The 72089-nt window shown below is 34.3% G+C and overlaps 1 protein-coding gene across 1 annotated transcript; it reads right to left on the minus strand.

Annotated features, from left to right (window-relative positions):
- Positions 1 to 41530: 41530 nt before the first annotated feature.
- Positions 41531 to 44342, minus strand: LOC134256828 (uncharacterized protein K02A2.6-like). Its single transcript, XM_062739495.1, has 2 exons — positions 42929 to 44342; positions 41531 to 42846 (listed from the first exon to the last, which is right to left on the minus strand). The coding sequence occupies exons 1-2, from the start codon at positions 44340 to 44342 to the stop codon at positions 41531 to 41533; spliced, it is 2730 nt and encodes a 909-aa protein (XP_062595479.1).
- Positions 44343 to 72089: the final 27747 nt, after the last annotated feature.

The raw sequence follows: 72089 nt of genomic DNA on the forward strand, positions 1-72089 counted from the left end.
AATCCAACTCGGGTGAAAAGAACACAAAAAAATTCACATTCAGTATACATTAATATATATTAGATTATCCCATATTTCCCACTTTTGTTGATGTCCCTGGCATTATTTTGGAAAGTAAGCTTTTCATGGAATATAACACCAAGGTATTTGTAATCCGACCTGTATTGTAGATCCTCGTTTACGGAAATGCATTACTGCTGACTTTTCATATTTATATGCAAGTAACTAGATAAGTCAAATATATAAACCTCCGATTTTATGCAATATCAAATATATATATTAGTTTGGCTTTATGTTTTGTAGTTGGAGGAAGATGATCAGAAGCATACATTATAAATTACATACCTCTGGGATGTTTTGTAGTATTACATTTCAATTAAAAATTAAGCCTTATATTTTCAAAAAGAGCAACCATTAACATGTTATAATTAATAACAATTGGTACAGTGTTCTCTTAAACGACCCTTATACTAATATCTATATATTTTATACACTTTTCAACCCTTCTCAACTCTGTGAAAGTCTACGTACAGGTGCGCGAGAAACTGGCTTGATTTTGAATTGTCTGAGAGATTAAAGAAATTCTAGCACAAACGAGTTTTTTGCTTGTAGAAGGGTTTGGAGGCGTATGAAATATACATATTTATAAAAAACGCGTCTAGAATCAGTATAATTATGCATGGACATGTTGGTGATTTACAAATTTTGGAAAGTTGAGAAATTCTCCCCAACAGTGCGAAAAATACTTTTATTACACGTTTTTTTGCATTACTGGGTCTGTAGCGTTATGTCAAATCTTAAGATATTAAACCATAACGCTACAGTTCTGCGGCTACATACATGTTTTTAATCTTCATAGCTGAATGGTTCTTGTGTGAGATATGTCGTCCAAGATATCTGTTGAATTTTGGGGAGTGATTTACCGTAATTGAAAGTTCAATGATAAAATGGAATAAATGTATTACAAATAAGAAATTATCACCAACGGCTTAAATAACAAAAGATTCCCTTTTCACATGTGTTATCTTCGTAAATACCGGCACATATATCGATATACACTATACTATAATTAGTACCTGAATTAAATCGAATTTCTTCTTACGTCTGTCTTTATTCCTAATGGAAAGGTGAAAAATAACGAAAATATGAACATTTTATCATCACTCTTTTACTTTTTCATCGACGTAAAAAAATTAATTAGAGGACAAAATACATAATTACAAAATTAACACATATATAGTCATTATTAAGGATCATTGTGACAGCAGTGAGGAACTTTTATATTGAAAATACATGATTTAGTCTATCTTCCATGATTTTGCGCCGCGCTTACTTCATAATTACATGTTTCATAATTATGTGTTCTTCTTTTTTTTTTCTTTCTCTCCCTTTTCATATTCTGATTATGTACTTCATATATTCTTGAACCTCTGACCTGCATTGATGTAAATATATAGTTTTTCATTATCCTCATCATGTACCATGTATTTGAAATGATTTTGAGTGAATATAAATGAACTTGAACGAGTATGATAATTACTTATTAGTACATAGTCTTTACCAAAGTCAGTAGATAGGGGAAATATGAGCCTGGGGAGTAGCGCCGAGTGGGCTAGCTGGGATTACTAAAGAAGTACTTATAGTGTATATACACTGTTACGCACGCCTGAACTTCAACGAGAACCCTAAACATGGTAAATATCAACAGGGCTAAACAGTGTATATACACTGTTACGCACGTCTGAACTTCAACGATAGTCCTAAACATGGAAAACAGCAACAGGGTTATGTCAGTCAACGTAACGTAAGGGGAGGGTGTAAAGAGAGAGATTCAATGCTATATTTGAGTAATAATTAAAAAATCTTTTCCCAAATTATTTTCGTCCTTTCAGAATTATACCATGTTTCTTCAACATTTATAAAAAGGTTATAGACTTGACATAATTACGGTACTAGGATTGCAGAATGGTTTCTTGTCCAACCAATTATGAAATAATTAATTTACTCCTAACAGAGACATAAAAGAAATATTTTATGAAATTTAAAACTGTTACAATTATTCCAAAGGTGTAATAATGTCAAAAGAAATCATATCCAAGAGAATTTTTTTCATTCAAAATTGATAATCGAGTGAAATTGTTATAATATTCAGTTACCTGCGCACTTATAATCGGCGATAAATTTCACTAATTTGGACTATCTCAGTATAATGTGAATATAGTTGACAGAACATGATGAGCAAAGAAAAGACAGGTTTTAGATTGCTAACGGATCGAAAGAGGTAAAGGCTAAAATATGTCACGAGAAAGCAAAGAGTACAATAGTGGAAAAAAGCTGTATAATTCATGTAATTTGTCATCGAAGGCACGATTTTTCTCGTGGTAAGCTGTTTTGAATCGCGAAAAAGAGATACTGCGAGTCCTAGTCCTGTAGCTTTCGCTGAATATTCAGCGAAAGCCACGGGACTGGACGAGGGATGAGAAAGAAGTGAACAGACCCCCCCATCCTGATAACTATATGCATGTGAACGATGAACGATGGACATCAATCATCTTAAGGACATACACAACGTACCTTACCTACTGATAATTTTCCAAGATATTCTAAATTGAAACTTATAATATAATTACATGTTTTTAGACAAAAAATCAGCACGTGTTACCAGGGGTTTCGAAAAGATATCGAATTTTGAAATTTTTTTCATTATTCAAATAAAAATGTATAAAAATTATAAAACATGAATTCCAGATTTTTTTTCATCGAATTTTTTTTAGAAGAGGTGTACAAATCCATATATAGACTTTAAAGATATTGCACACAGGTCCTTCATTTAGTGGAACTCTTCAACTCCAGGGAAGAATCCAAAAAAGTTCAAACTACGTTGCATATGACCTTAAACGCGCATTGACATATTTTCTCAAAACATATTAATTAAAGATCTTATTTTATCTAAAAAAGTTGTTGAAATTCAAATTTCTGGACAGGTTTTTAAACCTTTTTTTAATGAGAGTTATCAAAAGGTGGAACAAAATTAATATCTAATCAAAGGCAGGAAAAATTAACAGTCTGTTTTGTACAGATCTTTTTTCTTAAGAAGAGAAAATTAATACAGCATGTCGGCGAATTAAAATAAAATATTGAACAACATATGTTTGTAGTAGTTTTGACAAACTTCACATCTTTATAAATTACAATGATAAGACCGCGGAACATTAACTGGCAAAATTGGAAATATACAGCTTACGTCATTTCTATCTGTTACAATCAAAACATTCAGTGATAGACAGCGTAATGGGCGGGTTTATACTATTCGACGCCGACGTTTGGAAAACATCGGATTGAAATTGCAGATCGAAATTCATTTTCAATCCACCTCAGCTACACTACAATTCGACGCAGACGTGTGGAAATCATCGGATTGAAATAGCAGATCCAAATTCATTTTCAATCCACCTCAGCTAGCTAGAAGGCACATTACTGATTGACCCAAAAGACAGTATAATTTCAATTTTGGTACAGTTTGATTTTTTTGTCCAGTGTTTAAAAAAAATATTAAGGGACAAATATTTCATTTCTGTGTGGTAAATATATGTTTGTGTTGGGGGGGGGGGGGGGGGCTTAACAATTTCAAATAAAGTTGTCCATCATTTTTCAGTGAGAATAAGTATAAAACTCATGCACTCTTATAATCCTAGAAATAAAATCTGTTGTCATGTTACATGTAAGTCATGACCTGACTCGACAATTTTTACCCCCCCCCCTCCCATCTAGAATCAAATATCTCCTGAAAAATAATCTTTGTCTTCTATGATCTTTCGCGTCCCCAGAATTATAAGCTAAAACTCGTATTAATGTGAACTTCAAACAATATGTATTCAGGAGCTGAAACTAGTTGATTTTTGAATCATATATTCTCTCTTAGCTTTGAAAACAGATCAAATGGATTGAAAATGAATTTCGATCTGCAATTTCAATCCAATGTTTTCCACACGTCCGCGTCGAATTGAAGCGTAGCTGAGGTGCATTGAAAATGAATTTCGATCTGCAATTTCAATCCGATGTTTTCCAAACGTCTGCGTCGAATTGTACCCGCCCATTACGCTGTCTATCACTGAATGTTTTGATTGTAACAGATAGAAATGACGTAAACTGTATATTTCCAATTTTGCCAGTTAATGTTCCGCAGTCTTATCAACAGAAACTTCATGACACAATTCATTCTTTTTATAGATTGCCTTAGCATAGGGTAACTTCATAAACGGTTGTTCTTGAGGAAAACAAAATCGTGTGAAATACCGATATTTACGGAAATAATTTAATTTTTAACAGGATAATTTTTATTTCAAATCAGTGATGAAAATTGAAATCTTATAAGTTCTAAATAGTGTTTCTTTCACTGAACTTCTTAAAATAAATGTAGGAAATTTAATAGATATGATCTCTTGTGTAACTTATGAATTATTATACAATAATTTTTAATGATTGAATAAAAAAAACTACACAAATTAAATCATCATCTTGCGGAGACTGTGTGTGTACATGCACGACAACAGCCCTTTGTTCCCTTTAGGTAGAAAACCCTCTCAAATCACATAGAATATACAAAAAATACACAGTGACAGGTGTCTTCCTGACACGTGTCTCCCCCTGATATGACACGTGAGGACAGGTGCCCGTAGTTACACAGACCGTAACAACGTTTTCAAAAGACTTTGTGGGTTTTTTTGCCGGGGGTGGGAGAGATTCCCAAGAAAAATAGACAAACAAAACAAATAAAAAATAAATAAATAAAGGAAAACCTAACAAACAACAATTTTCTTAATATTTTAAACAATATGTATTATAGCAAAATACTAGTAATTTAATACTCAGACCCCACCCTATTCGATGAATGAGTTTTATCAGATCAGTTTACATTGATTTCTATGTAAATATACTTACTCTTCTTTTTTTTTTGTTTTTTATTCAATTGTCGCAACTTATTTCTTTATGGCTGATTTCTATGTAACTACACGTATTCTTCTCTATTTCAATTCACGCATTCGATATATGAGTTTACCAACATTAATGTAATAAATAAAATTCAAATTAACTTGCGTTCACGGTCAATACATTTTATCACACAAAAATATACATTTAGGTATTTTAGGCATTTTTGAAGGGTTAATTTATTATTTTGATTCAGGACATGTATGTGTACACGTTTGAATAATAATATAATGTATATCCAATAATGTAATCGTACTTTACATATAATAAAATTTTAATGTATAATATTTTATTATGTAAAGTACGATTACATTATTGGATATACATTATATCATTATTTAAACGTGTACACGTACATGTCCTGAATCAAAATGATTAATTAAATGTACGAAGGAACTTCAAGGATATGGAAATAACAATCAGAATAATCATCTAATTTTTCTGTAATAATACTATGTTTTGGAAGCTCCTTCCACACATTTTGTTTCCGGAAAATACGCAAATTCAAGCATTATATGTAAATTAATATACCGAACAGAAAACTTAAGTTTCAGGAATCTCTCTATCCCCCCCCCTCAATTTAGAACGTCGTGAATACATTAGGTGTTGTTTTTTAAAAGCAATATGAGCTGTATGTGCTATTGTGATTAATTTGTATGTAATTTAAACCCTTTTGACCAATTAGCCCAAAATAAAGTTTCAGAAGAAATTGATATTTATTTACAACCGAATATACAGTTTTATATAAGAAATCATTATTGTACAGGACGACAATAATTCAATTTTGCTTCTTTTAACATGTTTAAAGCTAATAAAATTTCCATCGCAAGTATAAACAGCAGAAGTTTATAAATGATTTATTTTTCTGTTAATAAATTAGTTAATTACAAATTTGCAGCTCATATTGCTTTAATTCATTTTGGGGGGGGGGGGGGGGTATATGGTGGATCCGCCCCTGTATATACTAGTATATAGGTCCCTTCATCATGGTAAAATGACTACGATCAGTTCCTTCAAATTGTTTATTTGATTTACAGGTTTTGAGAAATGCATATGAGCTTTCATTTTGCGTTAGATGCATAACTGTAGCTCCCCGAAAAAATAAGTTGAAAGACCGGAGAGCTGCAGTCAGATCCCCCCTTTCCATCTGTATTCTACAGGAACCTTTCTCTTCGTCGCTGAATTTCATATGAAATATTGAAATATTTTATACAAATGACTTCAAAAGGTTAATTACTTCTGAAGATGGTCCGAAAATGGTTTAGTAAAACTTCGCCGGAATCTTCCTTGCATGTCGCTTAATTGTGGGTGGTCGGAACCCGTAGCCAGGGTTGTTAAGGTACAGATACACAAAGGAAAGCAAATATACGCAAAAATCTTCAGATCTAACGAACAGAAAGGACAGAATTTTTTCTTCAAATTATTAGACGTATAAATATATCTTTATTACAGAAAAATCTTTCTCTTTCCTTCTCTCTCTGCTCTGTGTACAAAAATAAAGGGGGTGGGTGGGGCTCCAACCACCGACCCCCTCTGGATCCGCCCGGTAATGATATGGTCCCTTTTTTAAGAAACTTTGCTCTGCTAAAAGTTTTTTTTAATTTTCACGCAAAACACGGAAACACTTTTTTTTTTAAATCGGAGTGTGTAGTTTGTTTCCTTGAAAATGTGATTTACATCTTACGTATAGTAGTTGACTGTTCGCTATAACACCTCCTCCCATGAAAGTATTTGTTTTTGCTATTCAAAATAAAACAAGAAACACAGAAATAATTCTCTTTTGTCGCATATTCAACTTTCTGAGCATTTGTAAATATTGTAAGACTTGTTCATTTTTTAAAAGTAAAAACTAAAATCTATATTTTCAACTTCGGTAGGTCTTTTTTATGTAACAATATAAAACACAAATTTAAACAGTTTATGTGTTTGTATCCCCCCCCCTTTGAGTTCGATTACAGGGGTACACCCAATCGCAACTTCTCGGGCCTTTCCGAATAGCGGAAAAACGAGCTTGCTTTTCCGACCTCTGACGGAAAGACCCGAGATGATGCGATTGAGTGTACGCCCTGATATGATCCAAGTCAGTAAAACGCTTTATTAAAAAGAGTATGAAATCGAAAGTAAGAACAAGAATTGAAGAAGATTGAAGGGATAATTCATGCAAGTGTAAATCATTCTTCAAATAAGATTTGTTCAGATAATGGCATATATTTAAAGGGGAGTTAATAAAGAAATATGTATATTTGTAGCCATCTTTCAAAAATCTTCCCAAGAACCATTCATTGGCCCATAAAAGTTTAAACTTATGTGAAACATTTATTACATAGTGTAGATTCAAGTTTGTTCATATCATGACTCCGGGGATTAGGGTGGACCACAATAGGAGATCAAAATTGTACATAGGAATACCCTGTATTTTTTTTAAAAATCATTTTATCAAGAACAACAATTTCTTTTCTTTGTACGGTGGCATATCTCTTCTCTCGTCCGGCCGGGTCTCGTCTCTAATTTGGCTTCAATATCTTGTCCGGACTCATCTTGAAATCGGTTTCTCCTTGGTTCTTCCTTGTTTTGTCCGAGCTCATCTTGAAATCGGTTTCTCCTCGGTTCTTCCTTGTCTATACAAGATCTGGTTTTTCCATTTTTCTTTTAAAGTAGTACTATGGGAATCACCCAAGGAGAACTGGATTTTCTAATTATTCCTTGTTCAATCATTCGTTTGACAACTTTTTGTTCCTCTTATGCAAAGGCCAAAGGCACTCTTCTTGAAGGCTGTCTAATAGGCTTGGCACTCTCCGTATCAATTTCATGATGAACAAGAGTGGTGACTCCTAAGTCAGTGTCGTTTTTTTTTAAAAATAGACTGATAATTAGAAAGTAAATTTGCAATTCCTTTGCATTCTCCAAGAGTTTTGTCTTGAATTGCTCTGTTATATAATTATGAAAGATGACTAGGAACAATTGACTCCGAGGAGTTGTCTCTCTTGTCAGAAGGATATGGAGATAACGAACAGTATTCAATATCAAAGTCCATTGAACAATATCCAAATAAGAGCAGAGCAAACACGGACCTCCGAAACATAAGAGGTGGGATCAGGTGCCATGGAGGAGTGAGCATCCCCTGCCGACCGGTCACACCCGCCGTGTGCTCGTTGTCATGATCAGGAAATAACGGAAAAAATCCGTCGTCAATTCAGTGTATAAATAATGGACTAACAATTGGTATGAAAAATCATTGTAGTTTCCTAACTTGTTCTCTATTTGAGTGATCCTTGCCTTCTGACGACAAGACCTCTGTTATTTTTAAGGGATGGACAAGTTCTGCTTTTCCTAAGACTTCATCCTGTTTGTATCTTGGCTTCTGTATCGAAGGGATTTAAAATTCTAATTTTTTCAGAGACTGTTTTCTCCATGTCCGTCAAACAAGAGGCCATCAAAAGTGGAAACCGGTTATTGAAATCATTTGTAGGTTCAATAACAAAGATATTACTCAACAAATCTGTCAATTAAAATAGCTATCAGCTTCTCACAGTTGGCTGGAATTACATAATCATCTGCTGCTATAACCCTCCTGGATCTGTCGAGTGTTTGTCTAAATTCAATTTCTTTTCCTCTAAAATTGATAATATTTTCATGCAAGTTAATATTTACTGGTCCATTTTCTGGTTTTAACAGTATGTCTAATCTCAAAAGTGCTAGGTCTTCTATTTCTGCCACAATTATCTCCTCCTGGAAGGTCTGATGATCAAGTTCAATTTTAAAACTGGCCTTTCCAAACTCTTTCAGTGGTTCTTAACTTACACTTGTTAACAATGTAGATTTTTTTAACTATGGTCTCTGGTCTTGGGGAATTCTGCCAAAGGTGTTTTTTGATATAATTGATCTTGTCGCACCAGTATCTGTAATCCATATCAAATGTACTCCTTGTACAGATCCGTTTTTATATACTCCTGGACAGCTGTTGATTTGTCTCAAAACAATAGTTAAACGGTCAGATTCAATATTCGTGTATGGAAAGCATAGATCTGCACACTAACTGCTTGTACATATTACACAAATTGACAATGTTCACTTATCTAGGAAACACTGATGCCGAAAATACAGATACAGGGTCAGAATCAGAGGGTGGTGATCTGCATCTTGCGTGTTGATTTCTGGTAGCGAGTCCAAAGAGACAGAAGATATTTCCGGGAACAGAACTGCAAGCGAGGAAACTTTTTAAAAATGTTTTAATAAATCTTTTTTTTATATTGATATAGCACTTCCACATGTACATGTATGGTTATTTCATCATCATATTGTATACAATTACATCAGATCTACACACAATGTATAATTTTACATATAAAATGTGAGAGACCAAAAAAAGGAGGGGGGTCAGCAAGAAAAACAATTCTTCTATTACAGATAAAAATACAAAAAATATATAAAATCACTCAAACAAGAGGCCCAAGGGCCTTGAATCGCTCTTCTGATAAATTGTACAATCTAATACTCAGTACTTCTATTTGAAGCCTCTAACGAAAAGTATCGTAAGACCCAACTTGCATCAACTGACAAAGTTTGATGATTCTTAGCCAATTAGGACTGAAATTATTTTTAAAAAGCTATACAAAAAAACATAAGTAGGTCACATTGACCTACTTCAAGATTGAAGTTTTCTGAGGACACAAGATGCATTAATAGACTAAGATCCTAAGCCAATAAGTCTTTGATATATTTAAAAGAAGACCTGGATCTAACAATCACCCTACCATAGAGCAACGACAGCGGCACCACCAGATCCTCAGAAGGAGTTGCACAAATTAAAGCCATTTTAGAGCAGAGATTGGTCCTGGCCAAAACAAGACAAAAGGCCCAAGGGCCTTGAATCGCTCATCTGATAAATTATACAATCTATCCTAAGACCCAAGATGCATCAACTGACAAAGTTTGATGATTCTTAGCCAGTTAGGGCTGAAGATATAAAATACTTTAAGTAGGTCATGGTGACCTACTTTTAGATTGAAATTTTCTGAGAACACATGATGCATTAATTGACAAAGATTGATGATTCTAAGCCAATAAGTACTAGGGATATTTAAAAGTGGGTCACACTGACCTACTTATTGGTCAACATTCTCCGAAAACCCACGGTCCATAAACTGACAAAGTTTGACAATTCTAAACCAATAAGTACCCTAAAATACTTAAATATAGCCATAAATGTCACAAGTAGGTCACTGTGACCAATATTTTGATCATCATTCTCCAAGAACCCAAGATGCATTGAATAACCAAGTTTGATGATTTTAAACCAATAAGCACCTGAAGTACCTAAATATAGCTGTAAAATGACAAAAGTAGGTCACTGTGATCTACTTTTTGGTCGACATTCTCCGAAAACCCAAGATGCATCTACTGACAAAGTTTGATGATTCTAAGCCAATCAGTACCCGAAATATTCAAAAGTGGGTCACCGTGACTTACTTTTTGGTCAACATGCTCCGAAAATCTAAGATGCATCAAAGGATAAAATTTGATGATTCTAAACCAAATAGTACCTGAGATACATAAAACTAGCCATAAAATGTCAAAAATAGGTCACTGTGACCTAATTTTTGATCGACATGCTCCGAAAACTCAAGATGCATCGAATGACAATGTTTTCCTTTCCCTGCTTACTCTTCGTTTACTTAGCACACAACTTTCCATAGGTTTCCTTTAAGCACACCACAAGCTAGGTCTAAAAGGTGGCTTTCCTTCCTCCGGAGGACTTCATATTATATAGTTCCAGTCGTAGAAAATATATTTTTGGTCACTCAAATTCTCACTCTGTTTCCCGTAGAAGTTATTCTCTAAAGGTGTCAGATGTTTGAATTTGGGTCCTCTTATAAAGTGTGTCGTCCAACAAATATGTAACTTTTTTCCTCCATTTATTTCGTCCTCATCAGCGATGTCCATTTTGTGTCCAAACTAAAATTGTAAAATTTTCCTTTTATCATACACGTAATTGATGTAACTTTTCTTTAAATGAAGGATTAAAAAAAGGATTGCTATTTTCTGTTAAAAATGATTAAAAACCAGCATATGCTGAAGAAAACATAAGGGGGAAAATCAAAATTTTACTTAAAATTGTATTATAGATTAACAAAACAGCTCAATTATCACTAGAAAATGACACTCTGAAATGGGCAAGTCTTGGATTCCAGGTATTTATGAAAGTGCGCTGCCAGTTCCAGAAAAGGAAAAAACAAAGACTGCAGAAAAAAACTGAAAAGGGTAACAAAAACTCCCATAGCTGAATTTTAGAAGGAAGAACTTGTGTCCCCAACATATGTTTGTTTTCAATATATGTTAAAAATTAAAATGTTTTAATTTGTCAGATACATGTATACTCTATACCCTCTTACGAATATGGCCAGGTCAGAAAGTGTTTTTTTCTGTCAACCTTCCCTCTTCCGTTCATCGTAGTTTGCAAACTGTTAAGCTTAAAAACAATTCAACCCAATTTTAAATTTTAATCAAATTTCAGACACTGATGCATGTTGATGTGAGCTATTCATTGGAATTTTTTCACTTAATTTATTTCCAGTCGTCATTTAAATTCCATTTTGGCATTTAAACCACCCCCCCCCCCTCCCCTGTGACCAATATTCGTCGTCATCAACGCCGGTACATGTATACTATTAAAATATATATTTTACCGTCTCCCCCGTTTTGGGAATGGGTAATGATAGAAAGATGCCCCCCCCCCCTTTTACCCTCATTTGAAATGGAAATCATGAAGAAAAGTGGGAAATCTTGAACGAATTAGAGATAAGGGGAAAAAAGGGGTCACTATGCTTTCTGTCTGTTTCTCGTCTGGCGCGCCTTAGATGTTGCCGCTGCCCCCCTCCCCCCATTTGTCAAAGAAAAGGGTCACCCGAGTACTTTATACAAAGATGGTGATCCGTATGTGGTGGATGGTGTCCGCGCTGCTCTCTGGGGGTGTTGACTCTTTATACCCCAGAGTGCACACCGTTCACAGTGTGCTGTGAAGAAAGGGAGTAACCATTTGTCCAATGTTCGGGAGCATGTGAGTGTATTGATTTTACGTTGGGTGGAGGACAGACTGTCCTCCATGCCCAATTTGAAATAGGGACTAGGGAGGTGTTGATTGATTCTCGGTACACCCACGGCAAGGTAAAAGAACTCTCTCGTTCATAATATTTTTGTAGTGGATATTTCTGGATAACTTGATCAAGAGATTGATAGTAGTAAGATCTCTTTCTCTTGTTTATAATAAATATTTTATTTTTTTGGATATTTCTGGACAACTGAATCAATATCTTTCTTTTTTTCTTTCTTTCTTGGGTGTGTGTGGGGGAGAGGGTCTATCGTAAATATTTAAGAAATAATTTTCTCTCTCCTTTTAGAAGCACCCAGCCAGCCTCAAGTCACTACAGGTGGTAAGTTATTATGATTATTTTTTTATTATTAAATACATTATTGTACTTTAACACACCATATTTGTGTAACATATAAAATTATTTTTATTTCTTTTAACCAGAAGACTCCAGGACAACTCGTGTGGTCTTGACCTCCCATAGGATGGCTTCGATCACCTGTGGTAGGTATTTTTTTCTTTTCTTTATAAATTTTTGAAAAATAGAATTTCCATCAAAGCCAAGAACCAGAGCACTGAAGTCGAAGCAACAGAAACCAGTAGTAAGCAGAGTTTTAACACCTAGGCAAGAAAAAGACCAGATTTTATGGTAGCCGTGTTTAATAATAATTAAGTATTGCTCTCTTACTCTATTTACAAGCCTTTGGTATAAATACACAGAGAAAGCCTTTCATAGAATTAGCATAACTGTTAAGAATATAAATAGTAGATGGGGCGAATCTTATTATATTAATAAAGTATGTTGTAGATCACCATATATACCAATACTGTTCCATTCCCGTGTTCTGACTTGCTGTAACAATTCCATGGTAATGGCATAGGCCATGCATGTGTTATCGTGGTTGCGAATTCTAAGGACTAAGACCTTTTTCTTCTCGCAAAACAGTTAGGATCTGTAAGGCTGGTATATACCTACACATAAAAATTAAAGCATTTTATTAAAAAAAAATACGAAGACACCGCAGCCAACCCCCTCCTCCCCCCATTATTTTAATATTGAAGTCTTATACGGTATGGAAGAATCTAATTAGAATGGGTGAAAAAGGGTAAATGGGACATTCTTTCTTTCCTTTCGCTCTCTGTGTTGACTTAAACCCCCCCTCCACCTAGTTTCCCACATTCTTCCAAGTTCTGGCGGCGACGATGCGATAAATAAGTGTGCTTATGTGTCTTGTTTCTTCATTTATGTAAATTGCTTGTTCTTTCCTTGCTAGAGGGCGACCGTTTGTTGTGATTGCAAGATGCGAAGGGAAATGCTTATGTATTTATTTTGCAAGAGATATGGTAATGGCCAAGGACACATTGCACATTGAATTCGGAGTTGGGACGTACAAGATAGTGTATGCCAGTTCAAAACTGCGTATTGTGGACAACGGGGATGTCCACCCTCAGTCTTTCCTTCTCTCGTTTCTAGATTATTTCTAGATTATATTTTTCTTTGCTTCTAGTTATGCAAGATGTACACTTTTCAATTTAAAATTTTTTTTTCTTCCTTTAGTTCCTAATTCAATTACTTCTACTGATTCCGTGGCTTCTCTCACTACGAATTCACCGCAATCATCATCTTCTACTGAATGTATTCCTGATTTTCTATCTTCTCCGGATTCCAGGAAATCGCTTACTTTTATTTATTACCTAACAACATATACAAAACAGCATTTTTAGATTTTATTTTATTCCTATTATTTATTGTATGATACCCCCCCCCCATTTTTCAACTATTTTCATTCGTATCTATTTTTAGCTCTTCTGGTCAGAGACCAGAAGAGCTTATGCGACAGTAATGCGTCCGGCGTCCGTCCGTCTGTCTGTCTGTCTATAAACAATTTTTCAAAACGTTACTCCTCCTACAATTTTAGTCTGATTTCAATATTACTTGGCACACAAGTAGACTACACTAAGATACATAGAATAATGCATCGGTTTTTTAGGTCACCTGAGTCACTCAGGTGACCTATTGCTATCTGTTTTTGTCCGTCGTACGTCGTTCGTCGTCAATCGGTCGTAAACTTTTGAAACATTTTTAGCTTCTTCTCTGCAACCACTGAACCAATTTCAACCAAATTTGGCACAAAGCACCTATGGGTGAAGGGGAACAAAAATTGTGAATTTCATGATCCCTGCCTCCCTGGGGCCTGGGGGGTGGGGCCAAACCCACTAAAATTAATGCAATCTTCAAAAATCTTCTTCTTTACTCCTGGACATCAAGCAGTCAAACTTTTTGCATGATTGTAATCAGCATTGAGTCCTTTACCAAAATTGTGAAATTCATGGCCCTGGGGTCAGGGGTTCTTGTACTAGGGCGGGGCTAAATAAGTAGGTAGTGAAAATGCATTATTTCTTTAAAAATCCTCTTCTCTGCTCCTGGTTATTAAATAAACTAACTAAGTACATAGTTATGAGGAGCAAGAGTGCCTCTACCAAAATTGTGAATTTTAGAACGAGTTAACGATTGTGAGAAAAAAGCCAGTTAATTAAATCGTACCATGAAAATTCATTCAAGATAAGAAGTATATATAAGAAACATATATTGACAAATATGTGGAGCTCCTTGCATTCTTTTAGAAGAAGAAAACTAAACTTCCTCAAGATTGGCCACTACATTTCTTCTCTTTCAGTTTCTTTGAGTTGTAGCGGGAAAATTCCTGGCACATTGTGCAACGTGTATTATCCTCATTTGCTACCCAGCAGGCAAAACTAGTTGGATTGACGTTGCATGGACGTTAGATAGAATGTTCTATCGTTAAAATGATATTGTCCTACGGACCCGGTTTAACGATAGAATTCGTTCCGTGTATTCGTAATGTAGCAGAAAGAAACACGGGCGATATTGCATTTACAAGGAACAATCTAGAGAGTTCCGAATGTAAACATTTGAATGGAGAGAAAAACGTTGAGAAAATTAATTGGATTTACGTATTTATATGGATTATTTTTTGGGATAAAAGGCATAAGCAATCTCAAGAAGGTTTGTTTTGATTATTTTGGTAGTTATTCCCAGTGCAAATCATGTTATATTCTTCAAAATCGTTTCGGAGCGGATCCGCTCCGATTTGCTACGTTGCAAGTATATGGGACGTATTCTAACTGTGGTGAGGGCCTGTACCGAGACACAGTTAGATTATTCTAACTACATGGACGTCAGTTTCTGACGTTGAATTTACGTTGGATTTTAGTTGTAAATGAATGTTTTTAGACGTTTTTTTCTGACCTTTATACGTCAAATTTCACCGTCACATATACGTCTTATTTTCGACGTCTTACCGTCGTCAAATTGTTAACATAGAATGAAATCAGTGTAAATGCATAAACAACAAGGAAATTACTGATTCGTTTTCTTTATTTCACCCCATTTAAAAAAAATCCAATCCCTTTTTGGAGGGCTTGAATATTCAAATTAAATAAAGATTCGTTTTTTTAATTCAGTTCATTCCTGTGCGTCTTTCCTTCTGCCACTCCCTCCTCTCCTGTCCGGGGCATACTTTAGGCAACGGGCCACTGCCCGGTGGCCTCTCGCTCAGTAGAAGTAAACTGTTGCTCCGCACTTGCTGCAACAACCAAAAAAAAAAGTTAATTTTTATGCTCAAACTCCATTTAACTTGTCATAACTTGAAGAATTAAATAATTAGCATACCAATCACTGCCTTGAACACGGATGTAGTTCCAAAGGCCACTTTCCCCCTGTTGCCTTTATCGTTGATGAGGGAGATCACATCATTTGTCATAATCCTGTAAAAATGTAAATTTGAAGTTATTAGGTCACTATTTGATTTTTGGCTTGTTCTTTTGAGGTTATGGTGGACATCATTGCATTGGGGGCACTAGTCTGTTTTTAGCTTTACTAGTCAAAGACCAGAAGAGCTTATGCGATAGTAATGCGTCCGGCGTCCGTCCGTCTGTCTGTTAACATTTTTTTCAAAATGCTACTTCTACAATTTTAGTCTGATTTCAATATAACTTGGCACACAAGTAGACTACACTAAGATACATAGAATAGGGCATCGGTTTTTGATTTCGATGAACAGTGTTGCCATGGTAACTAAAAATAGAATTTTCTGTGAAATTCCTTTAAAATGCTACTTCTTCTACAGTTTTGGTTTGATTTCAAAATAAGTTGGCACACAAGTAGACTACACAAAGATACATAAAATAGTGCAATGGTTTTTTGATAAGTACAAAACAGTAGAACTACAGTCTCGACAGAGACTTCTGGTGGTTTGGTTACGTGTGAGATCAACGGGGATCCATAAGTAATACTACCGCCTTGCAGTATTGCATACGTAGTTAATTTTCTCTGTCTACTACAAACATGCAAGTGGTCATCATATTGCTGACCACTCACCTGCGTGTAGGACAGGTCTCGAGAATTTTTTGGTCTAAGCCCTCTTTAAGTCTTCATCACTGCTCACTATTGATGCTATTTTTGGGTCTCTGGGAGCTGGAGGAATTGGTGGACTTTGCTTTTCTTTTCCTCTGACCAGTTTGATTTTTTTATGTTGATGCTCTCATTCTTCTTAATTTCTGAAATAAAAAATATATATGTATAAATTTAGGTCTCCTTTGACAATGTATTAAAATACTTTTGCTTTCCCGGATCTCAACTGAGTGAACCGAACCATTTTCATTAAAAACTAACAGGTCAAGTTAGGGGTAACAAAATTATTAGTTAAGGTTGCTTTATCATTTCAGTTCAGGGTATTGTTATTTTCAGTTGTATATATCATCATACTACAGTCTACGACAGGACATCAACATTTATCTATCTTTTACATGTCTCTTGTTTTGAATTTCAGTTTTGTTCCTCCTCTGCCTCTTTTTGGGATGTGAATTGTAAAGTATCGTTAATTCCGGCCCACTTTAACTTCTCGAATTGTTGACGGTAGATCTGTTAGACGAGAGATTTTTTTTATATTTACAATGGTGATGCGCCCTTCTGGTTGCACTGTGCGTAAGTTTAAACCCCGAAAGACTGACCAAAGAGAGAGAATTTGCTGACAGAAAATTGTTTTAGACAAAAATACAAGTGGGTATGACCAACCGAGAAAAAAATGATGGCTGCAGATGTGTACCTTGTTTATGAATATGTTTTATAAAAGGATGATAAAGAATTTTGGTGAGTTGTGATTGTTCTAAACGCTCTTTTCTGTGGTACATCAGAGTGAGTTCACTTCAAATGAAGAACTGGGGGTTTATTTGGGATTTTCCTATTAATTTGCCATATATTTGCTTATAGTTTTTTCGACCAATATAATAGTTTTTTCGACCAATATAGTTTTTTCGACCAATCAAATTGCGCGTTTTAAAACACGTGTCGTTATGAGTGTGTATACAAATCTGGCAGGTTTGCTACTGTGGAGGAACTTCATCAGTTATTGCTAGGAAAAGATTCCATAAATACAAGGCGTAAAGCTGCATCAGCTGTAAAACTATTCAGATTGTATCAGAGCTAAAAGGGAAAAGTGAGGCATTTGAAGAATGAGATTTATCGTCGTTGAATTCAGTCCTGTCAAAACTTTATCCAGAAGCTTGACAAGAAAATGGTGCAAAGTATAAAAAGAGGAGTTTGATAGCTATACGTCTCGGTCTAAACAAATTTCTTCAGACAACTTCTGTTGGTGTATACATTAATGTGAATGGACAAGAATGTAAAGAATCAAAGATGCCGTGTGTAAAGATCTCAAACGTGAAGACCGAGGAACAATGAAAATATATTTATTGGTAAATTTTCAGTTGCACTGTACATGTACTTATTTAAATACACGTATGTAAAATATATCGAAACCAGAAGTCTCTGATGAGACTGTAGCTGTACATGTACTGGTGTGTATGTATAACAAAGGAAAAGGAGCAGTTGATACATAGGAGAATTTCCTTTAGTGCAGCTATTTCTGATCTATTAAAGTCAGTCATGAAGAATTTGGGATGCTAGTTGGCATCCCACTGCTTCAGATACTGCAGTCCTTTTTTGATGTCTTTACCCTCTAAAATGTAAGACAAACACAAAAGCTTGTTCTTCCTTTAAAGGCTTTATAAAGCCAACAGCTTTTACAGTTTCTCTTAAAAAATGAATCTTATAAAAATCCATAAACACGTGTTGAAATCAAAATAAAAGTAGAGAATATAAAGTTTATCAATTATATGTTTCAAATAATGCATTTTTTAACTAACAGCTAACATGTAATTAAATATAAATTTTCAAAACAAAACGCGACATTCATATATAATGACGCATATTTGGAATATAATCTAACTGGTTATCTTTCTTACCAGGCGGAATGTTTCCATTTCCTTTTTACCGCTGCGTATGAGTAAAAAGCGAAATTTGCTTGCAAAGCGTCCTATAAGATAGAGGTTAGTGCGAGCTTGATTACGTGACCTTTAAATATAGAATGAAGCGGACCGAGATTTTTAAAAATGTGTGAGAGCATTCTGATAGAGTGTTGATTTGTCTACAAATGCAGAACCTTTAAGGTCACCTGAGTATCACGTAACAACTTTCCAGCAATTGTATTTGGTTCGTGTTTTAATCCAAAAGCCATGAAATTCACAAATTTTGAAAGAGAGGAACCATTGCTTATCAAAGGGCAGATTTCAAAGCATTAATTTATTTTTAGTCAAAGTACCCCCCTGGTACCCCTGACCCAGCAGCCCTGAAATTATCTATTTTGAAAGAGGCCTCTTTCTTCATTATAAGGCCAGCATTTTTTTATGTTTAGGTTTAGTTATGAACATGAGAATAAAAAAAGTCCCGAAAGAGAAGGAAATAATTTTTTTTTTGATAAATCAATAATTTACATTTGTACATTCTTTTTTATGCTATCCTAATAGGCTCCTTACCACTGGACACATAATGCTTACAAATAGGAAAATAGAACATTTAATTGCTTATTTCACCATCTGCCAGTTTGGGCCAGTTATATAAATTTTGTATTGATCAAAATATACTGGACAAAATAAGTTAAGGATCATGAATTATAAATTATTTAATTTACAACAAATTACAATATTTTAAATAATAACTATATAATATCAATCTTTAACAACTAAACAAACAATTTTTATCGTGTTTATCAAAAATCAATGATGCGTTAACGTACATTGGGATAATTTGTCACACAACCCCCAAAACAGAATGAAAAACAGCCTTGGTAAAGGATGGTAAATTCAGATGTAACCGTTTGCGCAGTTTTTTGATTTGTTCAATATACTGTATGGCCACCCCGTGCTTGAATAACGGCACGACAACGCCTCTGCATACTGCGGATAAGTCTCCGGAAGAAGATTTGCGGCAATCTAGCCCATTCCTCAACGAGTGCTGCAGAAAGCTCCTCACGGTTCCTAGGGAGTACTGGGCGCGCTGAAATGGCTTGCTGTAGCTTGTCCCAAGCATGTTCTATGGGATTCAAATCAGGTGAAAGACTGGGCCAGTCCATTCGCTCAATGGTTTCATTTTCCAGGTAGTCTGTTACGACGCGAGCCCGGTGAGGTCTTGCATTGTCGTCCATTAAAATAAAGTCATCACCGATAGCACCTGCATACAACCTGACAATAGGGTGCAGTATCTCATCTCGATATCTCATCCCTGTAAGATTTCCTGCGATAACGTGGAGCTCAGTTTTTCCGGTTATACTGATGCCACCCCAAACCATCACTGAACCACCCCCGAAACGATCATGCTCAGCAACACAGCAATCTGCATAACGTTCACCAGTCGTACGCCAAACTCGTCTACGACCGTCATGAAAGTCTACACAAAAGCGCGACTCGTCTGTAAAAAGAACAGGGGTCCAGTGACGCAGTTGCCAATTGACATGGTTTCTTGCCCATTGGAGTCTGGCTGTTCTGTGTCTTGGGGTCAGTTTAGGCCGGACTGCTGGTCGGAATGCTCGAATATTAGCCGCATGGAGTCTGTTTCGAACTGTCTGTGGTGTTACTCGCACTCTTGTTGCTGTTTGAAAGTCTGTATTTAGCCTAACAGCACTCTGGAACCTCTGCCGTTTTGCCATATTGACCAAATAACGGTCCTGACGAGCCGTGGTTGACCTCGGACGACCAGAACGTGGTCTCTCAGCAACGGTACCAGTATGTTGGAATCGATTCCATAATCGTGAAATGACACTTTGGGACACATTAAAGTGTGCAGCAACAGTTCTTTGAGTACTGCCAGATTGAAGCATACCTACAGCTTGGGCTGCCTCAAAGCCAGTTAAGTGACGTCTCATGGCTTGAAATGTCACGGGGTCATCAAAAATTAGCCACAACTTAAAACACGTATTCAAATTAACAATTTCTTTAACTTTGTTTATACCCTGAATCACTTTGTTTTTCACTATGTGTCGGCAATCCGTAAAGCATGAATTGGGCATGAATTGCACGACCCTACAGGTAACATTTTCGTATCGATAACTTGTTAAAGAAAGTACGGTTGAACTATAACGTAAAAAATATATTATAATTGTTTTGGGAAAACATTTCAAAACCATGATCCTTAACTTATTTTGTCCAGTATATATTTTTTAAAAAATCAATTCTTTTAAAGTCTTTCAGTATATCTTCATTTTTTTAATATGTGTTAGATGAATGTGTAGACATTGTTCTGAAATTTACTTGATGCCTAAAATTATAATTCCTACCATAAAACAAAATTAGACAGGGAGTATTGGGGAGTAGGGTCAACATTTTTTCAATTAAGTGGAAAATAATTTTTCTGGCTGATACAAATGATACTACATGCCTGTATATATCTGTATATTCTTGCCTTTTAATAGTTGATTTTTTTTTATTTCTTCAGGTTATTGTTTACAGGTCCAGCACAATACCCCAATAAAGGAAACGAAAGATCTTAATTTTAAGGTTCTTTTTAATCTATTCTACGTTGAGAAGGTGAAGAAACCTATTCACTGTCATCGTGACAGAGGAGGACAGCAAGAACAGGTATTTGATTGTTCCCTTCTCTCTTAGCATCTGCAACAATGAAAAGATATTTATTGGTAAATTTTAAGTTCAAGTTGCAATGTACTTGTATTTATTTTAATGCAGTATGTGACATGTATTGAAAAAAAAATAGTCGAATGAAATACATTAATTTGTAAATTTTAATGAATGTTTCAATCTACCTCCTTTATGACTTCCAAAGAATGTTCTGCTGATTTTTTTTTTCAACTGCTTCATCACTATGCATTATATAATATCATTTTTTTAATGGAATGAATTTAAATATTTTTATATCACAATCAAATAAGAATAAATAAACCAAAATGAATTTGTCCATTGTCTATCATTATCGTCATCTTTGTAAACATTTTACATGATCATCTTATTGGGCAGTGTCAAAGTTTGTTCAATTAGGATAGTGTTAAGTTTGTTCAATTCAGGTAGTGTAAAGTTTGTTTAAATCATATCTTATATCATAATGAATATAGGGTGATGCTACATTGCGTGATATAATTTTAAATAGGATTCTGGAATACTTTATATTCCATACAGGGCTATTTTTGCCCTGTCTAATTTTTTCACCTTTAAAGGGCGAAAACAACTATGCCCTAGATGTTTGAAGTAGCCCTGACCCAATTTATTAAAGAGATTTTCTTTGAATTTGCTCTGTTGTAATTCCACCCTATTATGGAAATATAACACAGAAGCAACTTTTTCCATGCATATTGTATCTGTAGAGAATCCTTTGAACAAGAAGGACCACGCTTATTTAGAAAGCACTGTATAATGTCTTTTATCTAAAGGTTGACTATTTTAGCTTCATTTAGTAGATGAAAATGTAAATGCACTGTTATACAAGAAATATTTAATAATTATTACTGTTCAGATGTATATTTGTAAAAGAGTAAACGTTGATTAATTATCAATGTGAAAAAAATTACAGAACAAGTACTTACTGTCTTTCAAATTTTATAGCTTCCTTGCTTTCTTTAATTCTGAGGAGTTCCTCTTTTTGCAAAGAACTGGGATCCTTGAATGTGTTGATTGGAAAAAAGATAGAAACCATAAGGTACGTTGCCTATTATTTTCTTATAGGATGCAGCGTTACCAGAGCCACCAGCTGAGACTAAAATTAAGAGTCAAAGATAACGTGTAATTACCAAGCTAGAAATAAAGAAAACTACAAATAGAGAGCAAAAAAAGAGAGACTCAATGATAAAAGAAAGTAATGAGTTGACCAATTAGTGAAGAAAATATAGCCCAACAAATTTATTGAACATAACAGACCTACTGGTAGTCTTAAACATACTTACCTGGCCTTCCACAGGTGTCAAAATGGAATTCCTCCTGCTTTTTAATGTCCGAGAAATATTGTAATCCATTCCATTTGGAGACCCAAATATGGTAGGATTACCATCATAAAAAGCAAAACCACCGATTTCAACACCAACATAAAAAAAATAATTAAGTTTGCTGTGTCTGTTTGTTGTATTTGTCTTCCATTGTTGTTGCCATTTGTTTGTGTCATCAAGTGGCACTTTCCTGTTATATTTGTTATATATCTTTAATAAAGATATATTGGATATTGCTTGTTTTTGGGGAGCATTCTTTATCACAACCTTCACGTCAACCTCTTTCTTTCCTTTGGCTAATTTATCTTAGTCATTATCTCGCAATCAAAGGTTAAAATTATCTTATATTCTAAACATCACATACTAGTATCTAACGTCGCCCGGGTGGCGAAGTGTTAGAGTGTCTGCTTTAGAATCGTGAAGTGAGGTGTTGATCCTTAACTTGATGGTTCGAATTCAACTGTGGGGCATGTACACCGGTTCGTCCAGCGAGACCGTACAAACCGAGTTTCCTTGTCGCAGTAGGTACTGGCACAAAAGGTCCCTCCCTGCTCAATGGTCCCGAGTGTCAACTATAGTACAAGATATACTGCTCTATACTGCTATATACTGCTACTATCAGCAAATGGTGACATCTCCATAAAAGTGAAAAATGTAAAAGGGACGTTAAACAATATTCAATGATTCAATCAATCTCATATTTAACATTGTTGAGGAAGCTTTGAATAAAGTTTCTTTGAGGGAAAAAAAGCCAACATATTGTGATACCTCTACCATCAACTTTTATATATATGTCTAGAAACATCTTGCTAGATTTCAACATAATTTTCCCTCATTTAGTTTTTGAAGAACTGATCACATTCAGTAACAAATCATTTCTTAACTAAATACACTGATTGCTGCAATTTTTTTCTTTTAAGTATGGAACATTTGTCTATATAAACAAACACTACTGGCTTTTAAATCCCCTGTCCGTATGAAAATCCACTGTCTTTCTCTGTATCCTTCAGCATTTTCACAGTAATTACGGTATATCTACAGTATGCTACGGTATGCTAGCTCTGTATGTACAGTAAATCTCTGTATGCCACTGTATGTATCCCCAGCATGCCACAGTTACATACAGTAGGCCCCGATACGCCTACAGTATGCCACTGTATGGCTACTGTTTCCTACAGACAACTACGGTAAACCCCAGTATATGTCCCAGTACGCCCCTGTATATGTTCATTGAAGCAAAAAGAAAGAGGTTTACACACTCCCAGAGCACTGTACGGTTATCTAAGATGTGGGATTATCAATTTAGTACACAGAGTTACTTACCTAAGAAATTTTTGAACATTATTTTAAACACATAGCAGTATTTTTTTAAATTTGTTAAGAGACTTATTGTCAGTGTTCTTTTATAACTCTGAAATAACTATTAAGAAATAATAAATCGTTACTTCAAAAAATACTTGTCTATCTATTTTTAGAATTAATTATTAAAGTATTCTTTGGTTTGATTTATTAGTTAATTAATTAATTTATTTATTTTGCAAACACCTATTTAATCCATAAAATACCTAGAGTGACTTTGTAACTTTTGAAGAAAAAACTCGACGGTAATGCTGCATTTTGAAAAATTGTAGCTTTTAAAATTGATATGGTTTCTTTGAAAAAGTAATTATAATTAATGAACAGCATGAAATTAATCATTTTAAAAACAAATCAATCTATTTCTTGACAAATGCAGAGCTGCATAGTAGACACGGAATAAAATAAATAAGGTGAAGTGGTAAGTGAAAATTAAATAGAATTAATGACTTTAAAAATACAGAATTAATAAATGAACCAATTATTTATCTTATTTATTTAATCTGTTTATCAATTTATCTACAAATACATAAATAAAAAAAAATAAAAAAATAATTTATTTATTTTTGTAATTGACAAGACAACAAAGTGATTAAATATACACCCCGAACCCCCAATTGATTTTTTAAGTTTTATTGAAAATTATTTCTCCTTAAATATGCTACATGTACAAAGTATTTTTTTTAAGCATATTAAAACAAATATCAATAATTTTACATCCATGATTGATATCAAAAAATGTCAGATTATGCACAATTTTAATTTGTCAGTTGCAATTTCAAATTTTTACTTTCTTTTGATTGAAAAAAAGATCGGTTTTCAAAACCGTAACACGATTATGAAATAACTTCAAAGCCATTGATTGTTGACAAGTGACATGGGGTACACAGTAATGACACCTATTGTCTTTTTCGCTGACCACTATACCTTGTTTATTTTGTGGCAGAGAGCGACTGTGTCCACTCTGCGGCTGTTTGAAATAACATTTTCTCTTTGTGAGAAAACGGGTTTTTGTCAAACAAAACAAAATAAAAGTATCAAAAAACTATTGACGGGTTAAGTTTGTGCATAATGAGACGATTATTTTGATATCCAACACGGAAGTAAAATAATTTAAAGTAGTATAAATATGCTTCAAAAAGACTTTGAGAGACATTTTAGCGGAAATTTGTTTATATTAAATAAGCCAAATAAATCCAACCTTCAGTATTATAATTAATTTATTTGTTTGTATCGTCAATTTTAAAAATAAATAGATAAATATATTTTTCTTTTTACAATGATAAATATGTGCTTTAAATCAGTTTTATTTATTTATTCACTAACCATTTAAAAATCAATTATTGAATTGATTTTAAAAACTTAAATTTTTTAAAATGCAGCATTACTTTTGTTGTGTAGGTGTTTGTATGTAATTTTTTTTCCAACAGGTACAAAAAAGCCATTTTAATTATTTTATGGATTAAACTGGTGTTAGAACAATAAATAATACATGGTAAATAAATAAAATGAATAATTTCTTTATCACCATAAAAATGTTTAAAATTTTTAATTATATTTTTTAAATTGACAAAACAACAAAATAATTAATTATTTATATCCCCGACAATGATATTTTTTTTTTAGGTTTTTCTGGATAAATATTTTTATCCTAAATTATGAAACAAAGTATTTTTTTAAGCATATTAAAACAAATTTCAGTTATTTCACGTCCATGATGGATATCAAAATAATCGTCATATTATACACATTTTTTATTTGTCAATTGGAATTTCAAATTTTTACTTTGTTTTGATTGAAAAAAAATCGGTTTTCAAAACCCTAACACGGTTATGAAATAACTTCAAAGCCATTGATTGTTTACAAGTGACTCAGGGTACACAGTAATGACACCTATTGTCTTTTTCACTGACCACTATACCTTGTTTATTTTGTGACAGAGAGCGACCGTGTCCTATCTGAGGCTGTTTGAAATAACATTTTCTTTTTGTGAAAGAACCGAATTTTTTCAATTAAATCAAAATAAAAGTATCAAAAAAGCTATTGACAGTTTAAGATTGTGCACAACGAGACGATTTTTTTGATATCCAACACGGAAGTAAACTTATTAAAAGTAGCATAAATATGCTTCAGAAAGACTTTGAGAGACATTTTAGCGGAAACTTGTTCACATTAAATAAGCCAAATAAATCATACTTTTGGGATTATAATTAATTTTTTTTTTAAAATAAGTAGATAAAATATTGTTCTTTTTACAATGATTAAATACGTGTTTTAAATCAGTTTTATTTATTTATTCACTAACCATTTAAAAATGAATCATTGAATTGATTTAATTTTTTTTTTTAAATGCAGCATTACTTTTGTTGTGTAGGTGTTTGTGTAATTTTTTTTCCAAAATGAACAAAAAAAGCCATTCCAATTCTTTTATGGATTAAACTGGTGTTAGAAAAATAAATAATAAATGGTAAATAAATAAAATAATTAATTTATCAGCATAAAAATGTCAAACTTTTTAATTATATTTTTTAAATTGACAAAACAACAAAATAATCAATTATTTATATCCCCGAAAATGAGATTTTTTTAAGGGTTTTTTGTATAAATATTTTTATCCTAAACTATGTTACAAAGTATTTTTTAAGCATATTAAAACAAATTTCAGTTATTTCACGTCCATGATGGATATCAAAATAATCGTCATATTATGCACAACTTTTATTTGTCAATTGGAATTTCATAATTTTATTTTGTTTGGATTGAAAAAAAAAATCGGTTTTCAAAACCCTAACACGATTATGAAATAACTTCAATGCCATTGATTGTTTACAAGTGACTCGGGGTACACAGTAATGACACCTATTGTCTTTTTCACTGACCACTATACCTTGTTTATTTTGTGACAGAGAGCGACCGTGTCCTATCTGAGGCTGTTTGAAATAACATTTTCTCTTTGTTAGAAAACCGAATTTTTTTCAATTTAAACAAAATAAAAGTATCAAAAAAGCTATTGACGGGTTAAGATTGTGCATAATGAGACGATTATTTTGATATCCAACACAGAAGTAAAATAATTAAAAGTAGTTTAAATATGTTTCAAAAAGACTTTGAAACACATTTTAGCGTAAAATTGTTTACATAAAATTAGCAAAATAAATCCAACTTTGGGGTATAAATTAATAATTTTGTTTGTATATTCAATTTAGAAATAAGAAAAAAGATTTTATGCAATGATTGAGTACATGCAATTAATTAGATTAAATGTTTTTTAAAAGAACATCAAAAAGTTAAAAATAAAACAAGAATTACCGCGGCTGTTTTTTTTTCCCACAAAAGTTACAAAGTCACTCAAAGTATTTTAAGGATTAAATAAGTGTTCGCAAAATAAATAAATTAATTACATGTAATTAACTTATATATATATCATATAAGTTATAGAATATATATTCTTTGAAGCAATAATTAATTAATTTTTAATAGTTATTTCAGAGTTATAAAAAACACATTAAGTCTCTTAAAAAATTTTAAAAATACTACAATGTGTTTAAAATAATGTTCAAAAATTTCTTAGGTAAGTAATTCTGTGTACTAAATTGATAATCCCACATCTTAGGTAACCATACAGTGCTCTGGGAGTTTATAAACTTTTTCTTTTTTGCTTCAATGAACATATACAGGGGCGTTCTGGGGCATATACTGGGGTTTACCGTAGTTGTCTGTAGGAAACAGTTGCCATACAGTGGCATACTGTAGGCGTATCGGGGCCTACTGTATGTAACTGTGGCATGCTTGGGGTACATACAGTGGCATACAGAGAGATTTACTATATATACAGAGCTAGTATACCGTAGCATACTGTAGATATACCGTAAATTACTGTGAAAATGCTGTAGGATACAGAGAAAGACAGTGGATTTTCATACGGACAGGGGTTTTAAAAGCCAGTAGTGAAACTTCAACCTCCAGTTTTTTTCTATCTTCCAAATGAAATTTCTAACAAAATCAAACATTTTCTTTAATGTTCAATCAAAGCATCATGATCAAGACAAGATTTAACTTTATATTTAATTATGTCAAAAAACCGTCATGTTAAAAAAACAATCAGCGTCATTTTAATAAAAACCCATTTCTCCTGAAAAAGCTATGTTTTTCTTTTCAAAAGTTCTTGGTTGGCCTTACTACATCGATGTTTTCATCGTTGACTTGAAGGGATTTCATAATCCTCGATACATAAATTCTGTCTCAGTGGTATATCTGTAAAACATTTTAAAAATATATATCTTAGAGTCCTTATTCTCTTTTTATCTTTGCTGTTTCAAAGGGTATACTAAGGTACTTTGAAAATAATTGAAACAAAACGGGAAATGACCTTCATTCAGTCCTAGGAGAGTTTTGCAAGTGTGTATCCATTTTTCAAAACTTTAGTTTAAAGGGACATGTACACAATTTCAACTAATTTTTTTAGCAATGAATTTTAATGTTTACAGTTCCTAATTCAAGCAAATTAAATGATCAGCAAAAAGAAAGAGGGCGTACAAGGCGTGGACAACCCCCGCTCTGAGACAAAATGTTACTCAATTTTCAAAAAGTTACATATTTCTAAAATCATGTTCTCAGTGATGTCATCTTCAAAACATTTTATCATTTTATTTAACTGAAGGATTTATTATTTGATAATTTTCATTTCAAAGTTAACACTTAGGCATATTTAGTGGAAAACGGGTTTACTAAAGCTATAAAAAATGATTTTTGAACATGAATGGGTCAAGTCTCCATTCTTCGTTAATGCTTAAATGATGGAAATTTAAATGTGAAATATATTCCATTTGTCCAAAAAATGAAATCTGAACCCATTCTAAACGAAAATCGAAAATTTTTGAAAAAATGTGCGCTTGAACAAACCCGTTTGATTAAATCACACTGACTGACGCTGATAATGCATATTACTTCGTAGCGTAGTGGTTAAAGCGGTCGGCCTTGGGACAAACTTACCGGTCAAAAGAATTGCAAAGGTACTGCCACCATCAGTACAGCTGGACTGCCACCCTCAGCCAGTCATCTCTATCCATTCTCCCAGTAGGAATATAGAAAAAATTCACTGGAATCCTTACACTAGAAACACAATGGTAACGCTGCTAGAAATGCAAGTGTATCACTGCTAGTGTCATATCATAATAACACGGAATATAAGTCACTTCTATAAGAAAAAATGAAGAAACACTGTGACATTTCTCGAGAATGGGTATTTTAATCAAATGGACATCATCGTTAACAAATCACGTCACTGCTGAGAATTCAATCAAATGGACATCATCGTTAACAAATCACGTTACTGCTGAGAATTCACATCAATGCTAAAATTGCAAGTGTTAGCTTCACCTCACTGTAAGAAGCTTCACAATACTGTGAAACGCCTCACTTAATATTTTATGGATTAATTTACCATATCCTTGGGAAAAGTTATGGAGAAAACAATCGCATTTCAAATGAATCATGTAAGCTTCTTTTTCCCATAGTTCCTCCTCCTCTTCAGCTCCTCTAGCCAGCATTTAAATGACTGCGTGGCTGTTTCAACGCAGTAAACATTTCCATAATATTGCTCATTGCCAGGTGTATGTCCGTCTTTCTTGCACTTACTGCACAGAATTCCACCACTTTTTCTCGTATACTTCCTGTAGGTTCTTCAAGCTTCCTCGTCCTTTCCTGTATCTGTGGGTGGAATACGATACATCGTGAATATACAAGAGAGTAGGTCTCTTAAAGCGATATCTTTCGAGGAGTTCCTCGTCAGAATAAGACAAAGGGTCCATCCTATCTCTAAAAATCCCTTGAGCAGGTAGTGCCCTTGCATAACGACGATTGCGTCGCAGACATTTATGCACAGCAGCCATGTTCAGTTTTCTTGAGAAAATTCTGAAGACTTAAGTATGCTGAGGATTAAATTTTTTATTGACTTGAAAAAAAATGTCTGAGAATTTTTTTATGGTCAGTAGTTTTGTTCAAAGCTGAGAAATAAAAAAAAAATTGAGTTGAGTTGAGAACTTATTTTGTCTGAGAATTGTCTTATGGGCACAAAGGCAGATTGTCCAAGGTTCCTTTTACCACCGAAGTGTCCATGGTTCCCTCTACTACCTGAGTATTTAAGGTTTCATCTACCACCTGAGTGTCCAAGGTTCCTTCTACCACTGGAGTGTCCAAGCTTCCTTTTACCACCGAAGTGTCAATGGTTCCCTCTACTACCTGAGTATTCAAGGTTTCATCTACCATTGGAGTGTCCAAGGTTCCTTCTACCACCTGAGTGGCCAAGGATCCTTCTACCACTTGAGTATCCACGGTTCCTTCTACCACCTGAGTGTCCTAGGTTCCTTCTTCAACATGAGATATTAAAATCTCTGAAATTGATTAAAACACACAAATGTTAGTCCATTTTTTTTATACACTGAATTGACGACGGATTATTCCATTATTTCCTGAGCATGGTGCTTTGCTTATCGCAAAATTAAGCATTAATTCATTCCACGTGTATATTCAGGAATCTACAGTGCCTACTAAGCAAACAAAGTCGATGCTGTATCATAGTAATGAAAGATAAGAAATAAAGACCTTCTTGTAACATAATATTTAATTTGACTTAATTACCTTCTTGGGAATTGATGCATTTGATGCATCGCATTTTCTTTTTATCTTTTCTTTCTTTGGGAGCCTAATTGACAATAAGACATTGCTTAGTTCTTTTTCACAAATCACATTAGCACAATAGATGGGACATTTATTTATCCTCATTTACTTGGAAAATCTTAAAATACCTACCTGTACTCGCAATCTAACGTATTACGTGTTGTAGCCGCTTTTTTCGTTTCCTTCTTCCCTTCGATTACCAGTATACTAAGGAAATCTATACGGAATCACTTTAAGGAATAACCATTTCTTTTTAATTCATATTTAACTATGTATTTTTTCAAATGATAAATTTGATGTCATAAACAATATATAAGTAGTTGGATATAATTTTTTTCCAAGAAGTTGTGTGTTTTACATCACCAACCCATGGCGAGATGATAAATACACACAGCAAATAGGATAAAAGTCACATCCAACTATAAATCATGGGAGATTCTTTTTATCCCCTGACCAATGTTTTACACAGTTTCTATATATATAGAAATCCACTTTAATTAACTTCATTTCGCTAACAAAAACCCATTGTAGACATCATTACTATGGGATGCAAAAAATATCCATTGAGTCATATCCATTTGATAAAGGGGTATACATGGGTAAATAGTTTTATTTGATATCATTATTAAGTTGATTTTATATATATGCAGATGTTGAAAAGCAAACAATAAAAAATGTCTTACCACAGCATGAAACAGCTGATATATATCGTCTTGATATTTCCTGGAAAACTTCCCTGCATATTTCTGAAATAACAGGTTGCTCAAAATTTTCAGTTCTTCTAGTTAGGATGTCTTCAGACAATTTGTTGTTTCCTCATTCCTTGCTAACCCAGGATAGGACATGGCACCATTAGAGGGTTTTTTGTATTTGTTGACTTTTCTACATTTAAATGTTGTTAATGTGTACTAAAATTCTACTCTTTATGTACATGGTTTTCTTAATCACGCCTTTGTTGACTGAATTATGTATGCAATTTCTTTTCTTTGTACGAGATCATTTTTATGTATGGCTGAGATAATTACCTGGCTTTTAGGTCTCTCTCTGGGTACAGCTCATTCAGCTGTTTCATCACACCATGGGTATGATTATCATCAATGAGCTATACCTCCATATTGGCTCCAAATAAATCTTCAAAAATTACAGTCGTTGCTGCGGGTGAATGATGAGTTGAAGTCCGTTTACTAATTTGGGGTTTAAACTGTTATACAACTCGGCTAGATGTTTGGGGTTCAACGCTCTTACAGCCCGATCTTCTGCTGCCGACTTGATGTAACTCAGTTGCACTCTGATTGATTGATTGATTGTATATTGTTTAACGTCCCTCTTGAGAATTAGTTGCACTCTGAACTCCCTCACAAAGTTGTCTTTGGTCTCCGCTGCATACAGGTTCTGCGAAACCTAAAACATAATATTTAAATTGTTTTCAGCTGTATATGCTCTCTAACCTATTGAATATAAAGTTTCTTTTAAAAATGTACGGTGTTTTCAATCATATGCCTAAAGTACAAACCTCACTTTCCTCCACAGTTCCATTCAATGATTCACTGGTTGTATTAGCTTCATTATCCTCCAATGTCTTTAAATATTAAATCATACGTATATTACTGAGTTTTACGTTTGATGCATAAAATAGATGGAATTATTATACATCTAATGTTATACCATAAAGATGCCTTTTCCCCCATCTGAGGACTAGTCTCTGAAAAATCGTAGCTGCCTCTTGGGGCCACTCTGTAATGATTATTCAATGATATTTTTTACCAATTAAATTATCAGTGGGTGGCTTGTTTTGGTATTATCAGCTGTTTAATGCTGTGGTAATTCAAAAAGTGGAAAGGCATTTTCTCTTTGTTACTCCGAACTACCTCTGGATATTAAATTACCAAAATAAGCATGCTGAGTGTATAATTATGATAAGCAATGGTGCCTCTTTCAAAATTGTGAATTATCTTTCAAATATTTCCGTGAGATATAATAATGCATTGACCTTCAATTCAACACTAAAAATACAGCTCTTTAAACATGCAGGTCGAGATCACTACCTTATATGGAAATCAATTTTCAACACCTGAAGATGTCTTCGTCACGCCCGTTCTCCAATCCAAAGCATAACAGTCTACCACGTGTTTACGATTCAATGGCTACACATGGTTTTCGTCGGTTTACTGCACACAATTTAACTAGTCACCGGAAAAACTGTAGAGCTTCTTTATCACTTTATCGGACCGAAATTGAAAGATTATATTCTAAAGACACTGTTCCATGCTCACATTTAATATTGGAGTTGTTTTAGATGATCAACAGTTGCTTCGAATACCGTACAAACGCTTTGACTTCTGCATATACATAAAACACGTTCTGATAATATTGAGGGGTTTAAAATAATAATTGCACATTTTCTCTTGCTGTCTAAAACCAAGGACCTATATACTACCTGCTAAAGCATTGTCCACGTATATCACGTGAAAAAAACTCAATGTTTTATCGACACGATAGCACTTATACGTCTCTTTGAACAATGGTATACTAGGCCGATGTTTTATAAGTTGACATAAGGCTTCTTAAAGCAAGTTTTGTTGTGAGCATGAAAATGAAAGATTATATATCATTTTAAATATTTCTTTCACAAATCTCAAAAAAGAATTGACAGTAAGTTTCCAAGGCACAATTCAAGTTGCCTTTTATTTTCAACACAACTAGGTACTTGTAGTAGCCCACAATGCATTGTGGCTCATTCAGCAGTAGGTAAAGTAAACAGATTTGCTAATTTACATGCAAATATATTCAGACATCAGAGAATCTAGTGGTCTCGACCTGTTAAAGTATGACTACCTATAAACAAAAACTACTCAGGTTTGAGACCTACTGCGCATGCCCGAGATAAACCCTATCTGTTCAATACATACAATCGATGACTTTTAATGCGAGCCAAACAAAGAAAACTTTTAAAAATTCTTTAAATATTAATAACAATTTATAGTAAATATACAAGATTATTCTATAAAACAAAGCATGAAAAATCTTATTCACCAAGATCAGGATTTGGAGCAAATATGTTTCTTCTTCTAGTGCAACTGTTCATGTGAAAAACCACCATACAGGAAAACATTTTTATTACATTACAGAGACCCCGACACCGACTTATTTCTTTAAAGTATTTCTTTGCCAAAAGCAAAAAAAAAAAAAAAAAGAAAAGAAAAATAAAGGAACAAAAATATGAAAAATAACATGCAACAAAACCAATAATAGTAATAATTAACCTAAAACATGTATGTCCTTTGTAATTAACTCTGATGTTACCGGAGCGTCATCCTATGCCAAGAATGACCCCCCCCCCCCCCCCGCAGAACACGTGTACTATGGAATTTTGGTAACCAGGGATTTGCTCTTTTCTTTACTTCGCTAGCCGGTATCACAGCTGGAGTGGCCTCGCTTCGGGAAGTGAAATGAAGGCATACAACGATGTAGAGTATGACGGCTAAAAATACTTAAAAAAAATAAATTTAAAAGAGGGGGTTAAGGAGGGATTATTATTAATCCCGTTTCTGACGGGGATCAAACACGATCTCAGGTGACCCCATACATTCAGCGGATCCGGACAGATTGGAAATGTGAATCTATGGGATGTCATCGACCGAGCTCGCAGTGTGTTGTTGTTGACGCCAGTAGATACAGACGCATATACCCAATGCTATGGGGACCAGCTATGATTCAAGGCTTATAAAAAATAAAATGCTTTCAATCCCCACAGAAGAAAATGAATTAAAGATACGAAAGCGGGCTACAATCGGCGAGAACAACAAGAATGAATGAAATGAGAAATGTATACAAGCAGTGTTTTGATGATTTAAGTTATAGAGTTCTTCACTAAGGAAGAATTAAATATAAGCAATATTTATGGCTTTATCATTTTACCTGGGATGGCAAGGGCAAGAACTGGCACTGATGTATCACCTGAAAATATAAATTACTTTTTTAAAATAATAAATCTCATAACCAGCGAGAAATGAATGCTTTCATTAAAGACAAAATACAGTTGAATCTTTTTAAATACATTCTACGTTGTTAGTCCATTATTTATACACTGAATCGACGACGGATTTTTTTTCGTTATTTCCTGATCATAACAAAGAACACAAGGCGGGTGTGACCGGTCGGCAAGGGAGGCTCACTCCTGCATGGCACCTGACCCTACCTCTGATGTTTCGGAGGCCCGTTTTTTCTCTGCTCCTAATTTGCATTGTTAAATGGACTTTGAGATTTAATACTGTTCGTTATCTCCATATCCTTATGTTCCAAGAAAGGGAGAAAAAACACCTGTTCGGAAGGTTTAGACAGAACTGATCTCAGGTCTGAAATCTGGAAAAACCCAAGACTATGAATACACATGCTTGGCAGCGATTCAAGTCCGTCGAGCTGCCTATCGTGACGTCATCTTAGTCATTCACATCCTGACTGGCTGCTTAATTTTGACACTTTAAAAACACAGCTGATCGCAAGCTGATTGAAAAAAAAACAAGTCCATGTTAAAGTTTAAACTCTTTCATTCGAGTTAGATACAAAGTCAATTCTTCTTCTGTAGATTCAACTTCTTGGGATTGTGTTTTCTTTTCTTAGCTTGGTTCACTGTGACTGGCATCAGATTTTCTTTGTTCTCCTATGGTTTGGCACTGAGTTTTTTCTCCTGAGGCTTGAGTAGTGTCTTCTCAGCCGGTTGATTTTGGTCACACTGATTAGCCCGATGTCCAAATTTTCCATATCTGTTGCATAAATATTTCTTGGGACACTCAGGCGCCCAGTGTCCGAACTCTGCAGATGAAACAAGGACTGATCTCTCTGGTTTTCTTAGAAACTTTAGTGTTTGAGGACTCTCCTCCTTGATCCTGGTTCCTTTTCATTTGTCTTCTAATCGACTTACTTTACCATCCAGTCGGGCCATTTTACTTTTCATGTAACCCAAGTCACTCACGACTCTCCCTTCAAATTGATCTTGTTTCTCTTGCATGTGATTTAGCATGTTGATCATCCCCTCTAACCTGGTGGTGATGATACTCAGTTCTTCTTTAGTGATCGGGTCGTGTAAATTAAACATGCCCAAGTCCAGCCCTTTAAGATCCTGAGTCTCTGGCATGGGGGGTCCTAGATACCCTTCAGGTGTCACATAACTAGGATTGTCTATGGTATTCATCATTGCTTCTGCCATGATAAACACGTCTAATTTCTAACGAGATATGACTGAAAATGACGGCCCATACACTCTTAGCGCTGCTTTTTATACCTGAAGCTGATTACCTAACAAGCTAACTTTATGATAAACGTGATGACTTAACTTTTCTATCATTAACTTTCCTTATTTGTGCAGCAACATACCTTCATCACAGAGTTTATATATCTCACTGCATTCAATATGCAGGAGCCTGCTCTACGTATGCACAGTTTATAAAACAAGAATATCAGTAGTCTCGTTTAAAGTCATCATTTCGTAAATTCTATTTATCATTGAGTCATATGCTTATCGAAAAAATCCTAGTCATATCAATGTGTAAATAATGAACTAACAATTGAAATTAAAAAAAAAAAAAGGCCACCCAGCATTTGACTCAATGATAAATAGGTACTTAGATTGATTTTCTCAGACCTCATGACTCACTAATGTTCGGGGTGAATAATCGTAATATGATCCGTAGAACCACATTTCACAATTTCTCAACAGTTCTTCCGCAGAAGAACACTTCAACCAGTAACCATTCGTGTTAAGGTAATCCTTACGCTCCTTTAATATTTTTCCTCAGATATTTCATACAGTCATAACGCCAATGACTAGAATTATTTCCACGAATTGCCCAACTCAGATTAACGATGTTACGATTTCAAATCTGTTGCAATGTCGTCCGGTTTTGTACCTTCACTGAGCTTTCTGTGCGTTTCCATGGCAAGAATTTGTAGAAGAAGTTTTGAATTTCTCTGGATTGCTCAACTCGTGGTGTTTGGTGTAGTTGGAGGATTTCGAAAGGACGTTTGTTATTCCTTATGTTTTTCCTTCCATACCCTGTCTTTTCTCGGTGTTCTCTAGTTTGTAGGCTTTCATTTGTGTTCCTTGAAACTAAATTTAAACTATACATTTTATAAACATGGCCAGAAAGCACATTGTATGGGAGTGTGTATCAAATCTTTTAAAGAATGGATATTATACAAAATTTATTTTGCGTCGTAAATGACATTTATTAATACAATAAACTTAGATTCGTTTGGAAATACAACCTGTGTCCAATTCCGGCGTTGATTCAGTTTCTGCCTGGCCCATTGCAATCTCTTACGTCGTTGGTGATGCTGCTCTAGATGTGGCCATTTGTAAGATCTTCTGCACCGAATCCCATGGCGTTTTAGAATTCTAGAAGCTGTTCTAGGTTATATAGTCCTCCCATGACGTCCAATAATTTCCCTCGCCGTGGTCGGACCTGTCGTTAAAAGGTTCTCTCAAATGACGTTGTCGTATGTACGCCTGTTGATGTGGTATTGTCACAAACGATTAGCCTGGTATTGGACGAAAATTTATTGATCCTGTCTGATGAAAACGATGCAGCAAACGGCTAATTGATTAACGTTAAAGCGCCTTGCTACCTTCCACAGACTAACACCTGTGTGCAGCAAACCGATTGCTCGATTTCGCATTTCATTATTTTACCGCGACATGGTCTTTATTTTGATTTCTTTTATTAGTAGTGATAATACTTCCATCGACAAAGTTGATTGATCACGACAAAACTCCCTTTTTACTTTTCCATATGTTTTTAAAAAGGCCCGATTATCTTGTGCAATACTACTCACATCGTGAAAACAACCAGCATGGGTAAGTCGGGTAGTGGAATTTAAACATCAGCACTATATATGGTGAAAGAAGATTGCAATAAAAGTTTTCAATATTTTTGAAAAAAAATTATAATGAAAAAATAGGTGTTGCGTTTTTAAAGTTCGTCAGTATATTTAAATTATTTTTTTTTTATTTATACAAGGATGAAAGCTTGGAAATTTCTGAAGAAATAGTGGATGTTGACTTTCCTGAAACACAACCAGCACTAAATCCAGTCATTCCCACTCCGAATCCAATAAATCCAACAGTTTCCACTCTGAATCCAGGAGTCTCAACCCCGAATCCACAAAGTCCAGCCGTTTTAACCCCTAATTCAGCAGCAATATTGACTCCAAATCCAATTGCAGATCTTGACTCCAAATACACCACAACAGCAAGAATCGATCCAAAATGTAAGAGTATTTTTTACCCTATTTTTTGTTTTAAGATAAAATTGGTATTTTAACCTGGATAATTAAATCTGGTTAAGGCCTATTTACACGCTCTGTACGCGTCTTTGATTTCACGTCTGACTCCAGCGATTCATTTACATTGTATATGATTTGTCAGATATGCAGTTCATTAATATTTCTCTCCAATTAAAGTTCTTATTTTTGGAGAACGGCAAATACATACAACCTTTCCGTTTCTTAATGATAAGCAGCTTTGTATGTAAAATATCGCATTAATATTAGAATTAAATTGGAGGAAAAGTTGGAGTAAATCCACGTGCTAATTGTACCTTATTTAGATCAACCTTCCCGATGTAGCTTTTGATTGGTTGAAACCATGTGACTTGCCAGACAGAATAGGCATGTATTTATTTCATCTGACTTCATAAAAGGTTTATGATTTTCCCATTTATGCTGTATGATTTTTAAGATTGGGCGAGTCAAATCTTACAAATCATACCGTGTAAACAGGCTTTAAATAATTATAAACAATTTTACATAATTTATGAACCATTGTATTTTCTTTTCATCTTCCAAGCAAATTTTAACGCAAGTATTAAAACGAGACATCAACTTCTCGATAAAAAATAAGCCAACTTCTTCCAAAATATTGAAAATCTTATAAAATGATTGCAAACATATTGAAGTTATTCTGTTATCAATATACATGCTTTTCGACATGATTTATACATAAGCACTGCTTTGGGTGTTTTGTTATATCGCTGTATTTTCCTGTTTTAGCAGTATGCGCCCAAACTTCGCTGAAAGTTCATTGCTATCAATGTATCTGGAAGATGGAATCGGCTCTTCTTAATTTTTTACATAATAGCGTAGATTTTTGTGTACACATAGCCTAAAACACCATAGACCTCCTGCAATGAAGGGTTTGAAGGCCGCCTCCTCCCTCTTTCTCCTACTAGATCCCTTCTCACTAAATTAAACATGCGAGATTTAATTTTTAACAGCATCCAAAGGGTTGATAGACACACTTCAGTTATATAATCCCAATGAGGGTGAATGGTTGTCATAAGCAAGACAATTAAGTAAGGATGTTCACAGGACATGTCGCCCGGGAAATATATTAAGTAAACATGATCATCACACCGCTTCGATATGAGTGAAGAGGCATGCGTCTAATTGAAGAGCGAATATTTTGAAAACTTGTAGTCGGATAGAAATCCATCAAAAACGATACCATTTTAAACTTGATCAATTCCTTAAGTTAATGTTTGCTGCACAAAATATAAATTGAAGTTAGACACACGAATCATCCATATTTAAAAATGTATTAATTTTCAATTTTACAATATAACACACGAACTGTGCAGAGTACGTTTTTATCGGAGGAGTAAAATTCGATGTTCTAAAAAAGGGGACCTGTCGTTTTTTCGATAGTAAATGATAAGCAACTTCATATATTAAATATGAAAAACATATATTTTTATACCCCCCGCAAACGACGTTTGGGGGGGGGGGTATATAGGAATCACCTTGTCCGTCTGTCTGTGCAATTGTGTCCGGTCCATATCTTTCTTACAGAGGGACATTAGAATCTACTACTCCACACTAAGATTGCTCATAACCTAAGGGTGTGTCATGACCATGACCCAAGGTCATTTGGGGAAGTTCAAGGTCACTGGAAGAAAAATTTCATAATTCGTGTCCGGTCCATATCTTTCTTATGGATAAACTTGGTAGGTTCTCATTTCACACAAAGATTGCCCATGACCCAAGGGTGTGTCATGACCTTGACCCAAGGTCATTTGGGGAAGTTCAAGGTCACTGGGAGAAAAATTTCAAAATTCATGTTTGACACATATCTTTTATGGATAAACTTGGTAGGTTCTCATTTCATACAAAGATTGCCCATGACCCAAGGGTGTGTCATGGCCTTGACCCAAGGTCATTTGGGGAAGTTCAAGGTCACTGGAAGAAAAATTTCATAATTCGTGTCCCGTCCATATCTTTCTTATGGATAAACTTGGTAGGTTTTCATTTCACATAAAGATTGCCCATGACCCAAGGGTGTGTCATGACCTTGACCCAAGGTAATTTGGAGAAGTTCAAGGTCACTGGTAGAAAAATTTAATAATTTGTGTCCGGTCCATATCTTTCTTAAGGATAAACTTGGTAGGTTTTCATTTCACACGAAGATTGCCCATGACCTATGGGTGTGTCATGACCTTGACCCAAGGTAATTTGGGGAAGTTCAAGGTGACTGGAAGAAAAATTTCATAATTTGTGTCCTGTCCATATCTTTCTTATTGATAAACTTGGTAGGTTTTTATTTTACTCAAAGATTGCCTATGACCCAAGGATGTGTCATGACCTTGACCCAAGGTCATTTGGGAAGTTCAAGGTCACTGGAAGAAAAATTTTATAATTCGTGTTTGATACATATCTTTATTATGCAAAAACGTACTTCTAAAAAACCCAGCGGGGGGTATTTTGTCCCAATTGGACAGTTCTAGTTTTTACAGATTCACTTTATGGAAGTAAATATATCATGTATCTCGTAATTTATAAACGCAAAGAACATTCTGATTAACATTTTTTCAATGTTTAGAAAACCTATAATTCTAAATAACTACTCCCACCCAAATCCCCATACACCAACACTTAAACTTATATGTATAGAGCAGCCCGGTCCTCCGGGCTGCAATAAGAGAAGAGCAAACACGGACCCCTGAAACAACAAAGGTAGGATCAGGTGCCATGGAGGAGTGAGCAGCCCCTGCCGACCAGTCATGTTTAATATTCGTGCCTGTTCAGGGCAGATAATTCAGGATGAAGACTCAGAATAAACAGAATAACATTTATTAAACCGGAAGTCAACATAAACACACAGAAAACACAATAGACAAGTCGTACATGAAATCTAATAGACTAATAAAGTAGGTCGTACAAATATTGAGATCAACAAATACGTTACATCCCTCTTTCTTTAAGAAATATAGTGGAACTTGACTAGAACAAATTTCAAAGATAATCTGATATTGAACTAAATTGACATACGACTAGAATGTATCTTGACTACAATTGATTCTAACAAAATTGACATATGACTAGAAAGTATCTGGGACTAGACTCGTCTTTAAACTAAATGGACATATAGTAGCATGCATTACAAAAGTTCATATATACCGGTATATTTAAGGCCATGGCAGTGTCAAGTTGATACAAAGTCATTGTATTTTGATGGCAATTTCACAACCCTTCCCGATCTGGTGTGTTGCGGAATATGAAGACCTGTTTGAATTTGTTGATGTTCACGAGTTTCATTGGACACTATTGGTTCGCGTGCTTGAGCGGACTCCTTCGACTGGTCGGATTTGTCAGCGTTTGGGTTGTCAGCATCTGGTTTCGAATCTGGTAAATCGAGGTCTACAGGTTGTCGTGGTTGTTCGTTTGTACCTCTGTTGATACGGATATCTCTCCTGTTTCTGCGAAGCGACTGTCCTTCGTCTGTGTTTACTTCATAAGACCGAATGTTCACTTTGCTTGCGATAGTCCCTTTTGTCCAAGATTTCGTTGGATCATTTCGTTTTGGTGATATCCAGACACGCTGTCCATGTTCTAAATCAGGTAGGTCCTTTGCGTTTCTATTGTAGTACTTGCATTGTTGATGCTTGTTGTGCTTGATTTCCGCATGTGCAGACATTGGGATTTTTGGTTCAAGAAGAGCTGGGGTTGTTGGTAGTCGCGACTTTGTTTGACGGCACATTAATCTCTGTGCAGGACTACTCTGCATTCCCTCTGTTGGTGTGTTTCAAAAGTCAAGAATGCTGAGGTAGCCATCCTGTTGAGAGTTGCGAGCTCGTTTCATTATACGCTTTGCAGATTTCACAGCCTGTTCTACCTTCCCGTTACTTTGCTGATAGTTTGGTGATGACGTGATGTGTTGGAATTCGTATTCTAATGCGAATGTAGCAAATTCCTTGCAGCTGAAATGAGGGCCATTATCTGAAATGACAATGTGTGGGATTCCGTAGCGAGCAAAATGATTCCTCAATTTCCTGATCACTGTAGTAGGTTTTGTGTTCTCCAAGAAATCTATTTCCCAAAAATTTGAAAAATATTCAACAGTCACTAAATAGTCATTTCCAGCAAATGAGCACAGATCAGTTCCAACCTTCGTCCAAGGTCTGTCTGGAACATCATGAGGTATCAGGGTTTCCTTTTGTTGTTTGGTTTCAAACATCTGGCAAGTTTCACAACTTTGTATGTACTGAGAAATTTCAGAGTGCATTCCGGGCCAGAAAACGTACTCCTTTGCTCGGCGAAGACATCCTCCAATTCCCAAGTGCGAGGAATGTATTCGCTGCATCATATCCAAGCGGATTGCTTTAGGGATTATTGCACGCTCACCCCTAGATAGAATTCCATCCTGAACACTCAGCTCATCTCTGAAATCGAAGTATGGTCTTGCAAGGTGAGGGACTTCTTCTCGCTTCTGAGGCCAACCATGAAGTATGACGTCCATGAGAACTTGTAATGACTCATCCTGATAGCTGTGCTTGCGAATCTCGGAAAGTCTAACATCAGTCATGGGTAAGTACTGCACCATGTTTACAATTTCTAAGTCCCTTTCGAAGCTCGTTGTCCCTGTTTCATTAAGGTAAGCTCGGCTTAATGTATCTGCAAGATACATAGTCTTTCCTGGTTTATAAGAAATTGTGAACTCATACTGCTGTAACCGGAGCAGCATTCGTTGAAGACGTCTGGGTGCTGCTAATAGTGATTTCTTCACGATAGATTCTAGAGGCTTATGATCACTTTCCACATGTACTAAGCGTCCATAGGTGTACTGGTGAAAACGTTCTAAGCCAAATACAATTGCTAGCATCTCCTTCTCGATTTGAGTCTCTATTTGAGTGTAACGAGTCTCTGCATCCGTGAGAGCTCTGCTTGCAAAGGCTATTGGTTGTCCATTTTGCAATAGACTCTCTCCTAATCCTGTTAGCGAAGCATCACATTGGAGTGTCAATTCCTCTTTATGATCATAGTATTTCAAGTCAAGACTTTTACAAACTAGTGTCTTGATCTCTTGTATGGCTTTATCATGGGCTTCAAGCCAGCTCCATTCTGCATCTTGAACAGTCATTTTTAAGAGGTTCACAAAGATTGCTAAGCCTGAGAGGAAACTTGCTGAGATAGGTTACGAAACCTACAAATCGTCGTACAGCTGACACATCAGTGGGTGTGGGCATATTTTTCACGGCCTTTACCTTGTCTGGGTCAGCACGAACTCCACTGCTGGTCAGTAGATGTCCCACGAACCGAACTTCTTTGAGTCTAAACTTCAGTTTCTCCTTGTTTAGTTTCAGATTCTTTTCCCAACAGCGTTCCATAAGTGCTCGGAAATTACGGTCATGACCTCGATAAGCTTCCTCGTCAGTCGAGCCTTCTTCAAAGATCAGAATATCATCATGTACACAACGTACTCCACGCAGTCCTTCTACAGTCTGATTTTGTCGCCGCTGAAATTCCTCTGGCGCTGAGTTTAGTCCAAATGGCATTCGAAGCCATCGATAGCGACCATGCGGTGTGTTGAAGGTTGTTAGCATTGAACTGGCCTTGTCAAGTTTAACATGCCAGAATCCAGTTTTGGCATCGGCAACAGAAAATACCTTCGCTTTGTTCAAGTCTGGTAAGAGTTCCTCAACTGTGGGCATTGGGTAATGGCTGCGCTGAATGGCCCCATTCAGATCACGAGGGTCGAGACAAATCCTTAATTTGTTAGGCTTCTCCACAATTACGAGATTGTTTACCCACGGTGTTGGTTCGGTAACAGGGGTAATTATTTCCTTCTCTGTAAGCCGTTCCAGTTGTGTCTTGAGCTTGTCCCTCAGAGCTACTGGAATTTTCCCTGGCGGATGGACTACAGGTTTTATCGAGGGATCAGTTTGGAGTGAATATGTCCCTGCTAAGCATCCTGTACCATCGAACACATCTTTGTATTGGCTGAAAACATACTCTTCTGTTAATGTTTCCTCAGTAACAGTTAGAATGTTGTCATAATGAATAGTTATTAGTTTCATCCTTTGGATGGTCTGACTCCCCAGTATTGGTGTTGTGTCCTGCTTCACTACAATGAATTCAGTGTCATAGAGTTCCTTGGTTTTGGGATTTACAAGTTTCAGACTTGTTTTTCCTAGGGGCTGGATCCGTGACTTGTCGTATGTAGTTAGAACAGTTGTTGACTTGGTGAGTTTGTAGTGGGATCCGCTCTCATCTAGCTTGCTTATCGGAATAACGTTGCAACTTGCGCCGCTGTCGACTTGAAACTTTATGGGTGTTTTGCCGATATTCATAGTTGCATAAACATGTTTCTTTGGTTCAGACGTGACACTTCGGATTGTGTCATAGTAGTTTTCATTAGAGTCAGAGTCCGAGTCCTTATCAGTAACTTGATGCAATTTTCTGTTGTATTTACCTGGTTTCCGTCCAGAATTCTGCGTTGACTTTGAGTGTTGTCCACACATGGCTTTAAAGTGGTCCTTCTTTTTACATTTGTGGCATGTTTCTCCATAGGCTGGGCACTTGAGTTTGCTAGCTTCATGTTTACTTCCACAATACATACAGTTTTTAGCTAACAATTTTGGTGTCGCTTGAGCACTGCGCAGATTAGTCTTTGGTTTGTAGCCGTTTCATCTCAGAGCGTGTACTTCTGCTGCTATTGGAGTCTCAATCTCCTTCATTCTCTCCTTTGACAATTCTGATGCTCTGCATATATCAAGACAGCTTTTCAATGTTAGGTTTGATTCACGTAAGAGTCTTTCACGTAGATGCAAGTCTCTAATTCCACAAACAATGCGGTCACGGACTAACGATTCCTCTAAATCGCCAAAGACACAATGTGCTGCTAAAAGCTTAAGTTCAGTCACATAACTGTAGATTGTTTCCCCACTTTGTTGATTCCTAGAATTAAACTTGTATCGTTCCACACTTTCGTTTTTCATAGGGTTACAATAGGCATCGAACTTCTCTAAAATTACCTTCAAAGTTCTGTTTTCTTCAGCATCTGTGAATGTTAGTGTGTCATACACTTCTCTTCCACGTGTTCCGATGAGGTATTTAAGCATTTTTACCTTCTGTTTCTCCTCTGCTTCTGCCATAGCTAGGTCAACATAGAGCGAGAATTCTTCTTTCCATTTTTTCCACGTGTGTGCTAAATCTGTAGCATCGAAATTCAGCGTTTCCGGAGCTTTCAATTTATCCATGGCTAGATATCGCAAAAGATGAGGTTCTTTAAATCCCACCGCTGCCACCATGTTTCATATTCGTGCCTGTTCAGGGCAGATGATGCAGGATAAAGATTCAGGATAATCAGAACAACATTTATTAAACCGGAAGTCAACATAAACACAAAGAACACAACAGACAAGTCGTACATGAAATCTAACAAAGTAGGTCGTACAAATGTTGAGATAAACAAATACGTTACAGGTCACACCCGCCGTGTGCTCCTTGTCATGATCAGGAAATAACGGAAAAATCCGTCGTCAATTCAGTGTATAAATAATGGACTAACAATTGGTCTAAAAAACGTCAATCAGCATTTTCTCAATGATAAATTGTATTTGCTGACAAGGTAATTGTATCGACCATAGAACTAACGAAAAAATAACTTTGAACGAGACTGCTGATCTTCTTGATTCATCAACTTGCTTGTCAATAATTTACCTCGTTTGATACTTAAATTTTCATGAGTATTGCTACTAACTGTTTTTTATTCCAATTTTCTATATGTCGGGTATACACTAATTTTACTACATGTTTCACCAACCATATTTCGAGTCTATGCAATGCATATTTATTGTTGATACCACATAAAACCCCAGAACTGCAAAGCAGGGATTGTTTAAACGAATAGTTTTATGTACGAATATTTACATTTCCAATATCTTTGTCCGAGATAAAATTACCAAATGTAAATGTATTTTATTTCCTCATGAATGTCTTGGCGCGGTTCCAAAAAAAAACCACGTGCAAGGCGGGACAACACCTAGAGAGAAGCAGGCTTGGAGCCCTTGGATTGGTGGAATCAAAAGCATGTAAATATAAGGAATAACTGTCAGATTTTTCGAATTCATGAAGATGATCAATGGATTGGCTTGTGTGATAATTTAATGCATAAACGCCTTCGGCGTTTATGCAAATTATCACACAAGCCAATCCATTGATCACTTCATGAATTCAAAAAATAAGACAGTTATTCCTTAATTAATATAACACGTCTTTGAATTTGAAATTTAACTCATTCGTCAAACTACTCGTGTAAGCTAACCTGATGAATAAAATAGCTGAGAAACAACCCCTGGGAGGTGATCATGAATAAATCACGATTTTTCTTGAATCATTCATGAATTTTATTCATGAAATATTCATGAAAATCCTATGAACTTATTATTGGACATTTTATAATCATGAATTTTAATTCATAAAATGAAATTGAGGAGATACATGAATATTTTTTTCATTAATAATTCATGAAGAGTTGTAGTAATAACCTATGTATTTATGATCAGGATCGGGATACTTTTAATGTCTATTAATAGCATATAAACAGTTTTTAGCAGTTACCTCCAGGACCTTACAGTGACCAGACGTTTATACGGCCTGTGGGATCCGGTGACTCAAGTCAAATCTTTGGTGAGTTATCAACTCATTGAAACTCACCTATTGTTTATTTATTCTTTATTTCGTTGTATACATTTATGTTTATATACTAACACAACATTGGTGTCAGAAGTGGTTGTATATTTCAATCAAAAACCCCGCACAAAAAGATCGTGTATTTTGGCGCCATACTTAAAAATAAATTCTTTGTCTCCTAAATAAGATCAGGGTACATTGAAAAAATAGTGTTAGTATTTTATAAGATTCTTTGTCATTATTTTTGAATATTTTTCATTTTTACTTATTTTTCTTACCCTACAACAGCATGTTTTTTGCATCTCATACAATTGCATGACTATTTCGTCGGAGTGTCTGATGAGTTAGTCAAATACATCATATAAGATCATTGATAGTAAATAGGTAGGCTAATAATATAGTGGGTCAATAAGATCAAGATCATGACTACCCCTATAGACATAAACACAGCCTCAATTGAAGATCTCACGAGGATAAACAATGTAGGTAAAGTAAGAGCTCAAGCAATTTTAGATGCAAGGTTAAATAAGGGAACCATTACATTGGAAGACCTTAAGGTAATCCCTAGTATCCCTAGTAACATCTGGGACCCATTGTTCGATCAGGATAAAATAATTATTCCATCAACTTTAAGGAGTACTTTGCCCACTCAGATCTCCGGACAATCACAAGATAAAACACAAATTCATACTGAATCGACAGAACAACAACAAACACTCCAACTACAAGAAAACTTATCCCAACAAATTGAATATTTGCAAAGGGAATTAAGAGAGAAAGAATGTCAGATTAGAGAGAGAAAAAATGAGATCATGGAGAGAGAGAAAATGAGATCATGGAGAGAGAGAAAGAAATAAGAGAAAAAGATCAATTGTTACAAGAGAAAAATGACCGCCTGGAGAATAGTGAAGAGGAAATTTAAATGTTGCAGAAAAGTTTGGTGGTGAATAGAGAGAAATATGATGGGATGTTTGAAGAGTTACAAAAGAAAATGAATTTGAGAGAACAAGAATTGAATGAGCAGTACGAGAGATTTGAAGAGCAAAAACAAAAAGTAAGAGCATTAGAAGAACAAGAGCGTGCTGAGAGGGAAGAAAATTTAAGATCAAAAATGAAAGAGATGGATGAGAGAGAGAGATTGTGAAAAGAGAGAAAGAATTTAATCAAATACGTGCAGAATTAGAACATCAACGACTCACATCTAAAATAGAAAAATTTGCCCCACACAGTATCTATAACCGTAAGAGCGAAATAAATGTAGAAAAATCAGAAGAGAAGAAAATCACAATTTCTAGTCCAGCACCTCCAAAACTTGCTACCTATGATGGGAAATCAGAATGGAGACCATATTTTACTCAGTTCAATCATATCGCCAAAAAATACAAATGGAACGATTCAGACAAATTAGACAAGTTGATCGAAAATTTGAGAGATAAGGCTTTAAAATTTTTTAGTTCAAGACCGGAAAACGTACAACAAGACTACAAGCTCCTATGTCAGAAATTGAAAGAACGCTTTGACAAGAAGGACCAGCCACACATCATTCGTAGGCAATTGCAGGAAATCAAGCAAAATCCAGAAGAGACGATTGAAGAATTTGCTGAGCGCATAGAAGAACTTGCGGCTGAAGGGTATCCAGAGACCCCTGAAGTCTTTAAAAGTACCATCACCGTCGATGCCTTTCAACGCAGATGCACAGAAAAAAGGGCTGCACTGGTCACTCTGGACAAAGATCCCCAAACTCTGGACCAGGCAATCACTTATATGAAGAGTTCTGTGTGATGAATGGCCGTTGTTCTGCGACATAGCGTTCTGTTCTTTCTTGAGGGTCCTGCTCTTCATATTTGTTTTTTAAAATGTCAAACTTTCTGGAATTTTCCAATTCATCTTCAAATACCTTAAGTTCAGCTTCGGCCACACTCAGATTCATTTCCGCATCTAGTACATCCATGTTAGCTTGAATTTCAGACTGTCGACGTTGAATTTCTGCCTTGACCTTGACCTCATTTTCTACTATTTCAGCTTTTATTTTCTTCAATTCCAATTGTTTCTTCTCATATTCCATCTGAACTCTCGCTGCTTCTGCCTTTGCCTTTCGCTCCATGAATTCCTGCATAGGTACGTAACTGCCACTCGCACTAGAAGATCTGGACAGTTTATAACTACTACCTGACCTTCGAGACTCTGACCTTGTGTCTTCATGCTTAGTTTGAGTGTTTCTTTTTCCAAGAGTTTGTTTGATTTGACTAAGAATATGTTGCACTTTTGAGTCCACAGTTTTTTCAATTACATCATGTGCATTTTTTCACTGATACTTTCAACTGAATTTTGATGGGTTAAGAAATCCATAAATCGGTTTGACTTGTCCTGATATCTTTTATGTAGACTGAGGATGTTTGTTTGTATAGTGGACAGTTCTTCAGCACTCTTATCAATGGAAATTTGGTTGCTTTCATAATCAATGTCTCTCTCTATTGTATAGAGGTGTGAAGTTTGTTTTTCTACTGATTTTCTGTAGATTTCCGTATCTGTGCTTGTCATTGATCTGATTCGCTTGTCGTTGTTCGGATTTTGTTGGTCGTCCGCTTGCCCATTCATTGTTTGGTTGTTAAAATCCCAGGAATTTTACTGTACTGTCTCCATAGAAGTAAAGCTGTTCGTAGGTTTTAGTTTTTATTAGGCAGCAACACTGTTGCGAAGCAACAGAGTAAAATTCTACAACAAACAATAGCAACATGTAATCCTTGTATATCACACAAATTGACTTCATAGAAAATATTGTTTACACTTATAAATTCAATACAACGATATCTTATTAACTTAGCAATGACAATTAATCTGTAAATTATTTCATAAGATATAAAACAATCATTATTAATTACCCTATGGGCCTTATCAGCTCGAAAGGATGAACTTGTCGATTCTCGTGTGTTAAATTTGTAAGCATGTGCTTTTTCTTCACTTGTTTCCCGTTAGGCTAATTACACAAAAATAGAAAGAAAAGGGTTGCGCTAAAACCTGTAAAATACCAAAAACATAAACAGAACACTACATGTACATTGTTTTCAATATGTTTTATAAATACAAGTACGACAAAAATTGTTATGATTAATTCCATGAAAATTTAGAAATATCACCCTGTGATATCTTGCACAAATGCCTGGTATGGATCTTTAATTTTTTTTTAAATACCTATACTTCAATGACAAATTCTTGGGTTTTAAAGAATGTTTCATCTGACCTTTATAACAATTATAAACACAACAGCACTGAATTTGACAAATACATGTAGCAACACATTCTCAATAAAATGAAATACAAACCTATTAACTCATATTGTTGTCTCTAAGTACTTATTTGATTAGATTTCTCTGCACTTTGGCATTTGCTCCCAAAATTTAATTTTCTGTCGATTTTACATATATTAAAAGAGAACAACTGGTTTGATGATTACAAAAACTTAATTTAACAAAATGGTCTTTGACATTATATAATACCACAGTATTTAGGCAACCCGACATCTGACTTAAGTGTTTGACATCTTTCTCTTTTTTAACAATTCAAAAGCTTTAATCCAAGGCAGATCATAAATATAACGAAAACTAACTGCTAAATTCTTTCATAACAGCAAATTAAAAACATATTTTAAACTACAAATTTGTACAAAATATGAGAGAAAATCATACAATAAACAGGTCTGTTATTGTCTAAGGCCAAAATAACAAATATTGTTTCCTGCTACTAGCCTGAAAAAAAAAATTGGGTAGGTATTACATGAAGTAGGAATATTATTTTTTTCCAATAATATTTTTTGAATATTAACTATTACATTAAACAAAGTTAAAATGTTATTGGTCAATATTATGGTTAAAAATAATTAGTGTTTTATAGAAGTCAACATTTAAACCTTATATTTCATGAAATACTACTTGAATATATATTATTTTTCAATTTTGAATAAGGAAATTTCCGCTTTTTTGCCTCAAAACTAAATGAAAATTTGAAGGTCGTGTGCAAAGTCTGGTAGCAGGAAACAAGACAAAACTACTAGGGCCTTACCGCTTTCTCTCTCCCTTCTGTACGTTTTGTACTTTCTTTAAGTCTTTCCTACTAAAATCTGGGAAAACTTAATGCACTATTTTCTCGAGAATGCGGAACCTGTCTTGATTAAGAGGGGGTCCTCCTTCTGAACATTTGACTGTTTTCTTCCCCGATATGGAGCAGTCTTTAATTTCACTTTTGGTAAAAAGTTTATTCAACAAAAAAAAAACAACAGCGTCTGTTGCTTTGAAGCATTTCTTGGTTGAAGAAATCAATTCAGAGTGTCGCTCTGAACCATTGTTAGGGAGGGTTTCATCATCTGTTGACGAATGATCATCCCTGTTTCCATTTGTTGCAGATCTTTCCAGAGTACGTACTTTCTTTCTTAGTTTGTTAACCTCCGATTTTAGGTCTTTCATTTCCTTTTTCAGCTCCTCAAGTTTTCTCTTATCCCTAAAAGAACAGAGATTTTCTGAAAATTTGCCATGAAGACATATTTTACATTTCAATGAAACAAATCTTAATCAGTTATAAACAAGAAGTCTATGAGCTAATGCTAATGCTTATACCCCCTCCATGATGTGAATATACACTATCATGTTGATCTACACAAATTCAGTTATTTAAGCAATTATAAGTTCCAACATATAATGCCTCAACATAGTATATGCTAAAATTTCAAGTATCAGCAATGAATAATTTCTGAGAAAACAGCGATGAGAAATCTGTAATGTATTATATGGCAAGAGATAAACAAAAAGTTTACACCCTATTTTCACAAAAATGAACCCCACTATATGGCATACCTTGGCAAAGAATGCGTTAAAATAAATGGCCGAGTAGTTACGATTGGTACTAACCTGTTTTTGTTTAAAGTCTTTCTGGACAGAAATGTAGGCATCCCATCTTCACCGTCACTTTCTGTAGAAATAAGTGCCTTAGTATTAACACAGAAATTAAAAATTTCAGGCAATAATATAAATGAAAACAAGGATTGTTTTAAGTGAAATCATTAAAATATATCGGTGCAGAGAGAAGAAGCAAACATTTCAAAGATTAATAGATACATTAACTCGCTTGATTTACCTGTATTAAGTGGTGTGGCAGGTGGCGACTCAGTTTCATCAGAGTTGGGAGCTGGTGCTGTCTTTTTAATGGTTAATCCAATATTAGACTGTCTGAGTCGTTTGCTTAAAGAGGATAGTATTTAATAATATCACGTGTTAATATTTATCTATTTTCCACAAGTCATAATTAAGGTTTTATTGCAATTATATTACAATTTTAAATTAATGATAGCAGGGTGAGCACCTGTTAACTTGTTTAGATCTTGTATTAATTTGAAAAGTCAGTGCAGAGAGAGTATGCAAACTTGTAAAGGATGACAGGCAAGGGAAATGAAGTTTCATGAACCATCAACGTCACCTTACTGAAGTTGCTCCCTGATGACAGTATGGCAGCAGAGGGAACAAGGTCACCATTATGGAGTCCTTTGTTTAGCAGTTGTTGGGAACACCATCTATGCTTCAAATGTGTCTTGCTGCACATCTGTAAAAATGAACAAATACAGAAGTTTGTTCATCAAAAATTACAAGCAACCCTTACCGGAAGCAGTTTTACCTCATGAATTATAATATCAAATATATAGCTATACACTTTCTTGTAATACTTGGACTCATACCCAGACAATGTACAAGATTGATGCTTTGTATTGGGTGGAGATCTTCACGATCTCTTGGCAACCTTTAACAAGGCACTTGTCATCAATATTTGTTTTGGCCAGCACCACCAACTGTTCCTCAAAGGCAATGACTTTCTCAGAATCTAGTATACATGATGAATCTTCAATCTTTAACAACTGGGTTATGCCTGGACCAGTAAAGCTCTCGGATATCTCAGTATCCTCCTCCTCTTCCTTCTCCCCCGGTAAACACAATATCAGCACCTGCTACATCATCAACATCTGTGTTCTGATCTTTCCTAGAGTTATATTTAAAATCGTTATCTTATTTCATATGGATATTCCTTATGCAAAAACATTTAATATGAATGACCTTTCTATGACAAGAGTAAAACAAGTACAATAACTAACAAGTAACTCTATATCAATAATGTGAGACTTGTAATGCAGAGAGTGGCTTAAGTACGCATTTCCAATGCTCTAACTGGAAAATCCCAAAGAAAAGGTGATGGAGAGTTGCTGATGCAAAAATACTAGGGATGTCAAACGAATATTCGAATATTCATTCGATGAGTTGATATTCAAATATACATTTTTGATTCGAATATTCGTTTTAAGTATACAAGCATTAAAAAGAGAGAAAAACCAGGCAAGTTTTATTAAAAATTGAATCAAGTTTGTACAATATTAAAAAAAACATCCCTCTTGGATTACCTTGAAGGTGTAAAGAGTGTATCTATTAGAGTAATTTATTTATTTGTTCACTTAATTAGTAGGATAATAGTTTTCAGTACTAACAATCAGCTTGTATTATTTTAAGGAACCATTTAAGGAACCATTTTTACAGTAAACAGTAAACACAAAGACTTTTTTATTTTGTCAATATCATTAAAATCATTATCAGGAAATTATAATTAGCGAAAAGTAATTGCTTTTAATATTTCACCGTTAGATAATTGATCTGCTTGGTATAAATTTGTAGGAGTTATCAGTGAAGACTTTAGTAAGACGATCAATAAATCTGTAACATATAAAAGAATTTTTTGAATTATCAAAAACCAGTCATAACATTTTGGATGTATACTATTCAATAATCTTAAAAATATATATAAAATTGTAGTGCATTTTCCGAACTCTACACCAGTTTTTATTCTTAAATAATGGCATAAACATATACTGCTTGACAGGAGAGTGAAGATATATATAAAATAATGCAAAATATGTTTATTTTATCGAATATTCGAATACTCCTATCGAATATCAATTATTGACAATTTTGACATCCCTAGTATTAATCAACCATGTTATGATAAACTTTACAAAATTTTGAATTATGTGGCCCCAGGGTCAGTGGTTCCTTTGGGATGAGGTGCACAACTGGTTATAAAGTGGAAGCGCATTTCCTCTTTGTTACTCTGATCTACATCTGGATATTAGGTAATAGGTGAATAGAGTAAGCATGCTAAGTTTATAATTATGATAAGCAATGGTGCTTCTTTCAAAATTGTGAATTTCATGGGCTCTGGTTTAAAACATGAACCAATTTTAATTGTTTGGAAGTTGTTGCATGATACTTAGGTGACCTATAAGGCCCGTGGGCCTCTTGTTTTAAATACCATATAAAAATTTGTGAAGAAGCCAAACTGTACATTCTGCAAGATAGAGAATAAATAAAGTCCTCTCTACTGTTATTGACAACTGATGAATATAGCAGTGTTTCCTTTTTTATGCGCCCGGATCGATAGATCCCTGGCGTATATTGTTTTTGTCCTGTCCGTTTGTCTATTGTCAACTTTAACCTTCGCCATAACTTTTGAACCATAAGAGATAAAGACTTCATATTTGGTATGCATACACCACCAATAAAGTCCTTTCAAATGACATCAAGGTCAATGATCTTGTGACCTTGACTGTGACCTTTATGCTAAAATAGTTTTTTCCACTGTTTGTCATAACTTTTGAACCATGGGAGATAGGGACTTCATATTTGGTATACTTACTTCATTAATAAATTCCTTTCAAATGACATCAAGGTCAATGACCTTGTGACCTTGACTGTGACCTATATGCTAAAAATAGCTTTTTACACTTTTTACCATAACTTTTAAACCAAAGGTGATAGGAAATTCATATTTGATAAGCATACTCCACCGATTAAGTTCTTTCAAACGACACGAAGGTCAATGACCTTGTGACCTTGCCTGTGACCAATATGCTAAAAATAGATTTTTTGAACTTTGTTGCCGCCGGGCGCATAGTGTTTCACAAACACATCTTGTTTTCATTACCCTTATATCACATCAAAGTCTAGAACATAATCTTCATCTTTGTCATCATCCTCGTCCTCCTCATAATTCTTAGTTATACTGATGCTCAAGCTGAAACACAATGCCACAATAGCCATATGGTCATCTTTCAAATATGTTGAACTGTAAAATCACATATTTTTTGTGGGGTCAAATTTTCATGGTTTGACGAAAAACTCCTGGGGATTTGATTGGAGGATGTAGAATTGTCGAGTATTTATGTATGCCACATTTTACATTTTGTGGTGGACATGAATTTATGGGTCTCTTCACACGCTGAAAATTTAAAACCCCACGAAAATTTGTGACTTCACAGTTCACAGTTTTTGCTGCTACTGACCGACTGTTTACGAATAACATTGTGTTAACTGCGAGGAAACAATGTCTATTTTTAATTAAAAATTCAAATTTTCTCATCCCATTAATCCATTAATTTTTTTATAATTATTAACATCATATTCATGTTCTTTCACAAGAAATGGTTTTTTCCCTATACCTATCTCCCCATTTTTTACATCCCTAGTTGGGAGAGGGCATTTAAAAAAAAAGATGTGTTTGTAAAACACTGATGCCCCCGTATGGCAGCATAGCAAAGATGAAGCTTTTCTTATATGCAAATTTAATTAATTGGTACCAAAAGTAGGGTATTCTCATTGGAAAACAATTGTGAAATTCGAAAGGTCAGTGTAATTAGTATCAAATGATAGGTCTTGCCACGTAAAATACTTATGTAGAGCATGAAAGCCCTAACTGTTCAGAAGTTATGTTCAACGTTCAATTTTTTAAAAAGTAGGTCAAACTCTAAGACCAAGGTCAAAGGGTCAAAGTTATTGTTATCATATGAAAGGTCTTGTCATAAGGATCAAATATGTAAAGTATGTAAGCTCTAGCCCTAACTCTTTAAAAGTTATGGTCAAGGTTTGCTTTTTTAAAAGTAGGTCAATCTCAAAGGTCAAGGTCAAAGTTCTTGGTATCCAATGAAGGGTCTTCTCACAAGCATTTCATATATGAAGTATGAAAGCCCTATCACTTACCATTCAAAAGTTATGGCCAAGTTAAAGTTTTTTCACAAGTGCGGAAATCTACAAGGTCAAAGTGTCAAGATTGTTGGTATCCAGTGAAAGGTCTTTTAACAAACATTACATATCTGAAGTATAAATGTCCTGGTGTCTACTGTTCAAAAGATATGGCCAAAGTAAAAGTTTAAAATTTTCACGTAAAAGTGGGTCAAACTCCAAGGTCAAGGTCAAAGGGCCAAAGTTATTGTTATCAAATGAAAGGTCTTGTCATAAGGAGCAAATATATAAAGTTTGAAATCACTAACCATAACTCTGAAAAAGTTATGGTCTAGGTTTTGTTTTTTTAAAGTAGGTCAATCTCAAAGGTCAAGGTCAAAGGGTCAAAGTTCTTGGTATCCGATGAAGGATCTTTTCACAAGGATTACATATATGAAGTATGAAAGCCCTATCCCTTACCGTTCAAAAGTTATGGCCAAGGTTAAAGTTTTTTCACAAGTACGGAAATCTACAAGATCAAGGTCAAAGGGCCAAGGTTGTTGGTATCCAGTGAAAGGTCTTTTAACAAACATTACATATGTGAAATATAAATGTCCTGGTGTCCACTGTTCAAAAGATATGGCCAAAGTAACATTTTAAAATTTTCATGTAAAAGTGGGTCAAACTCCAAGGTCAAAAGGTCAAATTTGGTGGTACCCAAAGAAAGGTCTTGTCACAAAGAAATACACATATAAAATATGAAAGTCATAGCTCCACTAAATCAAAAGTTCTGGGCAAGGTCAAAGTTTTTGTGGACAAACAGACAAACAGAGAGACAGACAGACAGACACAACAAAAACTATATACCCCCGAAACTTCGTTTACGGGGGCATAATAAAGACGATCTAGGGTCTCTTGTAACAAATGATAAATTTTAAAACTAAAATTATTGGGTTATATTTATCACTCTATATTACCTAAATGGGACAATAAATGATGACACAAGTCTCTTGACTGTATTTTTCTTTTCTCTGACCACGGTTTTTCACTGTAAAAAATGGAATACTTTTTTATATTTATACCAGAATATACAGTATATTTTATACACATGCAGTTGAATTACACTGTTGCACACATATTTCTATCACATTTATGTTCATAATATACATCTAAATATGATGACAGTTCAGTTTTTTTGTTTTTACCTCATAGATTGTTTATTTCCAAAAGACGAACTAGGTTGAGGTTGATCCATCTCTTCAATCCCAGTGAAAGCTGATTCTGTGGTGCTGTATGAAATAAGACTGAAATATATAGCCTGCACTCTTTTTGAAGACCGATTATTAAAACAATTGCATCAATAATTATCAACAATTAAGTTACATCAATACCTTACATGCAAAATATGAAAAAAAATATTATGTTGCACCCTCTCAGAGGAAATTTCTGAAATGGACAAGTCTGTCAGTCTAGGAAACTTTAACTGGGCGGGGGTTGAAAATTTCTGTGTTGGCCTAGACCTCGTCTCACACGTCTTGCTGAAAAAATGTACATGAGTTCGTAAAAATACCTAAGAAAGCCAAATAATATTTATGCCTATTATTTCTAATGCTTTAAACTTTCTGATGCATAAGAACTTCTTATCTGTGACAAGTACAGTTTTAATTACTTTTCTGAGGATTCTTGAATGGTCCTCCTCATCATGGCAGAGAAACTTTCTGAAATATCTATACCTCTTGGTAGAGATAATGAAAGAGCACATGTTGAAGAAAATGGTAAACGTGTTTCATCTTCCTCGTTGGTGAAAAACTCGATAGATATGTTTGAGGAAAATCCACAAACAGGGATTTTATCGGCTCCAGTGATAAAAATAAGTAAATCTTCAAAAGTAATAGGATCTCTTTGATCTCGAAATGAATAAAATTCATATCAGAAAAATATAAGAAAAAGTCTACTCACTCTTCCTGCATTTTCAGACAGTATTTATTCCAAAATGAAGCTTTAATTTTAAAAGAAGTACAGTACCCGCATCGTTATTCTTTACAGGATACACGATACGATAGGATACACGCACGATACGATAGGATACACGCACGATACGATAGGATACACGCACGATAGGACAGGATACACGCACGATAGGATAAACGCAAAACACGATAAAGGCAAAACACGATACACGCAAAACACGATAAACGCAAAACACGATAGACCTGATAAACGATCTACACGATAGGATAAACGCAAAACCTGATAGGATTGTTTCAAAATGCGGAACGTTTTTTGACAAGACGAAAATATTATTTTGAAATAAATTTAAAGATTATTTAAATTAAATTATATTTTAATTTAAATACTCGCAGAGCTTCAAATCTAAACTATAAAGTACATTTAATTATTATAGAAAGAACCTGAGATCTCTGTATTAATTTTACAAAAGTTGTTTTTTTATTTATATAAAAATTGACAGTGAATAAATGGATTTTTATGAAATGGAGACTGTTTTTTTTTTTTTTTTTTAATTTTTTCTCAAGTGTGTGACTTTTGAAACTCTATAAACAGATTTATTATTTATGAAACTCTATAAACAGATTTATTATTTATGAAAAATATACATTTTAATTTTCTTTCTAATGAATTTATCTACAAGTACCAAGTTATTTCACGGAAGAAATTTACGCAATAAATTAAATATTTGTATTTAATGTCTAAAGCTTACAATCTGCGATGTATCCAAAAATCACAATTAAATATTAATATCTTAGAAAATAAAACAAGTAGAAGACTGCCCGAAAGAAAGGTTTAAAGAAAACGGCTTTAACAAAATTAATAAATTTAACATGAAATATCTATCAAGAACGAAACAGTTCAAGAAAATTAAATTTTCTGAATAGAAATCTAAATAATTATTAGAATAATGGCGATCTGCATTAATACATGTAAACTGTGTCATGAGAATATGAATCTGCTACAACTGCACATGTACGTTTACGCTAAGCTCTGACTTATGTACATGTAAACATTTTGCATTACAGATACTTAAAACCTCGTATTTATTAACGAACATTGAATGGTTAAATACTTTCTTCTTTAAAATACAAAACAGAAAAAATAATTAACAAATATTAAAAGAGTGAAATGCGACTTTTCCGACTAAATAATTATAAATCATTGCTATTAAACTCTGTGTGTACTGTTTCTAATAATAACGAAAAATAGGTTTAATTCGGCAAATGAATTATTAAACCTTAAAAATCATTTTACACTGACCCGGTAATCTCATATTAGGCATATTCGAAGGGCGGTATTTTGAAAGTCCGCAACCAATTTAAAATTAGATAAACAAGATCTAACCAAATAGCCAAATATAATATTGAATTCTTAAATAAAGTTATATACGTATGGAATAAAATCGATTAATACTATAAATTGATTCGGTGTATTTATTAGTCTTGCATGGTCACGGCGGATCAGACGACTCCTTTTTTTTATTCTTATAGTAATATACCGTTAAAAAATATTGCAAGCTAATTTTCATAGTTTAGAATGTTATTACTATTTCATCCGTTTCTACGATCAATGAAATTGTTTCCTAGAATTAATTTAGTCCGTTTTACGTAGAAAACCCGATGACCCGAAAGTGCACGTACCATAAGTGCAGCATATTTTTTTTATGTTTATTAAAAGACTTATTTACGTAAACATAATGGAAACATTGTACGAAATGAAAAAGAATCAACGGAGTGAGTTTAGGGACTTCATTTCATTAAATTGATTTATTTGAATTTTTATTTAACATTCAAGATGATTTTTTAATCCATAAATCGTACAATTATTTAATGTATTTTGAATTAAATCTTTGATAAAATTGTTCAAACAAGTTAGGAACAAAATCCCGAAATTAAGTAGATGCGTTTCATTAGAACCAGGTAGTATTCGAGGTTAGTAATTGACCCCGGGTGAGAAATCAGTACAGTTATGTTGACGGTGATCACACACACACGGGCCGAGGTGTCAGTTAGGGGAGAAGGGGGAGGGGGTGTGGAAGACAGTGTGCTAATTAGAGAGCTACACATACTTGTCAGTTTTTCTTGTAACGAAAGGTCTTCGATTTATTTTGATTTTTGGCATCCCGATGGATTATATTTTGAGTTTATTTCCATGCCGAAAAGGTAAGCTGTTAAAAAACTTCATGTTTTCCGCTGTACATGTATATATTATTTTTATGTTATCTAATGGCAGATAAAATTAATGAAAATCTTCTATTTTATAGTAACAGCCATAGACATTGGTATGATAAATTGGGTAGAATATTTTCATTGAATATATTGTATAATTTTGATTTCTTTTATTTATTTAGACATATGTCAAGGAATTTATAATTAGCTTTTAAAAATAAATTTAAAATTTGAACGTATACGGCCAAAATCGTTGTTAAAATCATCTGGAACATTTTCTTGTTATATTTGTAACATCAAGACTATAAATATTAATTGTGCATACATGCAGGTCAGACCCGTAAACATATTTCTAACGTTATCAGACGATAAACAAGGAAAAACAGAATATTGCATGAAAAAAAGATACATTTCAATATCCTGCTTATTATTTATTTATTTGAATGCGGGTGGTTTCGCTCCGATTACGTGATAATTATTTTATTTATTTAACTACTTATTTTTTAATAAATCAATTTATTCATTCATGAAATACGGATTAATTATCTTTTCCTTCGAATTCTACGCTTTAATATTTCTTATATTGATGAAAAAGAAAGGGATAAATCTTTTTTTTTCTCTTTTTCGGTTGAATTAATCTTATTTTTATTAACAAAACGAAAAAGAAACTCGGAATAGTTCAGTAGTCTCTTTACATAGTAAAGATAAAATGCGAGGGTTTCCGAATATACACGATAAACGCAAAACACGATACACGATAGAACCTGATAAACGATCTACACGATAAACGCAAAACACGATAAACGGAAAACACGATAGAAAACGCAAAACCTGATAAACGGAAAACACGATACGATAGGATACACGCACGATACGATAGGATACACGCACGATAGAACACGATAGAATTGTAAAGAATAACGATGCGGGTACTGTATATAGGGTACGTGCCATTTAAGGCCCCCACTCAGAAAATGTTTATCTTTACTATGGAGAGGGATAAGACCAGGATGTTACTAAAAATATATAATTTAATTTGATCAGGCGTTCCGTTGCCATGGAAACCGTCGTCAAAATAATACACCTTCAGATCTCTAAATCTGGCATCTAATGCCATCTATTTTCATTGAACGGATCTTTAATTTTGATACCAACTATATTGCCTTATGTTAATGATTGTATGTATACTTTGGGATATGTCAAAGTGACCATTTTACTAAGAAAATATATTTTTAATTTAATAGGTATTCTGTTACCATGGAAACTGTATTCAAACTTATTCCTGTATATCTGAAATCATGGCTTTATTGACAATTAAGAAATCTGTAATTTTGGTAGTATCTATTAAATATTCCATGAATGTTTATATTTATATTTTGGATACCTAAGATGATTTTTTACTTAGAATTATATTAAATTGATAGGCAATTCCATTGCCATTTTGTACAAACTTATTTCTCAGACCAGTTTTTGTTGTTATATACCAAACAATTTTTTTTTTTTTGGGGGGGGGGGGGGGGTTAAACTAAATATTTTTAGGAAAAAAGAAAACAGGATATGTTTGTGAAACACTTGCGCCCGGCGGCAACACAGTTCGAAAAAGCTATTTTTAGCATATAGGTTACATTCAAGGTCACAAGGTCTTTGACCTTGGTGTCATTTGAAAGACCTTAACTAGTGAAGTATGCATACCAAATAAAAAGTCTATCTCCTATGGTTCAAAAGTAGAGCGAAAGTTCGAAAAATCTATTTTTAGCATATAGGTCACAAACAAGGTCACAAGGTCATTGACCTTGGCGTCAGTTGAAAGTGTTTAATTAGTGGAGTATGCATTTTCAATATGAAATCTCTATCTCGAACGGTTCAAAAGTTATGGCTAAGGTTAAAGTTGACAACAGACAGGCAAACAGCTAAACACACAAACAGACAGGACAAAAACAATATACGCCCCAAATAAATTCGGGGGCATAACTATTTAGCATTTTAACAAAAACTTGGTATTGAGGGACGTGGAATCAACTTGTCTCTCTTACAATAAGTCTGTTCGTTAATGCAGTCCTTTCCGGTAATAACTTTGTAACTTAGAAAAATTAGAAGTTTAAATATTCTGGTACATGTATACATATGATTTATGTTTTGATTAAATCTCGAATTCAAAGTCTTGTCAAAAATTGTTATACCATAATCATTTATAAAATTCAAATCACTGGCAGATGAAAATATGAAAAATGCTATTAATTGGATTTTATCAATTATCATTTTACGAAGGAATTCATTAAAAATATACATCTGTATCTTTCAGCATAATTTTGCAATATGAACATTAAAATTTTGCATAGCATGATCATATTTGAAGTGCAAAAATAAGTAGTGAAACAACATATAGACTTCTATTTTTTATATTTACGAATTTTTATTTTTTTTTAGCCAATGTCGTCCGCGTTGCGCAGTAGTAAGAGTATCTTTCTATAGAGTCGCGAAGTAAGGAGTCAATCCTATCAAGGGACGTGGAGGCCGGTCCTTCGTTTGAATTCGTATAAACCGAGGTTCCGTGTGTAGTAGGAGATGGCACGAAAAAGATCTCTCGGTGGCCAATTACCCAAGTGCCGAGTTTAGGTTAGAATCTGTTGCCCTTCATCTGCATGTGGTGGTATCTCAATATAAAGAAAAATTCTCAACAGGGACATTAAAAAACAATCTATCAATCATTTTTAATTTTCCCTCCATTGAAATCGATGGCCTTTTCTCATTAACTTGTACAAAAATTCTAGTATCAGAATGGGAAAATCGTGTAAATATTGCCTATATTGCCATATATACGATACGTTGTTAAAAAATTCAAAAGGCATAATGATATAAGGTTTTTAAAATTAAACATAAAAATGTTAAAGAAAACACCACGAATTCATGTAACTGGCCATTCAAGAGATACACAAATTCATTACACAAATTCAATGAACAGATTTGTTTGTTTGATTTTTTATCTACCCTTTTGAGAACTTTTTTCGAAATGTTATGGCTCGATTCCGAAGTGAGATTTGAACCATGTACTTAAGGATCGCTATACTCTGCGACTCATGGGCAAATGATCTAACCACTGCGCCACACAGGTGCACCAATAGACATGGTGAAATATTGGAATCTTGTTTTGATATCATAGACGGGGAAGGGTGCAAGCAGTAAAATATACCGAGTAATCAATAATTTTCTAGTCTTTTGCCTCTTCCGATAAAAAAAAATATTTTCAACTGGTACAGTGTACTTTTTTGAGATTTTTGAGACAAGAAATACAACTTCACGGGTAACAACCTTGACTGTTTTAACTAGTTAATTAAAATAAAAAAGGAATTTATTATTATAATATTTAAAAAAAAGATAAAATAGTTGAGGTAAAAAAAACAATATCATATTGAGTGTTAATGCAGTAATCAGTAAAAAAAAAGTTTAGAGAAAGTGTACATCTATAATGGGTTCTTTGTAATACAACTAAGCCTATTTAATTTAATAATTCACACTATGATAGTTTTTATAATAACAAATTAACCCTAAAAATTTAAAAAATAAATTAATGAATTATTAGAATTAAAAATGTGATGCATTTTTATTGCTTTGTAGCACCGTGACTATATAAATAAAATATTGATTCAAAACTTTCTTGCCATTTTTTTAAAAATTTATTTAGGCCTACTTATTATTTTTTTTTTGTACATATAAATTATGCAATAAAATTAAATCATAGAAATAATAATATTATTTTTGTTGTCTATATGTACTCAACATTTATAGAAAAAAAATATTTTAGTTGGTTTTATTGAAACTTCTTAGAATAACGTTGAATTTTTTACACGTCTGGTTGGCCGTACATTTGTTGCCTTGTAAACAGGTAAACAATGAACGATATGGGAAGAAATGACAACGTATAGAGTAGATATGGAAATATGCACACACAATGAACGTATTTTAAGATGATCAAATAATTTTATAAAATGTATACTGTGTATAAATTTCTTCTGTGAACTGATTTAATGTACAAGTTCAAGAGATTCGAAGATCAAACCTTGTGATCCACACCCGTACATTCACACATCAACAGATCAATGTCGATCCCGATAAATTATAGTCTTTAATCACAAATATGTTTCAAAAACAGATATCTCTAGAACTTTATGTTGGAAAATATTAGGGATGTGCGATTTTATCGGTATACCGGTATATCGCGATTTTTTGTTGCGTGATACGTATCGTGATACGGAGACCTAAATATCGGTATTTAAGAACATATTAGAAAGTCCAGAAATTATTCATTTATTTGTTTAATCTTTTCAAATTACAATTACAGAAAGTATAAAAATGTTGTAAAACGTGAAAAGAACGGCAGCTTACCGCCCAAACAGAGTTGATTTTATATACATAAATATTTCAAGAAAATAAAATTTTGTTTTTCAAGCAAATTGTTTAGAAAAATAATGACTTTTCATATAAAATCATTGTAAAATCTGCTTTTAAAAATATCATGATATTATCGTGATATTGTGGGGAAAAATCGTGATATATCGCGATAAGAAATTTTTGGCGATACCCATCCCTAGAAAATATACATAAAGCAATCGATAGATGATGCTACCTTCGAAATAAAAAAAAATCAACACATGTCAACGACGTCGTCGTCAATCTCTGTACATGCTTGTGACGTCACGCGAGTCAGAAAGTGCTATTTTTCGCAAGGTTTTTTTTAATTTTTTAAGTGTGTGCGACTTTATGAACAAGATTAATTTTTTGAATGAAGACTTTCTTTGAAAATATCTTTTACGTGTGTAAATATCTTTCTTGTTCAAGGCGTCGCACATACCTAAAATCGCCGATAACGATGCTAAAAATGCCAGTTTTAGGCGTTTTCTTGTAAACTTAGTCACTTTAAACCTTTAATTCTCTGCATATGACTTAAATCAACATATCAATTTAACCATAAAAGAAAATTATAAATTCTAATCTTTCAAAAAATATCAATTTCACTGAGGTTTATTGACGTTTAAATTGTTAAAAAAACGGGGGCCAAACTATAATAGAAACCCTATATAGTTCTTTCCACAAAATATGCTTAACTGTCAACTTTGAAATAAAGATTATCAAACAATAAGTCGTAAGAAAAATAAAATGATAAAAATGTTTTGAAGATGACATTACTGAGAACTTGATTTTAGAAAAATATAACTTTTTTGTGGATTTTGAAAATTGAGAGACATTTTGTCTCAGAGCAAGGGATTATCCGCGCCCGCGCCTTATATGCACTTTTTCTTATTGGCGGTCTAATAGTATGTGAACTCGAGCCTCAAGTTAATGCAACTATGTTTCTGAATCACTTGCATCACTGTTTTCAGAATTTGCGGCAGTTCTTTGATTTGACACAAAAGGGTGATTTTGCTTGACGGTCATCATATGGAAAAATAGTTTTATTGTAACTGGGACCGTTACAAATGTTCCCCAAACGCTCCCTATATCACCCTTTTGTACCTTATTTCTGTATCTAGGAAATGTTAAAAAAAGACTCAGTATCTAAGGATTTCGTTTAAGGGACGAAAGCCCGAGGAAATAGGACTCTTGGCTCGTAACATGGCCCTGTTTCTCGTTAACGTCATCCTCACGGTTGATTGAAAACCATTCCAGGCCCTCTCTGACAACGGGTAACAAAATAATCTTTCGTTTATTAGGGCCCCGCAGGGATTTGCGGGTGCCCTATAGTAATCACTCTGTCCGTCCGTCTGTCTGTCTGTCCGTCTGTCACTCCCGTCCAAAAATTTTCTGTTTTTTTCTAATAACTTTTTTATGGTTGCCCAATCAAGTTCAAATTTGGTATGGTAGTTCAGTAGGCAGAAATACATATTTTGATGCTAAGTTTGGTTCTCTATGTCTTCTGGTTTGGAGCTGGGGTGGTTGGGTAGATTCCTTAACTATGCATAAGAATGAATGGGCAACTTTTTTTATGGCTGCCCTATCAAGTACAAATTTGGTATGAAAGTTCAGTAGGCAGAAATACATATTTTGATGCTAAGTTTGGTTCTCTATGTCCCCTGGTTTGGAGCTTGGGTGGTGGGGTAGATTCCTTAACTTTATATACAAAAGCATTGGCAAAGGGAGATAACTGCTGAAGATGTTCCTATTGTAAAACTGAATGCTGCTATGAGTCCCTTGGGATTAATTAGCTTTCCTCCTGAAGAAATTCCAGAGCATTATCTTTATCTGTCAAATTGAGATGAATTACCACCTCTGTCTGCAAATGAAGTTTGTTTTGAAGTTAAGTCAATTTGGAATGCTATGAACACTCTGAAATGTGGATTTAAATATTATAATTTTTTATAATTTATATTTGTTAAATAGTTATGATTTCATTGAATTCTAATAACAAGAAATAGATTAAAGAAGATTTTTTGAACCATTTTTTGATTTACTTTTTTCACTTTATGTTAATTCAAGCATATTATTAATTTTTAGAATAGTTGTATAAAAACCCCATTCTATCATTAATACTGAAAAAGTTCTTATTGTACTTTAGAAGAAAATGATGAGAGAGGTACAATTAATCCCTTGGGATTAATTATCTAGCCAGCTGCAGAAAATTTAGTAGGCTTTTCTTTATTCTGTCACTTTAAGATTAATGAAAACCTTTGTCTGCAACTGCTGTTTGTTTGAAGTTAAGGTCAAGCCTTCATGATATTTGCATTCATTCAAGGCTGGCATTTTATATAACATAAATTCTTCATAATTGTTTAAATTTACATTAAGTTGTTCTTTACTGCCTAATGTAAGTACAAGGATATTATTTTCAGGTTTTTGAATATTCAGGAATTATCTTGAAATTTTAAGAATACAGTTGCTGTTCCTTATTCTTCGTACATTTTTTAATCATTCCGTAAGCTGCACCCTATTAATTCTACCCCATGGCGGGGCCCTTGCTGACTGGTCAGTTTTCTAGTCTGGTTCTGTGCCTACCTCCCTCAACTCTCTATTTTCCCTGTTGAATATTGCAGATATTACACGAGACTTTCCAGTTCCAGCCCTACCTGTTATGAAGATGTGCTGTGGATCAACTACTTTAGAAATGTGACCTTTTTGCTGGTGACACCATCTCAAAGGGTACTCAAATGCACATCTCTGCTCATAATTTAATGACTTTACTAAATGATAATATTCAGTGTTTGACAAAAGTTGTGGATCCACTTCCGATACTGACTGAACATTTCCTCCACAAGGTTCAGTAGATGCTGTGAATGTAGCATTGACATTTGAATCTGGGTTCACAATAGCATATGTATCATCAGATTCATAACCTTCCTCTACAAGCTGTGCCTCTACATGCTCAGTCTCGGGTGCATCTCATCCCAGGCATGAGTAGGAGGACCAAAGTCTTGAATATGGGACATCGCTTTAGTAACAATTTCATCATTTTTCATGAGTCTTGCAAATGTGCTTTCAATTTCATTCTTTTTAGACTCGTAATGTTCACTGAAAGTGTTGAATTTACCTATTAGGTCACTCTGTTCATCAAACCTAGGATTGAAATGAAGCATACGATTGTAGGAGTATAACTCTGGGTTTGCAGACTGAGAACACTGATGGTATCGGACCACTGCCTATGAACAACACTTTTTCATTTTTCCAAGACCCTCCAAGGTTATGAATTTATCAAAGTTTTGCTCAGATTGACATGTTGTTTCATTCAACGCTACGTAAACTTGAATGGCCACTGTGTCTGTTGGTAGGTCGTCATTGTCAGGTTGATTATCTCTCCTGCTGTTATCTGTATCATATTACATACCAAATTCGACAAGACACATATTTTTAAAGATTTTGGTCTAGCTGAATATCGGTCCAAGATGTTTCTAGCAAAGACATCCTCATTTTCATCATCTAAAGCATCCAACTGTTCCTTTTTCTTAAGGATTCTGATTCTGTTTCAGGGAAACCACTAGGAAGCCATACAGTTGAGAAATTGGATTTGTACAGAGGAAGTCCCAAGATTCTATATGCTGCTTCTTGAGCAGAGACATTTCTAGCATTTGAAAATTCATATGCTTCCCTCTTCATCTGTTCATTTATTCCATGATTCCTCATTTCACGGCTAACAGCTTGCAAAACTGTTCCAACGTCCCTCTCATCTTTTGTAATATAGCTTGTTATGTAAGCTATGGCTGCATACAGACTTGTTGTATACTAAAGATCCATGTTAGCTTTCCACAGTCTTAGAATATGAGGGTTATAGTTGTTTATGCATGTTTCGGAGGGAGCATGACGTAGAAAGATAGATGTTGTTTTAGATGAATTTAGTAATGCATTGTAATATTTGCCACTAGATACATTGCACTTTTGAAGAATGTCATTCACACTCATTGTATCTAGCTCAGACTTATTGTTTCACGGTTCCAAATGTTTCAAGAGTAAAAATTCTAGCGAGAAGACATACTGATTTTTTATATTAATGGTTTTGATTTTACCTCATCTTGACATTTTGAAATTCCTGAATAATTCATCTACGTCTTTAAAAAGTTATCACACCTTTTTAAAAGAAACTATTTATACATGATTTACTAGTGTCTGTAACAACATAACGAAATGTAAATTTTTTACTATGAGTACGACTTTTAATCAATTAGTTAATAAACACAGGGACTAATATACTAATAGGTCCCTGATAAACACATATTTACATGATTTATGCAATACATATGTGACACAGTGGGCCAAAGTTGGCCCAACCAAAAATGTATAAGTAAAGTGAGATAAATTTAAGCCACTGCTAAAATTAATTTCATAAGATACATTTAATGTATACCGATTTAGTCACACGTGTAGTGTTACGTGTTACGTAATCACACATGATCAACCTTTTGGTCAAATTACATGTATAAAATACACAGAGTTGCATCCTCCCAGCTGTTGCGGTTTATCTGTGAAAATTATTTGCATTGGGCCAATATTTTAGGCCAAGTTTTAAACATTGTGCCAACGCTGTCTTGCCAACGCTTGGCCAATCGTTGTTAACTTTAATATGTTTAGCATTCAACATTGGGCCATCGTAGGTCCAACTATGCAAAACCGATATTTAAGATAGTAATTTCTGTAAAAATTACATACACTGGGCCAACATTGGCCCAAGTGTGTGAAACAAATGTATGTTATCACGACAACTTATGTGAGATTAAGATACATTGGGCCAACATTGGCCCAACAACGAATAACTGACATATGCTAATATTGCCACTAGAGCTTGATATCTAACATTGGCCCAATGTTGGCCCAATCATGTTATACCAACACCAACCTTGACCCAACAGACCGTTACTCTACCAACGTTGGGCTAATATATGAATGCTGACTGGGTATTGATGATGATTGTAAATTAATTTTATATGCGGATGAGAGTGCAATTTTTTATGCACACAGATATCCTGTTATTTTTGCTCAAAAACTGGGCATTGTTCTTGACAAATGTTCTTGGTTAGTTGACAATAGATTGTCACTCCATCTAGGTTAGACAGAATCTATTTTATTTGGTCCTCCAAGAAAGCTTAAAAGTATCACAGACTTTAAATTTGTGTGTAATGGTCACATTATTAAAGGTTCTGACAGTGTTAAATATTAAGGAATCTGTATCAAAAAGTTTCTTTCATGTGAAAATATTGTTTTAAGTATCATACAAAAAGTTTATGCTAGACTTAAGTTTGTATATAGAAATGCATCATGTCTTAGTACACATTCTAGAAAGACCCTATGTTCTGCCTTGATACATTGTTATTTTGACGACGCCAGTTCTTCTTGGTATTGTGGAATAAACAAGCAACTTAAACACATATTACAAGTAACCCAGAACAAAGTAGTACGGTTCATTTTAAACCTTAGTCCTAGAGAGAGTATTTCTAACAATATTTTAAACTCTCTAAATATGTTAAGAGTGGAGGATAGAGCTAAACAATTAAGATTAAATCATGTTTTTAATATATATCATGGTAATGCACCAGCTTACTTCCATGAACATTTTGTATTAAATAATAATATCACAAGAAGTGCAACAAATAAGAATTTTAATATACCAAAGATAAAAGGGAAAGAATCTTCATGTTTTTTCTATAATGCTATCAAAGATTGGAATACATTGCCACTGGAGATTAAAGAGGTGAAAACAAAACAAAGTTTTAAGAAAGCTGTAAATTCTTTTTTATCTACAAATGCTAATGTTACTACATAAAAAGCTTGTCTCATTTTATCGTTTATTATTTTAGTATCATAAGCATTTTGTGATAATTATCAATACAAAATTTGCTACTGTAAACACGTCATTTTTCAAAGCATCATGCTATACCCACAAAATTACCTGCCTAAATTCCAATGTTTATGTAATTTTGTTATTTTTTGTTTACTAACATGGCTGTTATTTGAGGACCCCATTGGAAATAAGCTTTTTTAATAAGGCTTTAATGGGCTATCCTTAGGTAATATCTATCAACTGTATGTCAAGCAATGTATTTAGTAATAATTACTTATATATGTTAAATTGGATCGTCCCTAAATAGCATAGTGCTGAAATAATGTGCGTGTATTTCTTTTTTCTAGTAGTATGCTACTCTGTAATGTTTTAATTTGTGAATCATGACATTCTGTGAAATCTTTACCTGAATAAAATGAAATGAAAAAAACGTTTCCACAGATCGAATATCCGTCCCTCCACTTGACAGGTTCTCTTTCATTGTATCTTCCCCTCCAACACCATCTTCATCTGTAATTATATGTCCATCGCCTCTCTGAAAAGGACAAGAATGAGATGGTACAAGATTTTAATTCTAAAAGATAGAAATTTTTACAATTCATGTATATAACTCAAATTGTAATTAATTCAAGTATTCCTAACATTTTAAAAGGCCAAGATAAATTAACTGAACGTCTTATTCACGTGTATTTTCTCTATTGAAGTAATTTACAGAGATTTCTATTCATTGATATTGTGTTGTCTTTGAACAGCTTTCCGGGAAGTATGCCACGCACCATATGATGAAAATTAATTAAATGAGCACAATATTAACTCTTTATACAATATATTTTTCTCAATGTCCAAAAAACAATATGCACTTGTGTAGAGAGGGTCCTTAAGCAATGATTACATAAACATGTTAACTAGTCGTGATAAGTATCAACAATTTCCTCAATATTCCTTGGGATGTTCCCAGATGGTGTAAGAGAAAAAGAAATAATAAATTGATCAGTGGAAACACATTCCATCCAATCCTCCCGCCTTCCCTTCCCTCCTGGCACTCCCCTCCTGCACGCTTGCCATGACGTTGATTTGCTCCCCGCATACCAATGGATGCTAATGGTGTTATTAGCAACTGACACAACTTTCCCTATTTGAGGCCACTCCTCCGCATATTTATGGACATCCATGAGGGTCATGCAACCAGATGAAATACTCCTACGGTTTTCCTTCGTCGATTTCGTCTTTCCAATGATAACATGTAAATAAAGGAAATAATTTCTTAAGATAAGCTAATTATATTTTATTTTTTTTGGTAAGAAAAATATCTCAGACACATAAATGTAACTATAAATCTGACTGTAACTGACTTCGAAGAATCAATTGTATAGCAAATGAATTACGGGGGAATGACGTCCTCTGTATTTGAGGTATCCAAGTCCTCTTCGATTGCGGTGACTTCAGCTGGCTCTTAATGTCTTTTTATATTGCTAAGCTCTGTGACGATTTCCTCTTCCTCGGATTCATAATTGTCAGTGTCTGAAATAGGAAGAACATAATATATCAATCTATGTTTATTTTAAGTACATCATAAAAATTGTGTTCACTCAATGCAAGGATCAAGAGGTGGTTGGGAATCTGGAGAGTTATATATCATACATATGAACATGTAATCAATCAACTAAAATGAGCCTTAGATCCCCCTCCTGTTAGAAAACGCGTGCCCTGTAAGAGATGTTGTTGTGAATCATACATCGTATCTCCCACAGGAAGAAAGAAGACCTTTCAGTTAATATATAGTCATCATAATTCTCCTTTTTGTCTTCGATTTTAGAAAGGAAACTAACTCCTCCATCAGGACTTATTTAAGTCATCGTCGATCTCACAGTGTTGGGAGGGGTAGGACTGATTGTGCTGGGGGTTGTGGCAAAGGAAGGAAGAGTGTGTCATCAAGTTGATTCCTAGACCAGCTGTCTATGGGATAAATGTTTGATTCAATTTTGCAAATGGTAGCTAGCTGATGATACAGGGGTTGAAGTTGGTGCTGGAGGAACAGAGGGGTATCAGAGTTTGATGTATTGAGGGCACGCAACTGCAACACTGGCGCTTCACCTTTGCCATGCTGCCATGCTAGCTTTCCTACAAATATTTGATAAAAACACACACCCTAACATACTTTTGCAAACCTTGTAGCATTATTAACACGCAGATTCTATGTCAAATATTACA

This window comes from Saccostrea cucullata, unplaced genomic scaffold, assembly GCF_032062105.1.
Source record: "Saccostrea cucullata isolate Sc308-1 unplaced genomic scaffold, CSIRO_AGI_Scuc_v1 ctg1836, whole genome shotgun sequence".
In the NCBI taxonomy this organism is placed as follows: Eukaryota; Metazoa; Mollusca; class Bivalvia; order Ostreida; family Ostreidae; genus Saccostrea; species Saccostrea cuccullata.

Bases quoted from the DNA above. Each gene is read 5' to 3' on its own strand.
- LOC134256828 (XM_062739495.1), bottom strand. From the start codon at position 44,342: ATGTATTGTGGAAGTAAACATGAAGCTAGCAAACTCAAGTGCCCAGCC. The intron at 42,847-42,928 runs GTTTCGTAACCT...TTCAAGATGCAG, and splicing joins AGCTGTACGACGATTTGTAG to AATGGAGCTGGCTTGAAGCC.